We start from the raw sequence: 72089 nt of genomic DNA, 5'->3' as shown, positions 1-72089 counted from the left end.
AATAGCATTGTACATTAAAAGTTATGTTCTCTCAAAGTTTTCTGTCATGCGATAGTAAAGACAAGGAGACATTCGGTGGTGTAGTAAATGAGCTAATGGCAGACAGGGAGAGGGGCGAGTGATCGTCCATTACTGCTCTCCGCCAGTGGCACTGCAGCAAAGGTCATAAGAAGAGCTAAAAATGTACAGAAGGTGAGACTTTCAGGCGATGGAGTGTGCTGCACTCCCGAGACCACAGGGCTTATGGGGCTTAGAGTACCCAAGTCTCTGGCTGATTCTCTCCCACCACTCATTATCTCCACACAACGTTGTTTTTGTTACATCAGAGTTGGTTAAAGCATTTTCTCTTCTCTTTTTTAAAGCGTACTCTTTCTCCCACACATACACACAGGATGGAACACAACAAAAATCTATCGGCTTTGATAGAATCCCTTCTCAACCTCATTCATTTCGGGCAACGGCAAAGAATGGGAGCTTGAAGAGAGATCACTTCAGTTCAAATGAGCACCTCTAATTCATCAGAGGTTTGTGGTAGGAGAGAGTGGTTTTTGTTACACTGAACTCACTGATTTGTTATAAATGACATACATGTGTAAGCCTGGACATACTAAGGGAATGAGAAAGCTAGTCCACTGATAGGCTTAACCCAGAAAGCTGAAAAATATATTTAAACAAGAGCCAATGCAAGTTTTACCGAGCACCCTATTGGACATAATAATTACCTTCATGATAAGATGCCTTTGAGGACTCTGCAGGGGAAGGTCATTTTTGATAGCTCTAAGGGCTAAGTAAGTCCTGTTGTAGGCAGACCAAATTTAGCTGGCTAGTTATATGTGCTTTTTATTTTATATGGATGGTATTACGCGTGTGGTAATGATTCCTAACAAATACTGGAGAAAATGGACAATAGGCTAACTTAATTATATGCTAAGATATTAGACAATTCAGTATTTTTGTTGTTGTTTATTTATTTATTTTTTAGGGATTTGAGGTGGTATGAGATTCTCATTGTGTCTCAGTAAATATTCCTGCAAACCAACAGCAAATCACCATATTCAAGCAAAGCCTGTTGGGCAGATATCTCCAATGAGATTTAGCACCTGGACCACCATATGGGAAAAACCAATCTGTGAGTGTATGAGTGTGAGAAACACACAGAGAGAGAAATAAACTACAAAGTTCATCTCACATCACGGGCAGATATGAGGGAGCAGGTCTTTGCCGGTACCTGGGAAGATGTAGCACAGACTCTGAACGCTAAATCAATAGCCATCATGAGTGGCAGACAATTTACAGCTCCTATTGATCCCTACTGTAACTCTTCTACAGTTCAGACAAAAGTAGCTGAACATAAATGATTCTACCACACCCACAGCACTGACCTAAAGTCTAACATTCAGACCAGAGTAGAAGATTAAAGATGGTACGTAGGCAGTGTAAAACAGTAAAACAGAGTCTTGTGTTGTGTAGAAATTCCGGTAACACTTTCTATGAAGCCTGCATTTATACGGCATTACAAATATGATTATAATGATACAAACAGTTATAATCACATTTATAATGGCTTACAATTTTTTTATAATATACATTTATAATGGCTTATAAATGTTACTAAAATTTCCATTAAAAAATAAATTGTATGTAAGATATATATATATATATATATATTGTGACGTGCGGGCAGGGCGAAGGACGAGACACGGGAATCCTTGCTTTCGTGGCAAAACGTCACTTTTAATAACAGATAACGGTTGCGCGATAGCGCACGGGCAACACAGTTTAATCACACAACGTGCAGACTTAGACAACGACGAGCACAGGACACTGCGCGAACGCACATTAAGTAGACAAACCACATTAGCCCCACGTGATGACGAGACGAGGCACAGGTGAGACGGATAATCACTAGACGTAACCACCACCACGAATATCCACAGACGCAGACAATGACACGCGGACTACGTGAACACACGCCCAAACGGGGTCCTCAACGTGACAAATATATTCTGTGTAATCTTTAAACCAAGGGCAAATGACAGCAGTGATGGCATATAAGATGTATGTCCTGATTAAAAAATAAAACTTGATTTAATTGCAAAGCCTGCCTTGCCTCTGATAAACCACACGAGGCACATTTAGTAAATGTGTCACTTAAGCCAGGTTTTGATTGTATAACTAAACAAGAGGAAGTATGGATAAGGAACAGAAGGTTAGGTCTCAGGCTTCACCTCCGCATTGCAACTTTGCCTTCTCCTGATGACATGAGCAAGATTTATGAGCCCACCACATGGATGCGAGAGAAAATCTATTCTCACTTTGGTCGTATCAAGGAAAAAGGTCACTTTTCTCCAGGGAGAGCAGGAATTATTGGGTAGAATCTCCAGAGAAATGCGGCACTGACCTTTTACAGAATCTGAACACAGAAGACACATTCTCTTCCTCCTGAGAGTGAAAAATGAATCATGTCATGGCGGATAAATAAACAAAGGTTTCAGCAAAGATGAAGGACAAAAGTGTATTAGTAAACTAGTCAAGATCTATAAGCTTACTTACTTTTTTGTCACTTCTGTCTAAATCTGGAATGCTATATGGTTTTAATGGAAGGCTAGCCACTCTGGAGCATGGATGAACTAAACATATATATAAATCTTTTATTAGTATAGAAGACCTGCCATAAATAATACAGACTACACAGTGCCACCTCAGATTCACGTTTGCACACGTGTGCCCTCTTGTGCTGACTGCATTTCAGCATCTCAGTGCTGTTAGTTGGCTCCTCCTCTCCAGGTCTCTTGTATGCACATCCCCCTGCTGCCTGATGACACCTTAAGCTCTGATTGATTAAGCAGTAAATGGCACTTAGTATGCCCTCCCTCCCTTCATTCACTACACTCTATTTCACTTCCAAACCACCAACCCCAGCTGTCATAAACACCATCAAAATGAATGAAGACCCCAAGCTCCACTTGGGGGAAATTGTTGCTCCCGCAAATACCTGCATAACTATGGCATCTGATTCACTCTTTAATACATGCGTGGTGTAAGTAGAATTTCAATTTAGTAGGCAATGTGAAGTAATGCAATAATAGAGATATTATCATAAGAACCCTGATTATCTGGGTTACCAAATTACATACTGCATATGGAGTAAAACTAAGACAGTATGAGGAGATAAAAAAAAATCTGTGGCCATAAATCAGGTAATAGTGTAACCCTAATTGTAGCCATTAGGTCTAGGTGACATACAGTGAAGTCAAAATCATTTGCCATTCAAAATCAAAAAGTCAAAATCAACTGGTTGGTATATTTACAAACAGCAACATACTGGTAAGCTTAGTAATGGTAAATCTTTACATACCTTTAGATTAATGATGACTCACTTTGCCTCCATAGCATAGCAAAGGGTAAAAATTGCCAAACTGTGTCACTGTCCAATAAACATAGACTACATTGTACAGCTAAAGCAATACAAAGTAAGACAATTAATTTTAAATAATATGATAATCTTTCTCCCCAATAGCACCATACAAGTCCCAGTCTTCATTTCTAGTTATAATTTTTCTTGTGAATAGCTGCAGTTTTGAAGATAATTTTGTAATGACAGTACTAATGACAGTACTGTATAATACTGTAAATCAAGTTCTTCTGTAATACATCTTTTCCCTATATTGTTCAAAAGCATGAAAATGCTATAAAATTTGACACCCGTATCACTAGCCTCCAGATATTGTGATCTTTCCTTTGAAATCTCACACTGAAACTTGTTAAGTGTGTGATGTCAGATAAGCCTCTTTCCCCGTGTACCACACACACACACACACACACACACACACATGCTCACATCTTGTCGGATTCTGCAAGAGGAACCATGAGGCTCCGTCCCTGGGGTGCGACACAGAGGCTTCACACACCAGAACGCTGGTAAATATTTACCGTTTAATGGAATGTCTTGTGCTTCCCCCTCCCATCTATTAACCCATCTCTTTTATAAGTGCTGACTTAATGCATGTTTGTCGGAGCAGGCATCTGCTACGGGAGCCTTTCAGGACCCAGCAGAGATCCAGTTCCCCCTGCACAACCATCACGTGGATTCAAGCTCCTCTTTTATTTGCCTCCTTCTGAACGCCACTTATGATGAATGATAATTACACAATAATTCTTTCCTTGAGTGACTGTGATGAGGAGTGAACCTTAATCGCCACATGTCAGAGATGCTCTTCTCCAATACACAGAGCCCTGCACAACTGCTGCACAGAGACAGATGCCTGCACTCCAGGTAATTGCTGAATGGGCAGTGAATAGGCCGTCTGTGCCTCATGTGTGTGAGGGGGCTGTGCCATCACCAGGCTATTATTCCCTCTCTTGTTTCTAGAACTATTAAACACATGCCTAATTTTTGCTGAAGTGTTTTCCAGAATTTTGTGTCTAAAACCCAGATTGGAGATTTTCCCAAACCTGGAGTTTGATAATCCTGAATAGAACCAGAATTAGATCACCCTAAATTGAAGTCAGGTACCCCTGATTTAGATGATGACTAACGCAGTCTGTGCATGGCCACGCATTATACAAGATATTTGTAATAAAACAGGTGGTGAGTGGTTGTACACTTTACAAGGTACATCTAATGAATGAAGTCCACAGTTAAATCAAACTCCATAAGCTAAAACCGAGCCTATAAATAACCAAAGAGGCTATAATGAGTGTCTGCAAGTTTTGCTCCACTCAAATTTTAGATCCACTCAAAAGCTGAATCATAGTGTGTCTCATCTATTCAGGAGGAGTAGATGATGACTGTGTCTGCCGGAGGAGACGGGGAGTAAATGTTGGGACAGCAAAGGCTTCCTGACTGACAGGCCCTGGGCGATCCCATCTCTGCTGCTGAAATGCCAAGAGCAGTGCCTACAAGCCGGAAGGATCAGGGGCGACGGTGGCAGGGATTAGAAACAAATAATTCTCCCTGTTCCTTTCTCTCTTAATGTCATCACGCCATAGCTCTTGACAGCAATAACCTGATGGAATGATTTGCACAAGGGAACAAGAATGCAATTTCACCTCTGTGATGGCAATTGAACTAGTGAACTTCAAGATGCACGCCAGGAGAATAAAATTCCCCATGCTTGCTTTAGAAATATAGATATTGAGATAGGTGGCCGTGCTTGGCACTGCTTCTGAGCATGGCAGGAGACAGCTGCAGATTGGTATATTGTCTGAAAAGAGCTCCACCAATAAAAACAGATTAGATCTTTTCAGATTGCAACGTCAGCTGCCTGTCCACATGAAGGTTGAAAGTTTAAATTAGATGTGCTTTATTTTCAATGCATTTCAAGTCTGACCCCAAACAGAAGGGTTTGATAATAGGTTAAATTTTCAGTTTTCATAGGATCAAGTTAGATAAAAAAAAAAAATTAGTTGAAATTAGATCTGTGTACAGTGAGCAGTTTCTGAGTGCTCATCACTGAAAGATGTCAGGAAAGCACTGGGGCAAATGCCCTCTGATAGTCCAATACTCCATAAGAAACTCAGACTTGCACTGAGCAGAGTTATAAAAACCACTGATGATGGGGTAAAGCTGTAGAGAGTCTTCTACAGCTGCTGCCAAATGCAGCCTGACACACTACCCCAAATATCCCCAGGGTCCTAAAACCCGTAGAACACCACATACCAGGTCTAATGATGAAGAGAAGAGATCCCCACTCACCACTCTGTGGCCCTGTTGATAATTAGCTGACACACTCATACTTAACTCCCCTACTTTAATAATATATACAGCTGTTCCCATCAAGGTAACTCTTGACCGTATACTCCCTTATACACACAGATATAATTGCACTGTTCTTGTAGATGTCAGGGTGTCCATAGAAATCATGCTTGGAGACTAATTTTCATTTTACAAAGATTGTATTTAGTCAAGATCTGTTCCTGTGCTAAGCTTGTACTCGGAGCCATGCTTTGATGTAGCACTCTTACCTCCCCTCCTACAATCTTCAAAGTTGCAGAACTCCTGAGAATTAGGGTCTAATGGATTTTTTGTTTTCTTGCATCTGAAATTGTGACAGAGGGACAAATTACCCCATTATTATGTAATTTGATTCAATTCCTCTTTCCAATAAAACTGCACGGGCCAAGTGTGTTGGATGAAGTCTGGCTGCAGAAGCACACTCTTCATATGGGTACAAACAGGTTATGGTAATACACACCCAAGAACACCTACAGTGATTGGCAGCATGCCTGCCTCAATTACCACAACATAATTATACATATATGCACAATTACACACACAATCACGCAGTGTGTCCATTCATTTGATTACAAGTTATGTGAGTTAACATGGGAAATCACTCCTTCCACCGTAGTCTTGGCCTGAAACCATGGACGTAATTTTGTAATAAAAAATTACGTCCGTGCCTGAAACTGTCTCAAGCTAAAGACTGTCCATCAATTACTGGAAACTGATACCAGCACAGCTTCTGTATAATTCATCATGAAGCCCAAAGGTGAAAGTCGAGGTGAAGACGTCTGGGGTCAGTTCACAGCTCTGTTCAAGTCTGTCTCTTGGAGGACACCACCTGGAGGATTCCACAACAGTGCTAACGCACCTTGATCAAACTGGAGGGGAGATTCAAGCTTCACCATGATACTTAAAGGCTTTTCTGGCCTTTCTGACTGTGTTGAATGCCTTGTAAAGGTAAATAAAAGCCAAAAAGAGATCATAGTGATTTTCTTGACAGTTTCCCTGTATTTTTTGAGCAGTAATTATCATATTGAGTGTCTCTTGTTGTTTCTTAAATCAACACTGACTTTGACAGTAGATCTTCCAAATATCTTGCCTGAAATTGACAGAATATGTACATATATGTTACAATCAGTCAAATGACAATTAGTGCAGAAGAACCCCTACACATCTTCAAGCTCCTGATGGACAGCCTCTTGGCATCACATTGAACAGCAGCATGAACCATTTGGTCAAACAATTTTAAAGATCTTTGTGGAATTACATTAATTCAAAAAAAACTTTTCCTTGTGTAACTTGACTGATGGTGATTGTAGTTTCATTCAGAGTTGGAGTCTTTCCAAAATACAAGTTAATTGGTACCCAGTCTATTCTGAAGATAGTTTCAAATCTTTAAAACTTCACTGATTTATAGATTTGAAATGCTCCTAAAGTGTTATATCACTTTCAAACAGTGAGTGATATATTAGAGGCTTAGAGCACTATAATGGTACGTTATATCATTACTGTCAGTGTTTTTCTCTGCATTTCCCAGCAACAAGTAAATCCAGTACAGCTTTGCATACTTTTTTGTCCTGCTGTGTGAGTATGAATTCTGTGTATGAATTTGCAGCATTTGTCATTTTGGAGGGCCTGTATTTCAACGTCATGCTTTCAAATCAGTCTTGATTCTAGCATCTGGTGGAGTGAAGAACAACTGTGGAATTAACTTCATATTCGACTGCTCAGTCTGTTTCAGATTTATAACCCTAGTTTTCGGATTTACAGTTTTCGGCCCTGTCTAGAGCTTCTGCCAGTTTCTGAGAGATACCATCTTGATTTAGTTTGGAAGTCCCAAGATAACTGGAAGATCTTTTGCTTTGTTAGAGTATAATAGATCTGAAACTGGTTTTTGGGAATAATGTGCTGGTAATTCATGAAGTTCAATTCTGCACATCATACAGCCTTAGTCAATCTAGCATTGTGTCTGTCTCTGTACTACCTACACAGACATCTCTGTACATCACCTACACAGACTACCTACCTATCTGTGACCTTTTCTTTGAAATTGAAAGTTAAGTGATTGTATTAATGATGAGCAGGTCATGCTCTGTGCATGTGATGCCATGTTAGGGAAAGATATGATTTCCAGATCTCAGTTTTAGGTAAAATTACAGAATGCAAATTAGAATGCAATTTTTGAAATCTTTTCAGATACAAAAGTAGGTGCATAAGGAACTACAATGGTAACACACTTCTTATTATGCAGAGGAGGAAAAGGATTATCATTTATACCATTTGCAAGACTTACTAGCTGGTAAACTAGGCAGGATTTAATAATTAAATCAAGACATACGCAGTCTCTCATTTAGAACCAGTGAAGAGGATGTGTCACAAGACCCGAGGAGTGGCTGGAAATGACATACAGTTGTGATCAAATTTATTCAACCCCCACTGAAATAAAGTGTTTTGGCCAGTTTGACATTGATTTTGATCATTTCAGTCATCTTATTTGCAATTATATCAAAGAGGCACTTATAAATTAGACAAACATAACATAATATTTATGATGGAATAACCACAAATGTCTTTACTGTGCTCACATCATTATCAGTTTTATTCAACCCCCTAGTGACATTATTTTTTAGTACTTAGTACAACATCCTTTTCCAGTTATGACAGCTTTCAAGCGTGAAGCATAGCTTGACACAAGTGTCTTGCAGCGACCTATGGGTATCTTAGCCCATTCTTCATGGGCAAAAGCCTCCAGTTCAGTCACATTCTTAGGCTTGCGCACTGCAACTGCCTTCTTTAGGTCCCACCAGAGGTTCTCAATTGGATTTAAGTCTGGTGATTGCGATGGCCACTCTAGAATGTTCCAGCCTTTCATGTTCAACCATGCTCTAGTGGACTTGGATGTGTGCTTCGGATCATTGTCCTGTTGGAAGGTCCAACGTCTCCCAAGCCGCAGGTTTGTGACTGACTCCATCACATTTTCCTCCAAGATCTCCTGGTACTGAAGGGAATTCATGGTACCCTGCACACGTTGAAGCTTTCCTGTACCATTAGAAGCAAAACAGCCCCAAAGCATAATTGACCCCCCGCCATGCTTCACAGTAGGCAAGGTGTTCTTTTGTTCATAAGCCTGGTTCTTCCTTCTCCAAACATAGCGCTGGTCCATTGTCCCAAACAGTTCTAATTTAGTTTCATCTGACCACAGTACACTGTTCCAAAACCTTTGTGGCTTGTCCACATGACTTTTGGCATACTGCAGTCGACTTTTCTTGTTCTTTGGAGTCAGCAAAGGGGTGCGTCTGGGCGTTCTGGCATGGAGGTCTTCGTTATGCAGTGCGCGCCTTATTGTCTGAGCTGAAACTTCAGTGCCCACATCTGACAGGTCTTTTTTCAGTTCCTTAGCAGTCACGCGGGGATTTTTCTCCACATTACGCTTCAGGTAGCGCACAGCAGTCGCGGTCAGGATCTTCTTTCTGCCACGACCAGGTAACGTTTCCACTGTGCCCTTTAACTTGAACTTGCGAATGATACTTCCGATAGTGTCTCTTGGAATATTTAACAACTTCGCAATCTTTTTATATCCATTGCCATTCTTGTGAAGAGCAATAACCTCTTCTCTTGTCTTCTGGGACCATTCTCTTGCCTTCACCATGCTTGGAAACACACCAGTAGATGTCTAGAAGGAGCTGAGTATCACAGTCCTTTTAAATCTGCCTAATTGGTGCTTATCATGCTTGATTGCTGCTCGTTGACATCCACAGATGTTTTCAATACCTGATGGAAAACACTGGAATGAACCTCTGTTCTTAGGAGTGGTAGTCGTAAAGGGGTTGAATAATTGTGTCAATGAAGAAATCACAAAAAGGTCATTTAATACTTTATGACAAAAAAAATTGATGCTATCTTAGTTGCATTTAGTTCTTTAACAAGTCCTTGTAAGATTTCATTATGAACACAATTACAAATGTGCACTGAATTCCATAAAACCCTTCGCAGCATTGGGGGTTGAATAAATTTGATCACAACTGTATTTCATGCACTGCCAAAGAAATTAATAGATGGCTATCTCTGTTGATGACAATGTGGGCATAGTGACGTCAGTGGTAGATGGGAGGCTTTCATGAGTGAACCGCAGAGGTGTTGCACTTATCAGCAGAGCTGCTGTGAATAATTCTGAGGGCAGAGAGCACCCCGGGTTCCAGCTGGGCAGCAGAAAAGTGGTGCCAACGAGACTGGAGATGACAACAAACAAGGTGCCAGCATGCATGCTAAAAAAAAACACACTCATTAACTGTGAACATCAAAGGACGGGCTTGGATTTTTGTTGTTGCTTGTTTGGTTTGATTTTTTTGTCTGCTGTGTACTGTGAAGAAGTGGGGCCTGATGCCAACTATAGGAAGTCCTGTGATGTAGCCCTGCTGCTGGAGTGGGTGGGTGTGAAGGAGCAGGTCACTCTGCTGGGGTGGGCGGGTGTAAAGGAGCAGGTCACTCTGCTGGGGTGGGCGGGTGTGAAGGAGCAGGTCACTGCTGCTGGGGTGGGCGGGTGTGAAGAAGTAGGTCTCTAGTGTGATGAAAGATACTGTTGCTGTGAAAAGTATTTATTTGCACACAATGAGGGGGCCTGATATTCAAATTTTGTGTACAATGTCTAAAACCCAGGCATGACATGAATCTCACTGCCCTCATCACTTGACTTCATACTCATACTTAATAGCACTTCATAGAGACTCTATTCTCTATTCTCCTGCTGTACATTTGTTCTCTTTTGTGTTAAAGAAATTTCCCAAGATTAACACTACATACATATAATTAAATCTCTTATTTTATCAAATGCACAAAATATTTTTTGCTATCACACATCAACATGGTGGTTTACATTTTCAGTTGCATTTCCTGTTGAAGATCATGATATTGCACACAATTACTCAGAAGATGAGAGAGCCTAGAATCCATAATTACTTATTTCTACCATCATGGAGCTTGTCATTTAGTGCTGTGTCTTTCATCATTATATCTGCTGCTGATCTCATGCTGCTGCAGATGGATATCTAATTGTTTATGGCAAGTTAAAATTGTGTGCTCAGTAAAAAGAAAAAGAATAAAGCAGAAATAGCCTTTTCAACCTCTCCTCAAACAAAAAACAAACAAACAAAATCATATTATCATAGCTAGATCATCATAGGTTATGTAACTTTTCACAAACCAGTTTTGAATTTTTCTAATTAAAAGTGAAACAAAGGTTAAAAGCAGAAGGTATTGGTTCATTACCACTTCAAAACCTCAGAATTATTCATTCAACCCAATTCCAGTGCGTTAAGAAGAGCTCACAAGCAGACAGGTCTTTAATCACTGTAAGACAAAGAGGACGGGGGAGGGGGCGGGGCTAGGCCACACTCTTCTTTCATCCACACATTAGTACACTAAATATATCCTTGAACCCACCTCAGTATTTCTTCAGAAATCTCTCCAAAACATTCATGGCAATTCTCAGTCTGGAACCAACTTTCAACTGAATTCATCAGTTACTGAACAAATGGATGATCCAGTGCATTAATATTCTGTTCCTATATAAAATATAGTAGTTATTGTTGTTTACATCATATGAGTCAGTAGTGTTCAGATGATCTAATCCACTGAAATTTATTTGCAATTAGTCACTGGATAATTTTGTTACAGACATTAATATTTTAATTTATAAGTGCCATTAATAATTGGACACAGAATTAGTGTATGTGTGACGGGCGGTGTGAGCAACTGAAAAGGAAGCGATCACGCCAAGTCTCAGGGAAAGAGGATGGTTTAATAGAAAGTGTGCAAACCAAAACCCGTGCAAAAGATCCAAATTAAGGATATAATGACCAGCGGTCAACTGGTACAAAGACAAGACATATATAGGCAAACAAACGACCCTCAGGTGAGACGGATCACGGGCTCCGCCCACCTGAGGGACGCACATGACGTCACTAAACAACAACAACAACAGCCGCTGTGGACGGAGGCGGCCGGTAGGGGGCCGCTTCACCGTGACAGTATGCATTTATTTTAACTGGTTAAACACTAAAAAGTACTTGTATTTAATTTTCATAAGATGATTTTCAAATAGCTTAATATTGTATTTGTCTCAGTTCTAAATGGTACAGACTCCATTTGGTAAAATTAAGGCCTGGGTATTCAACTCCGCTTTGCTAATACAGAGTTCTGAATGAACAGAATAGAATAGAATAGCTCTTTATCGTACAGAGAAAACCTTGTTACAAACAGTGTTAAAACAGTGAAATGCAGTTTAGCATCCTCTGAGTCAGCAGTGTGATTCAAGATAGGAAATGTAAAGAAAAAGCTCGCTCATCAGGATAGAGTGGTTAGGTGAGGGTGGTGTTGGTGATGGGGGTGATAGAGTGGTTGGGTGAGGGTGGTGTTGGTGGTGGGGGTGATAGAGTGGTTGGGTGAGGGTGGTGTTGGTGGTGGGGGTGATAAGAGTGGTTAGGTGAGGGTGGTGTTGGTGGTGGGGGTGATAAGAGTGGTTAGGTGAGGGTATTGTTGGTGGTGGTGGGGGTGATAGAGTGGTTGGGTGAGGGTGGTGTTGATGGTAGGGGTAATAGAGTGGTTGGGTGAGGGTGGTGTTGATGGTAGGGGTGATGGAGTGGTTGGGTGAGGGTGGTGTTGATGGTGGTGGGGGTGATAGAGTGGTTAGGTGAGGGTATTGTTGGTGGTGGGGGTGATAAGAGTGGTTAGGTGAGGGTATTGTTGGTGGTGGTGGGGGTGATAGAGTGGTTGGGTGAGGGTGGTGTTGGTGGTGGGGGTGATAGAGTGGTTAGGTGAGGGTGGTGTTGGTGATGGGGGTGATAGAGTGGTTGGGTGAGGGTGGTGTTGGTGGTGGGGGTGATAGAGTGGTTGGGTGAGGGTGGTGTTGGTGGTGGTGGGGGTGATAGAGTGGTTGGGTGAGGGTGGTGTTGGTGGTGGGGGTGATAGAGTGGTTGGGTGAGGGTGTTGGTGGTGGTGGGGGTGATAGAGTGGTTGGGTGAGGGTGGTGTTGATGGTGGTGGGGGTGATAGAGTGGTTGGGTGAGGGTGGTGTTGGTGGTGGGGGTGATAGAGTGGTTGGGTGAGGGTATTGTTGGTGGTGGGGGTGATAAGAGTGGTTAGGTGAGGGTATTGTTGGTGGTGGTGGGGGTGATAGAGTGGTTGGGTGAGGGTGGTGTTGGTGGTGGGGGTGATAGAGTGGTTGGGTGAGGGTGGTGTTGATGGTGGTAGGGGTGATAGAGTGGTTAGGTGAGGGTATTGTTGGTGGTGGTGGGGGTGATAGAGTGGTTGGGTGAGGGTGGTGTTGATGGTGGTAGGGGTGATAGAGTGGTTGGGTGAGGGTGGTGTTGGTGGTGGGGGGTGATAGAGTGGTTAGGTGAGGGTAGTGTTGGTGATGGGGGTAATAGAGTAATATATCAGCTAATATTAGGACTTTTATACTATTTCCATACTATTTGGACTATTATTATTTCATATTGTAGTAACAATATACTGTTTGTACCTAGTCCTATTCCTACCTTTAAAAACATGCAAGTGATGTTTTTGGCTCTTAAAGTCTACACCTACAAATATGCTTCTAATGATACAAAAATGTTTTCGCCTTGATGGTGATTGCTGATAATATGGTGTTGTTAACACTTTATTTTGCTAGAGGCACATATGAAAAAAGCTCATTTAGCTCACAGGAGCGGTGTCAAACACAGGTTTTGTGAAACCAGGGGTTTAGTACAATGTGAGTCAGACAATTCAAAGGGTAATAAAAAACAGTGTAAGGATAAAAGGCATAGGTATAAACAGAAAAAGCAGAGAACCTGGCAGTCAAAACAGCAAACAATAAACTAGATGATGAAGTCAAAATCAAAATCTAGAAAACAGGCAGGAAATAATGATGGCTTGGAACACACTACCAGAACACTGAGTAAGACTTCACAAATATCTAGACACACAACAGGGTTTAAATACATATGCCTTCCACATGGGGATTAACAACAGTTGGAAGTAATATACAGGAATGAACAAGGCAAACAGGAGGATTGTGGGAATCGTAGCGTGATTCTAGCAACACTAAGGTCATGGACAAGATTCTCCGAAAGCACACATAATGTCATATAAAATATGTAAGTTGTTCTGAATAAGAGCATTTTCCAAGTTCTGTAAACATACAAACAGAGATGATAAGCATACTAGGCAGCACATAAGGAGAAGGATTAAAGAGGATGGAATTAGGATGACTGGAGAAAAACGGAGGGAGTTAAAGAAGAAAAACAATGCATATATGTAACAAAACATAAACAATTTCCAAGTGTACAGCTGCATAAGACATGCAGCTCCTTCTGACTCAATGATCATCAGTCACAGTAAACACCCCCTGCTTGGTGGCCATCATAATCAATATTCACTTTAGTTAATGTATTATGATTAAGGTAAATGTATTAGCATTGGCTGCAGTGCTGGAGTATTCTTGTCGAGTGTGATGAACAACAGCAGAGTTGCATGTAGTTAAAACCCAAATAGCTTTAATGAAGAGCAAACAAGGCGATCCAAAAACAGTTGAGAGCAGTCCAGGTTCAAGCCCAGGAATAGCAGGAAGACTCTAAACCGAAGCAGGCAGGGGTGAGACAAAGAGCAGTAAAACCAAGGACGGGCAAAAGGTCAAGAACCTGAAAATGTCAAAAGGTAAGGAGACAGAGACAGCTTAGAAACACAACACTGCTGAGTGAGACAAAACTGTCCAGTGCCTAATAAATTGCAGAGGATTAAATAGCAAAGACATTACACGAGATGAGATACAGGTGATAAGTAATAGGCTGAGGATAGGGAATGGGCCTGGGGATTGTGGGGACTGTAGTTCCCCAGGGCAGGCTGGAAACTCTAGACGCAACAATCAGAAAGATCTGAGTTCTCATGCAGCACAGGCCACTAATCTGATTCTTGTTTCTTGATTTTTTATGAGCTGTGTAATAATTCCAAAGATTCAAAGTGTTAAATGGTATTCTTGTATACCAAGTTCTTGTTTATAAGCACTGCATATCATTACAACCCCCCGTTTCATACAGCTGTGTTTTAAGAGTATTAAATTACCAATTAGTCTCTGCATTGTAAAAGCATCAAGTGGTATTAAAATGAGCACACCAGTGCTAGTAACCTTGCTTTATGTTTAATTAAATAAGTCATCAAATTGAGTCAGCAATATAACTATGAATAAATAATGATGTTGCACGGTTTAATATATTTTAATATAAACCCATAGATTTTTTTGTGGCATATATTACCAAATTACAAATGATCAGCATGTACTCTCAAAGATCACTCTCCACTGCACCTAGATATAATCACAGACTTCTGTTAGTTAATATGGCCCCAGTTGTTCCAATTTCACCAACCCAACCAATAAATAAATAAACAGATAATCTTATAGTGAGCCAACAAGCCGAGCAGTGCATCTTTTTTAATCCCCTTCTTAAATACTGTCTTTGTTCTCCTAAATTTTGCTCACTATCATTATAATCCTTACCAAGAGGTTTGTCACACAAACCAGTACGGAACATTAAATTGAACATGTCCTCAGCTCTCATCTGCTGCCTTGAGTTATAGCATCAATTAACAAAACAATACAGCTGACGAGATTTAATATGTATCTGTAACAGAAAATAAAAGATGGAGGCAATGACAGAAAGAAAGCATGAAAATATGAGTGAGTGAGTATATATGTGTGTGAGAGAGAGAGTGAGTATATATGTGTATGTGTGTGAGAGAGAGTGAGTATATATGTGTGTGAGAGAGAGTGAGATAGAAACAGAAAGAAAGACCATATGAGGAACATCTTAAACACGTCAGCTATCAATGTCTCTCAAGCTGTGCACAGAATATAGCACATCATATCTATAATTATAATTATAATCAGAACTGACAATGTTTCAAGTGAGTAAGTCTTTCAATGTAAGACTTTCCAGAAATGATTTTCACAAAATGCATAAAAATAGACACCTATTTCCCCCCAACATTTTACTTCTTTATTTCCAGTAGAGCAGACCTCTTTCCCCTTCATGAAGGGTATTCACATAGCACTGCAGGCCTGGGTTTGGCAAGCTGATAGAAAAGCACTTGAAAACCACGGTCTCAAATGAAAAGCCTCTAATTGATTTAGAATTGACTGTAGACTGGGAGAAAGTTCCTTAATCCATCTGAAACATCAATTTTACTTTTGATTTTAAATGAGAAGTCAAATCAACAATTAGTTGAACAGTCTTACTTAGCCAACTTCTCTATCCATGAATCTGGCCAACAACTGTTCTTCTCATTAAAGCACTGGGCCTTATTAAAGCACTCCCAAATTACTTCCAAAAAATGAGACTGTCTATTTCGTGTTTGACACTTATCTCTCCTCACCCTGAGACACTGGAGCAGAAGTGTCAACCTGCAGACCTGCTAGCATGACTTCATACGCTTATAACACAGTCTTTTCCCAAGTCATCTTTTTAGGCTGCATCATTTATTAAGTCTTGTTCTCCTGATGATTTATATTTCTCAATTATTTTAAGCATTGTTCACATACGACAAAGAGACTCGTTGCAGATTATAAGGAATGAATATAGAAAGATGATCAGAGAAGCAAGGAGGGTGTAGCAAAGCAAATGTCCATGCGTGTGTGTGCGTGTGTGTGCGTGTGCATGTATTAATGTGTCATACACACACTGCTCCAGAGGATTTATGCCTACTGCAGACTCATGAGGTGAGGAATCAGCCCCGGCACAAAAGCATGCAAACACTCACCTGAGAACAAACAATAAATAAGCTCTAACAGATATGGACAACACGCCAGAGAATTTAGTGTTTATAGTCTCATTTGTCCCTGCCAGAGTACACACTGGGTGACATTAACAAGGTGTCGGTAGCAGTTAGAGCCAGAACCCTGCACCCTTCCCTGAGGAAGAAATTTTAGTGTAGTGCTTAATTAACATCTGTGACCTCTAGTTACACCGCATTAGCTGGAACACTGCATAAAGCAGTTTTGGGTGTTGATGAGAGTGCATATGCTTCCAAACCCTCTATGTGTAGGTGGCCGCGCCAGAGCAGACGTGGTGTGCAGGTCTGCAGACAGATGGGGACTACAGGCTGGAGTACAACACGGAAACTATGTCACTACGGCAACTTGTGTAGCTGGCAGGGGGACCTTCACGCTGTTGTTTTGAAATTTCACAGATGGTTCCCCTGTCAAAAGAGTTTACAATTCATCTCATGAAAGCTGATTAACAAGCCAGACTTTTTCAGTCTCGCCTGCTTTCCTGCTGAAATTTACCGTGAATTATTTGGGGTTATTGACAGAGTGTTTTTGGTCGAGTGCTGATAAGACGATGGACACCCAGATGCACGAGTGCCCCACATGTTCCCCCAGCCCACAACCATTTTACAGTAAAGTGACATTTTGAGGTCTAATTTTGAAGTGGAGCAGGAAAAATGTTGAGACTGAAAGACAAAGTGTAAGAGAGTTGTGTGCTTCTTTGCTGACAAGAAAAAACATACAAGGCACATTATAAGCTTTTCTGATAGAAGGTCGCCTCTTACCCACTCTTACATAACTGTAGTTATTTCTGTGCCCACCTATATCCAGCTATTGAGGGTCTCATAAAACTCAGTTTGCTGTTTGTTTAGTTAAACGCCTCTCCGTAAGGATTGGCACACAAGTTTCTCACCCAGCAGGATGGAGGCTTGGATGAATAATGAATGCCTGCATGCCAAACTCACCATCTGCATGGTCAATGTGCTCCGTCTCTTCTCCTCTGGCACCATTAAACATGCAGTGGGTCCTCGTACACTTTAGACTTTCTGCCTTCGTTGCAATGTTCTGCTACCACAGTCACAGTCCAGTCCAGCCGTGAGCTCCCACAGCGTCGCTGAGTACAGGTCTGAGTGAGGGAGACCGAGGCAATGATGGATCTTTGCCTTCATGTCACCGATCCATTTTCCTGTCTTAGAGGAGCGGGAGGTCATTTAAAGCTTGTTTTCTTAACGAGCCTCATATTCTAACTGTGCTTCCCCCTTTCACATTGTCCCCCTTGGCTCAGGTGGGGAAAAGATGCTGCCCTGATTCTGTCATGGAGAAAGTGGGCCAGGAAGCTTAGCAGTGAGCTCGGAGACAAGAGTAAAGAGGAGAGGAGGAGGAGGATAAACTTGTCCCATCACCTCCAAAAATGTAATCGGGTCTGCAAGGCCTTGCCAGGATTAGATCTGAAGAGGTAGAGTTCTGTCTGAATGCTGGAAAAACACAAAAGATGGTATTTCATAATAAACCACAGATTCATCTTTCAAACAAAGTAAAAGAGCCTTTTGTACATCTTTATTGTGAAGTCTTTGAACATGATGGAAATAATTACTGAGTAAAGAAAAAAGGATTTTGTTTTTAACTTGTTGACAGGAAATCAAACCAGGGTGTTAGGTGAAGCTAATGAAATTGTTATGTTTGTGTCACAGGGTGTTCAACCAAGGACAAGCTATTTCGCAGGCCTATTGTTGGCAAACTGTTGATAAAGCCTGACATAAAAATGTCAGAAGGGCAGAGAATCTATTGATTTTTAGAGCATTTGGGGTTTGGAAATTACAGATACTGCTACAGTAAACTTATAACAAAAAATGCCCTCAACATTGGTAAGAAAACTTGTGCAGTGTATAGCAAACAAGTCCACAATTACAGTTCAGAGAACAATATTCAAAACACACACAAGTGTCAGAATCCAGAGAGGCATAACACAAAAATCCAATCCAAAATGTGAGTATCCAGGGTCAAAACATGAGAAAACAAACTCAGTAGCAAAGCTCACAATTCCACACAACAGGCTTGGGGCAAGACTTTGCACAGAAAGATATGATGAAAGGTGATGACACATCTAATATTCTGGTGTGGACAACCTCTGGTGGTTGGCTATGACTCTGCCATGAGCCGGAGACAGACGCCAACTCAGTGGGCAGCACCTGATGTCCTAGGTGGTCAGTACTGGGGCACCAGCCATACAGGATGTTCCCAATGGAAGTCTGAGTTGAGAAGAGAACCTTGTGTGCTCTTCAGGTTCACACCTCTCCTCCAAGTTGGCCGCAAACCGGGAGGCAGGGTCACCCCCAAGATCCCAGGGGAGTGTGTGTATGGGGTGTGTGTGTGTGTGTGTGTGTGTGTGTGTGTGTGTGTGTGGGCGGGGGGGGGGTGTACTCAGCTCATGGCAGGACACAGGAAACATCTCAATTCTCCTTGGTTCTGAGAGTAGTAGGATCTGCAGAACCACCCAATCACCTGATTCAAAGTCTCCACCTGGACATTCTCTGTGGATGGAAGCTGGAGGAGACGCTGACATTCATCTGCAGCTTGCTGCAGAAAGCTTTCCACGTACATGAGGTGAACTGAACACCTCGGTCAAACACTATATCCTTGGGGAAGCCATATGTCCTACAAACCTCATTATAAAGGCATAAAGAGGGTAGAAATTGAGTCATGAAATCAATAGAGAGGTGTGACCATGGGCGTTTCAATGTAGGCAGAGGCTATAACAAACCAGAAGGGAGTGGCCTGGTGGTGTGTGGGCGTGTGGCAAGAGATCCCAAAATTGCATATGTCCTTGTTCTGTGGCCAACATGGGTGAGAATTCATTAGAGAAGTTGTAGATAGTACATAGTAGTTGTGCATAAATTTTTCTAGAAGGCATTCTGGGAGGGCAGGCTCCTTAATTTACACCAGTCGAATATTCCCCATATAATCCCACTCTGTGGAGGCAGTGCAGCACTACGCAGAGAGAGTTCCAAAGGGAGAGAGAAATGATCTTAGTGTTTTCAGTCTTCATCTGGTAAAAAGGTGATTTTTAAAAGTGTGAAGAACCATTCCCATCTGGCTTAGTGGAAATTCAGGTATTTTGGTGTCCCAAATATATTTCGTGTTTTTATGCTATGATATGATGAAAGAAGGGTGTGCCCTCTAGCCAGTGATAGCTGTTCCTCAGGGGTATTACTTATAGGCCAAGAGTTCTCTAATGCTCACATCAGCAGCAGATTCAGTAGTTTCTCAGGTAGGCCTCTCTGTTGGGAAAAAAAACTTTACTATCCCATGTTTCAGAGGTATCTACTTCCACATTGAAAGGGAGTGAGAAATCTTGCTTCGGTATGAGAGCCGTAATAAAGTGCGTTACTGAGAACTTGCTTGCGTCGCGTCATGTCAGCCTATGGGGTTGACTCTTCAGTAGGAAATAAATGGGGTGGAAGCAAAGCTAAATGTTTTATAAAATACCAGTCACCATATATGTGCTCTAACTTTTGTTACACATCTTCACACCATTTTTGACTGATTATGCAACCCATGAAGGCAATAGAAGTCTTATGGAAATTCCACTTTTCTTGTTTGACACAGAACTTGTGTCATAAAGACTGCAGAGAGTATGCTCAGAGTCACTGGAGGAATAGATTAAAATGTACTCTAGGTATGTAATGAGCATGTTTCCAAGTTCCTCACTGACGAAAGACTGAAACACTGAAAGGGTGTGAACCAGGCCATAATGCAGACTGTTATAGCACCCCAGTGTCTCCGCACACAGTAGGTAGTATACTCAGGCAGAACAAGACTGAAATGTATTCATGGTGACAAAAAGTTTAACCTACTGTAGAAGTCACTATGATGATATGATGACTTTATGAGGGTTATCTCATAAAGGCATCTGTCATGCAAAGGCACACCAGCAGAGGAAATGTTTACGTACCTGCTAACTTAGCTGACCTACAAAGACAAGATGAAATACTTGCACCAGTGTTTTTAAACTGCACAAAAGAAAGTGGCACAGTTCATATCCGCCAGTTAATTCTTAAAAACATTGTTTTATGTGGAATTAAAGAGGAGGTCAAGCAGCTTGTGGTAACAAAGTGCCTTAGGAATTAAGTTTTAAAACTGGGTCATTCAGACCGCTAGACAGGCCAAATGGGATAAGCCAAAACACTAAATAGATTGGCAATCAGATTTTATTGGCCGAGGCAATCCTTAGACATGGCTGGATTTTACAACATTTGCCCAAAGTGTCAGAGAAAAAAGCATACAAAGTGCCTTTGATTAACTTTGTCTCATCATCTTTCCTGTTTTCATGGACCACGATTGATGTGGTCGGCCCCTAGGAACAGGACAGAGCATTGCTACATTATAGATATTAACCAGAGACTTTCACTTAAAAAAGACAAGGCAAGACGTCGTAAATGCACTAACGCAGTTCATTTCTAGAGTTGGAGTCCACAGTGAGGTGCAGACACAGGCTCAGAATGGGAAACATGGCTTCTTCAGCTGATGTTTGATCACAGAGAAGTGCAGCAGACGTCAACGGGATTCTCACCCTTTTAGCTTCTCTATAGCATCAAGAACGTGGTGTTCTGGACATTCGAAGGACACATGGGAGAAAGAAAACCCAAGTAAGAGACTGAACATCTTGTCCTACATGCTAAAAAAGACAGACAAGCTGAAAGAGCTCATGGACAACATCCACAAAAATATGACAGAGGTCCAACGCAAATAGGAGCAGTGGTATGACAAAGCAATGAGAGCACAAGAATGAAATGCCAGAGAAAAGGTCATCTTCTTACACACTTCTGACACGGGCCTGCTGGTTAAATGGCAGGGCCTGCACACTGTACAGAAGAGGATTAACCAGACCACCTATGAACTACTGCTGCCTGACCCAAAGAATCAATGACAAATATTCCACATTAAAATGCTGAAGCCATGGCTACTGAAGTCAAGGAGATAGTGGAAATCAGTGGAACTCTGGGTTTGAGGAACAGAGGACAAAACAGCAGAAAGAACCGACGAGTGTCATCCCAATGTAGCTATTCAAAAAGCAGCCAAAAACATCACCCACCACAACATGGGTTTGTTGAAAAGGAATCCATACTATTGTACAAACCTATTTCAATCCATACCTAATGCCAAGAGTTGCCTTGGTGTAGTTGACTGTGTGCTTGTCTCGGTTTAAGTGACTGTGTGCTTGTATTGGTGTAGTTGACTGTGTGCTTGTCTTGGTGTACTTGACTGTGTGCTTGTCTTGGTTTAGTTTGAATGTGTGCTTGTCTTGATTTAGGTGACTGTGTGCTTGTTTTGGTTTAGGTGACTGTGTGCTTGTCTCAGTTTAGGTGACTGTGTGCTTGTCTTGGTTTAGGTAACTGTGTGCTTGTCTTGGTTTAGGTAACTGTGTGCTTGTCTTGGTGTAGTGGACTGTGTGCTTGTCTTGGTGTACTTGACTGTGTGCTTGTCTTGGTTTAGGTAACTGTGTGCTTGTCTTGGTGTAGTGGACTGTGTGCTTGTCTTGGTGTACTTGACTGTGTGCTTGTCTTGGTGTAGTGGACTGTGTGCTTGTCTTGGTGTACTTGACTGTGTGCTTGTCTTGGTGTAGTTGACTGTGTGCTTGTCTTGGTGTAGTTGGCTGTGTGCTTGTCTTGGTTTAGGTAACTGTGCTTGTCTTGGTTTAGGTAACTGTGTGCTTGTCTTGGTGTAGTCGACTGTGTGCTTGTCTTGGTGTAGTTGGCTGTGTGCTTGTCTTTGTGTACTTGACTTTCTCTTTGGATTTTCCCTTCTTGGTACTGCTGATTCATCACATTGTATAATACAGTACACCACATAAAGTTTGCGCTTTTTCTTTTGAGTTTGGTTTAGGGAGTTAGGGCAGCATTTGTGCGGTTTGGTTTTCTTTGTTTTAGGAGAGGTTAGGCAGTACTTGGGGTATAGAGATATTGGTATAGATGCATTCTGTTGTTTTCAGCATTGGGTCAACCCAAAGTTATTGGAGTCTGATTTACTGCACATTGTACAATAGTAATCACCTTTTACAACTTGATTCCCATTTGTTTTGGTTTACTTCTTATCTGCCATATACATTTCCAGTATGTCAGAATCTCACCCTGTTCACTATTTACTTCAGTGTGTTATGAGGCCTACCTAGACAGGGTCATAACAGTAAGGCCAAGTTTCTAACCACCTTGGATTTGTAGTTTTTGGCAGGTGCCACTGACCCAGTCTGCCAAGGAACTGACAACTTTCCATGTTCAAAGTGGATTGTACAAGTTCAGAGTCATGCAATTCAGACTAGAATGAAAGAAACCTTTCAAGGGTTAATGGATGATACACCTAAGGTCATAGAAGGTTTTAGCACAACGTATGCAGACAATGTATTATGTATGGTACAACTTGGGACAACCACCCAACCAACCACAGCCACCTAATTGTTATATTTAAGAAACTAACTGATGCAGAATTAACAGTCATTCCACAAAAATGTAGCCAGGCAAGAGATGGCTACATACTGGGCAACAGGGCAATACACTCCCAGGTGCATAAGGTAGAGGCGGTCCGAGCCTGCCCACCACCCACAACCAAACAGAAGGTAAGGGCATGATTAGTTGTCTGCTATCTGTGATTTATACCAAACTTCTTTAGCTGTGCTGCTGTACTGATTGACCTGTCAATTAAGGACATGCCAGATGGTCCTGGCATTAAATGGACTGGTGAAATGGACTAAAGAGTGCAGACTTTCAGAACTTGGAACAATATCTCTGTTCTGAACCTGTTTTCAGTACCCCATACTCAGCATTTTACCATCTCAACTGATGCATCAGGAACAGGTCTTGCTATGGTGTTACTACAGGGGGAAGGTGATGACCGGCCTACATTATACATGAACCAGAAATGATGTCCTAGAGGGACAAAATAGTCCTAGAGTGAGAAAAACCTGCCGGCAGAAAAGTGTCACTAGACTCCCTACATGATGGGTACTGAATTCACCCAAATCACCCTGAAGATTGTTCACTGGACTCTGCAATGGATGGCATGAATGAAAGACAGTAATTCCAAGATTACATTGTGGTACAACCCTTCAAGTTCCAGGTAAAGTACAAGAAGGGTGCTCAGAACAGCAGACTTTCTTTCTCACCACTCAGAGGAGTAACAAGCTTGGAGAGACGGGTATGAGATGAGACAGAGCTCAGTCATGACCTCACACCTCACCCATGACCTCACCCATGACCCACCTCACCTACACTACTGCACTCACCTGGAGAGCCCATGTGGAGAGATGCAGGGAGGGATCCCTTTCTAGACCCACATGAATCCACAGCACACTTGGAGGAGGGGAACCCAAAGGACGCCAGTCTATAACAAGGACATTAAAGTCAATGAACAGGCCAAGGAACAGAAGGATGAGATGTTACACAAATGTAACTGCTATGTAAATGAACACTGTAAATTTTGTTTGTCCCTATCAACTTTACTCATAAACGGTATGCTCCCAGCCTTTAAGGTAGGAGCCTAGGTGTATACAGTGTATAGAGAGAGACAGAGGAGAAGAGAGAAGTTTGCATTATTTTATCCTATCAGCACAGTTGTCTTGTAGCTCTTTCAGTCCTGCTATTTATGCTAACGCTGTGCGCAACTGACTGAAACTTCTTGCTGGTGTGTGACTCGATTTAAAAGGTGGTACGCGTGTTAAGTGTAAAGCGACCTTGGGTATCCTGAAAGGTGCTATAAAAATGTAAAATTCATTCATTCGGCCCTGATTGTCTAGCTCTAATACAGACTGATGTTCTTTACCCTGAGTTTAGCTGCCTTAAACTGAAGCTTGCAGACTTCTATTTTACCATCTTTGAAGGACTTGACACTTGTTGTCTTCTTTTATAAACCCTCACCACTGGTAAAATAAACCCTTATGCACCAGACTCCCTTTTTGCCCCATTTCTGTTGCCCTGTTTGGAAGACCTACTCCCCACCATGCCTGCTTACTCCCACCTGACATCACAACAAGCCTCCTTATTGTATTCCTGCACAGCCTGCATTTATGGAGGAGATAGGGGATAAACTCTAATGCAAGTGGGCGTGTCACCTGGTACCAGGTCAATAGTTGTGTGATATGTGGCAGGAGGAGTTCAGAGCCCTTTCTAAAAACCTCACCCGTCTCTCTCCTAAGGGACTGTAAGTGTAGGGCCTATTTTTTTTCTATGCTTTGCTATGGTGGTGGATATACAGGTCATGGGCGTATTAGAGGTAATACATTGTTGACTTCATGATGTGAGCTGCCCTGTTTGACACAAGAAAGTGGGGTTATATTTGGCCAGACAAGCTTTTGGTTCTCAGCTGAATGGGTTGTGAGAAAAGATATGCTTTCAGAGTGAAGAGTGTCAAAGGTCAGAATGACAGGAACGGTGCACCGGGTTGCTCATTCCCTAATGGCTTGTCATCCAGACAAGTGAGTTGCACTTATGTAGCGTTCACCTGAGTATCATGTAGTGTAGTGTAATGTAGTGTAGTGTAATGTAGTGTAGTGTAATATAGTGTAGTGTAATGTAGTGTACTGTAATATAGTGTAGTGTAGTGTAGTGTAATGTAGTGTAATGTAATGTAGTGTAGTGTAATGTAGTTTACTGTAATATAGTGTAGTGTAATGTAATGTAGTGTAATGTAGTTTAGTGTAGTGCTCACCTGACTGCTCCAAGGGCTTCACTGTTTGTTGCTGAGTAGGAGCAAAGCAAATGATAAATGAAAAGAGCTTAATGAACTGCTCAGGTCCTCAGACTGACATGCCAGCTCATTTGCACCGACTCAGTGAATTTGAAGCCCCCTACAATAGCACTACATGGTCTTGGAAGCAGATTCATTCCAAACACTTTCGACAATGCGGACATGAAACCTGAGAGTAAAGTCTGCAGTATCGCAATGGCCCCGTTTAAATGTTCAGCCACATCTTCCCCACAACTGTATGATCAAAGCCTTCTCTTAAATGTCTCAAAATCTGCAAATGTCAGACTAAATGCTGCGGTGTGATGTTTTATAGCAGTGGCCCAGTCAAGAGCTTCACCAGTAGAGGAAATCATTGAAATGTTACTTAGAGTCTGTGGGGTGGTGATCTAGGAAGGAAGAAAACTAAATACAGCACTGCATTAAAACACATTTACACTTCCCCGCACAGCCTTCGTACTTATCTGGGGGAGCCAGGTATGCAGAAGTGCTCGGAATTGCCTGTCAAGAATCATGTGGGATGGGTGGGGGCACAGAGTGGGAAGGCAGAAGGCACACACAGCAGTAGAGTTACTCCAGGCTTGTGGAAATGAACAGCTAAGAAAACACATGAGGAAGAAGCACTAAACACCCCAGTGAGGGAGAGATGTCACATTGAGAGAGCAATTTTCTGTTTATTTTTAGTTTTCTATTTTCTTTCTTCTAAGAGTTCTAAATTGGTACTAACATCTACCGAGGGATTCCATATCTCCAGGGTAATTGTTGTTATTTTGTTTCATTATGGCTTCTCGTATTGCAGTTTCTGTAACATCTGATACTGTCTTGAGGACAGACGTGAACCACACAATTAGCCTACAAAATTGAAAAGTAATAAGCAGCTGGTTCTGTTCCTCATCTTATATCTTTGGACATTCTTAAGGCTCTTTCTGATTTACATGCGAGGAACCCATCCATGGCCATCCAAGTTTCTTGTAGTTCTAGTAAGATTTGTGCTGCTGTCAATTGTTTTATATATTTGCAATATGTTCTGTGCTATATTTGAATTTCAGTGACCCAGGGACAGAGGTGGGCATTCCAGGTCCAGAAAGTAAAAGTCCAATTTATTCATATACCGCTTCTTACAACATATGTTGACACAAAGCAGCTTTATAAACGTATGGGTCCAGATCCCTAATGAGCAAGCCAAAGGTGACAGTGGCGAGGAAAAACTCCCTATGATGGTGGGTATCCTCGGGAGGACCAAGACTCAAAAGGGAACCCATCCTCCATTGGGCGGCCCGTTAGCACAAGTCCGTATTTGTGATCAAAAAGTAGTTCTATAGTTATAGTTGTGGTTCTAGTTCCCTGGCCAAGTAGTCACAGTCCCTTCGGTGCAGATGGTGAGCCTAGAAGTCCTCACCAAGATTTTGCTCAGGCTTCCTGGATTGTGTTGATTCCACTAATTTTCCCTGGCTTGCACTAATAAGAAAATCCAGCAAGCTTGAGTAAAATCCTGGGAAGGAGTTTTACTTTCTGAACCTGGAATCCTCACCTCTGCCCACGGATGGCACAACAGTTCCTTCTGGGGGTTCCTCATATCATCCTCCGTAACATGAATTCCTTAAGACAAGTGAGGGCTGAATCATGGAGTTCTTCACCCTGGATTCCAGATGAATTTTTGGCTAGATGGTGAATCTTGATAGTGCTTTCACTTGTTCTCCTCAAGTATTTATTTCCTTCCATACCAGCTTTTCTTCTGTACATCTAATATCCTTACTGCAGAAGACCTTCTCATCTTTGTATGTCACCCCTCAATCACTCTGTTCAACCTTTGTTACTTATTGTGTCGTTTGCTTCAACACATCACCAGGGCTGGATGCCATCCTGGATAAAGATGCTTCATGTGTTGAAAGCCTTTTTTCCATGTGAGTTTCTTCCAGGCGCTGAGCAGTTCTGTAAGCATGGCCTCCATGTTTTCTAAAGTAGGCCTTCATAATCTTTATTAGTCACTTTGCCTTTCTTTCCTGCATCCTTTTTTTGTGGATACTGCAGTTTTTATTTTAAACAATCTGCATTAATTATTTAAATAGTGATTTGTCTGGTTTTTACGGGTTTCCTTCTGCAGCCAGAGATCCTGTCTGCATTCTTATGTGTTCCATGTAAAAAAAAAAAAAAACAATGTAAAGTAATATTATCACATTTAATTTTTTTGTACTAGATTTCAGGTAAGTCTAATGGTGAAATGTTTATTGAAAATGTGGGAACTTTGCACATTGCCTGAACAATTTAAAGGTTTTAAGGAAGGTTACATCCAGATGCATGGTAATGTATTTCTTAAGGAGATTGGATGTAAATTGAATGCAAAATGACATCATTTTTATTTATTTTTACTGCATGGCTCAATGCACACTGCAGCCACCTGATATTGATGCTGTTCCCATATGGGTTTGTCTTGATTCTGATATGTGGTATTGGATCAGCTCCATCTCTATTTATGCTATGTTTTGCTTGCTGCCTTCATGTCATTGTTCAAATGTGTCAGTTCTATTTCTTGGTGTAGGAGGGAGTCTTCTCAACGAATAATTAAAATGTATTTTCTGCACATACCTACATACTGTATTTTTTATGTTTCGATTACATTTTGTACATAATGTACATTTAAGTTTCCTGTTGAATATAAGATGATAGAGCTGTGAACCCCAAGTGCTAATGGATATGGACTTGTATGCCTAGTTCTACTGCAACGGTTTATATATGGTATGCCTGATATCTCATTTACTTTAACATCCATAAATTCTAATGCACAAAATTCATTAAGAACAACAAACACATTTCTAAAACCCTGACAGATGCCTGCTGGTGTTGTGTAATGTCATCCTTCAGAACTAGGCTATGTCTCCCTCTACACCCTGTCCCAAACCACTGGTAATCTCATTTCTGACAATGAGATGAAATTTGTCTAAATATTTATTCTAATGTATAAAAAAACATTAACAATGGTAAGCGAGTTATGGACATTTGAGCTCCCCACAAAATTGACCTGAAATCTGATTGTAGCCAGATGTTCTTTAAGCCTACATAAGGACATTTCGCTCCACTGTTACAATAGTATAAACAAAGCAGAATTCCAAGATATCTTCACAAGCCATTCACACAAAATTGCACACAGGATCTAATATGAAATATGCCTGAAGTATGCCTTATTAATTTTTTATGAGCTCCGAAAGCTATTGGTGTGTGTATGACTATGAGATTGAATGCACTGTTAAGTCCTTGGTTCCTACAGTAATGGGGTTTTTATAGAAATATGAAGTACTGGGCTTATGGGTTAATGTGACATCTACTATACATCACACATACATCAAACTTCTCCACAGTTCCGTCACTGTGGTGCAGTGTTGGTGGGCTCTGTTTTTTAATTTTTTTTATTTTTTATTTTTAATCCTTATTGCTCTTGCAGTAAGTTGACCAGTCGTGTGATTTTCATGGCTGGGCACACCCTTGTCAACACAACCCATACATCTGTGTCCAACACCCAGAAAGACCCATAACACACACAAACATTTTTCCCCCAAAGCTGAGACAAGCCATATGCACTGGAGGATAATTAACTTAATTACCCCTCATGCCTCATTAATCGATGGGAGTATGGCCAGTTCTTCTGCATCGCAGAGACCCTTGAGTCTATTACACCCTTAACACACATTTAGAGGGGTTTCCTATACTTTCCACATAAACACACAAACTCAATACAACAATATTACTTCATTGTAGCCAAAACAAATAAGCCAAACACTGTTTACTTCAGTCTTGAGAGTTGGTGCTTAATTAAATGTGAAAAACTCTTGTGGTAGTTGCGTTTCCTCAGCAGTACAGCTATGGGGGTTTAAATGATGTTTAAATTGTGTTTTATCCACTTTAAAGTTCAAAATCAGAGGTTTCTGATAAATGCAATGCTGCTTGTCTGCTACAGCTACGGAACACAAGTTCTGCTCACTGCACTGGAGACACATAGACAGTGCTTGAGGACACATGAGGTAAAACACATTACAAGAAAGATTATGTAAATTAAAGGTTTAACAGGATTAATCTTCAACTTTGACTGTTTCACATAAATTAACATTTACACTTACTATTGAACATTTAATGTCATGACCTAGTCAGCTCGCAGTGTTCCACCTATCACACACCACTACCACATCCACTTCCCCACACTCATCACTATCACAAGTATACCAATGATCACTTTCACTTGAACCTCGTTATCTGTCATCTTATTTAAATCCCAGAGGTATGCACCTTTAGTGCTGTGCATTGAGCCTGATGATAGGGCAAGAGGAATCCGAAGGTTAATGGTCAGATTATGGACGTGGGTTAGACTGCCTGTGCATTTTACACTATATAGCAGTCGGGTTTTAATGTGGCTTACTGAGAAGCATTTACCTGCAAAGAGTAAGTGTTTTAAATATTATCAGAATACAGTGCAAGTACTGACCAGAATGTTTTAACAAGAAAGGGTGAAAACCTTTCAGACAAGTTACAGCTAAGTTCAGAATTATCTTTATGTCTAGTGGATTCTACATAATTTTTAAAACCCACAGAATTGCTCAGACTATGACATTTTTGTTCATCATCTGTTGATAAAAGTACATTACACAGTCAAGCACAGACAAGGTTTGAACATTACATCATCTTTGACCTAGAGAGTGCATGGTCTCTAAATTGGTTTCATTGTTGTCTTAAGACAAATTCTCACAATTTTTCTGTGCTGAATTAGAATTTGAATGCTTTATCATCATTGTGCAGCAGTGCAATGAAATTTGAAGCACAGTACCCTACATAATAAAATATTAGCAGTACTAACAATGAAAGAAATAAGGTATAAAAATCTGATTTACAAATTTTACAGAAAAGATTACAAAAATACAAAAAGCATTGCACATGCTGATCATTCTCCATAGCTCACTGGATCCCCAAACAATGGACACAACTAGAAATGTAATATACTCTTATATAATTAATAACTTGATTTACATTTTTGTTGTAAACATGGAGTGGTCATAACATGATGAATATACAAAGAACAAATCCAGTGTCTGGTAACTTTGCTAGAGGGTGTTCACATATGTTTTGACACCAAAAGAGCAGAAGAAAGAGTGAAGTATTCCCTCCTCGCCTGAGACCAGTCAGCAACTGTCAGCAAGGGACACATGCAATTTGCAACCAGTAAACCAATGGAGAGCCAATTATATATATTTTTTTTTAATTATAATTGTTAAATCCAAACAAAGAACATACAGTATTTCGGTGTCTAAACAAAACAAGAAAATCAAATATAAATGTAATAAGTTATCAGGGGTACATAATTGATTTGCAAGTAAAAAAGATGGAAGAGTGCAAATGTGCTTGGACTGTCAAGCACTGAGAAGCTGAAACACTCAGCATCCCGCTTTGAGATGAGTGACACGGGGGCTGCAGAGGACGCCAGAAGGCTTACAGACGGCAGGTACCTGTGGGATTTATATACGAAGGAGAACAGAAGAGCGCGCAAATAGGGGACAGGTGTGTGCAGTGATCAATAAGTGGATGATTGGTAGTGGGGTAGGTGTTGTGAGTGTGACTGCGTGAGTGTGTCCCTCCTCCTGGGGGTTTGGTGCACCCTGACATGATGATGATTGAGACTAACGTTTTGGTTTTTGGCACTTGATTTGAGGAGCAGATGCACAGTCTTCATCTGTCCAATTGGGTTCTACCAATTCGAGTGAATTCATGACTAGAATAACAGGAGGAGAGTTTCAGTGGTAGATCACTGCTAGTTCTGTCAGCAAAAGGTACATATTGTACATTGAAGGTGCAAAGTCTAAGGTGGACAGTGAGTAGGCTCAACCCACAGTCAATGACATTTCTTGGGTCCTGTAGGAATGACTGTAAGTTATTGTTCAGTCATTGACAGAGCTCAGACAAGACAAGAACTGTGTTAACATTTCCTGTCTTAAACAAGCTGTATATTTTTCATGTTGATACCAGCTTGTAAAATTACTCTCCACTCATCCCAGCAGTCTGCTTCCCTCTACGCTTTGGCAGTTTTCACAAATGAAGTGGTGTATAGGACACAATGGCAGACAGACTTTAATAAAGGCAGAGACAATGTCAGAAACAAGACACAGGCAATGAGCAAGCCAAAGGCAGAAATGGTAAAGAAATACTCTCTAATGAGCTCAGTATCTGCTTTGACCATGTAGTTGTATCCAGTAAAGAGGGGCACACGTGCAACTCAGCAGAGAGATATGAAAGATTATTCAACATTTCTGTTTTATTCAAATGTCTTAAATATTTTGACATTGTAAAATAATTATTTCTAACTACTACCACTCATTAATTACGGTTTCCATATTGCAAGAACACTAAAATTTATAATATATGAATAATGATCAAGGCTCAGCATTGAGGAATCTTCTGGCGTTGTCTGGAGTAGATATTAGAGAGGTAGGGAGACAAAGTGTTCTGAGATTTTCATAATAATTCAACATTCCCTCCTTTACTGTCAATTATCAGATAATATGATCACACAGCATCACTGATAGCCTTGGGTCTTGGAAATTTGATCACCAAGTCATCTCCTCCTGTTCCTTAGATATAGAGTATCTGCAACAATATCTGCCTTGTTCTCCCCATGACGTATTAATAAAACAGTTTAAGAAGATATTGGTCAAAGGAACGTATTATACTTGTATTATATTTGTTGTATGTGTGATAACACTTCTGGCATTATTAGGAATGTGAAAGAAACAGCTATTGTTTAAGACATCATCTCCCTATTTGTAGTTCATTAACCACAATTGTTTTTGTAATTGTTGTTACTCAATTAGTCACTTTTACCAAAACTTCAGGTCCTGGTCATTTATCAGCAAGCTAAAGGCAAAAGTGGCAAACTCACTAAGAATGAGCTCAGGAGCTGTATGAGCCATGTATTATTTGTGTTGCTGTAATTTACCTCCCTGCCATTAGAGGGTCTTTTTACTCTCTAAATACCCATGGTGAACTCCACCGGAGACAGGGGCTGATAGGAAGCAACAGTTTTCGACTGTGTCTGTGTGACCTTGATATTGTGAGTGGTTAAGGTGAGGATTATGTGTTATTTTGGTTACTTTCAAGTTTGTCATGAGTTATTTGCCATGTTGTCTTGTTGGGGAAAATAAACTAGCACATACATTTTACCTTCATCAACCGAACTTTCTGGGTGATTACTTTCAAGTGCATAGACACACGTCCTAACAATCCAGTCATCAGCCTCCAGGAACTGACTGTACAGGATTAGTCAGTACAGGAGCTCTACAGGAAGCAAATCGCTAAACGGAAACCCTTTGTTGGGCAACATAGCATTGTAAAAAGAACTAAAATGATTAAAGTTGCATTTTTGGTGATTATGTGGATATATAGTGAGCATAAGAAATGGCTATTCTCATGGAGCTTGACCTGTATAGATAGAGGCCTTGGGGAAGTAAAGTGTGTGGAGCTGCTACTCAGACAGTGTTTAATGATACTTGACAAAACAACACAAAAAAAGTCATGACAAGGAAACAATTGGGAAAAATAGGAAACTGGGACAACGGGAGATGCAGCAACTACAGGTGTATGTATATGAAGCACCGATAGACCAGCGTTTCCTCTCACGGGTGATAATGAGATGGGGAACAAGTAGCAGGTGTCAGTACTCAGGTGAGGTGAAGTGTCGGAGGCACACCGCCCAGGGGCCATGACAGAGCCTAATGATGAAGATGATGCACATGCAGGATTACCATGGCATCAATGCAAGCACTAGCTTGTGTGTATTGGAGCTAGTGTATATTTATAGAGGTGACCCTACTTACGGATCACCAGACCATCACAACCCTTGCAATGGCTGCTCGTGTACAAGGTATCGGTAGAGAATCGATGTCGCTGCACAGCCCCTGACCCCTCCCTCCAGGCGTGTCAACGTGTTTGTCTGCTCGTATATGGCCATTTCTGTGTGTGTGTTCATCTGTGTCGTTCTCTTGTCTCGTCATTGTGATGTGCTGCACTGGTTTTGGAGATGGTGGTCTCAGAGATGACTGATGCCCACTCCCCCAAGACCTGAGCACATCTTGATAAGATGTGGTCATCCAAACCCAAGGGCAGCTTCGGTAAGGGTGACAGGTGTCACTGGGAGAAAAGCACACGCCCAGTGGGGTGTCAACCCCCCCCCCCCCCCCCCCCCCCACCAGTGAAAGAAACAGCTTCTGAAGATGAGGAGGAGGAAGAGCCCCTGCCTGATTGTGGGTCCTATAGGGACAAGGCTAAGGCCCCAAGGGCAAAGGCAGGCTCACAGCAAACAGAGTGAGTGTGCCTCCCCCAGCTGCACCTATGGCTGGGGTGCGTCCCTCAGGACGAATACTGGCCCCCCAGGGACCCCAACGTGCACCTGTAACCCCAGGACTGCCACCCTTGCTGAACGCAGGACTTCCAGCATGGCGCCATTTGTTTGTGTGCCTGTGTCTGTTCCTGTGTGTTTATCTATCCCCATGTTTTCCTCAAACCCTCTATTCCCGTTTGTGCTGGTTATGTTGAATGTGCCTGTGTGTGTGTCTGTCACAGTCTCTGTCCCAGTGTTTGTCTGGTCTCTGTTTCCCTCTATTTTCCCAGGGAGGTGGTTTTAGGTTGATTCCCCCCTGGAGGGGCTGTTTCCAGGGTGTCCTGGTGCTGGTGGTTTTGCGCTCTAGCCCTGCCCTTCTGTCAATATGCCTGCTGTCTTGTGCTGCACTTTGTATCTTGTTATCATCAGTCTATTTAAGTGTGTGTGTTGTCTGCGTTCTTCGTCAGTCTTTGTTTGACCTCGTGTTGCCGTTGTGTTTGACGTTAAAAATAAATGTTGCATGTATAGACATCCTGCTTCCTCAAGCCTTGCATTACAATTTAAATTGCTGTGTGTCTTAGCAGTTTCTACATCACGGAATGATGCACATTGTAAAGTTCATATTATAGTCTCAGGATTGCACATTTTCATCATCAACTTCTTGATCCAGGTCCAGCCTTGTAAAAAGAAACAGGTGCTGTGCACAGAACCTGCAAATAGAGTGTAATAAGCATATTACTGTCTCGTGTAGCAGACAAGGAGAGTCACGTTAGTACCACCAGTCGTTTAGCAATGCCTCACGGAAAGCAGATGTCTTGATGCAAGTGTAATCAGAGGCTGATATGATAACACAATGAGTAAAAGCATGGATGCTCAAAAAGATTTACTCAAAAGAAAAGTCCAGAGGTTAACTGAAGGCTATTAGCTCAGTATGCGCCCACAGTATCTTATGACCTAACAGACTGACAGGACCAGATGTTGACACTATGAATAAAAGTACTCAGAAATGGGAACCATACTGGTCAGGAAGGGGCTCTGAAATCAATAAGAGGGTTTCTATCACTAAAGCTGAACACATTAGAAGAGACCGCTTGGTACAGGCATAGTGATCAGTTTAGAGGAAAGCTTTTAAAGAGACTGAGATGCACCAGTATTGACTAAAAAGAATACTATACAGTTCAAACAAAAATTGAGAGGGTTATTATGACGGTTATGGGTCTTTGCTCTGGGGTAAGGAACAATGGTGCCAATTCATCTGAAAATGTGATTAACTGTGATCCTCCCTTGTCGTTCTAAGTCAGTATTGGATAGCTGACCGTAGCTGACCACTGAGTGTCTGTGTGTGACATCCCTGGACTATCAGAGTTGATGGTAACTATAGCGGACACTGCTGCTGCTGTTGCTGTGGTGCGGCAGGCTGATGAAACATCTCCCATGCCTGCTGAGACCAGGGTGTGTCCTCCTCCTTCTGTACCAGCTGTTGCTGTCCATGTTTCAGATGTTGCCAGACTTCATCCAGCACGGCGTCTTCCTGTGAAGAGCAGGTGGATTTTACATGGTTTTCTTACAGCAGAAGTGTACCATTGTTACCATAAATCTTTTAGCAAAGCCTAAAATTAGCAGGTGTCCTAATGCCTGAGAAAGCAGACATCACATTTTTAAGTCTCTTATGACGTACAAGCTGCCATCAGAGGAAGGAGCATGAGAGACACACAGACGTGTGTAAGTGGGGGGGTCAGGGATGCTGTCACACCACATCTACCATTTCCTCTGTTGGGGAAGCAGACGTAGCACCTACGTAGTTACATACGTAACCTGCTTGAGCTGTGTGTAGCTCTGGACAATGCAGCAGTGGAACTATAGGAGGCCAACAGGAGAACTTGAACTTCCTCTTTCTGCTCCTTATTCTTCCTATAATCTCTTGGGCATTACTAGTTTCTCTGTACCTCTCAGTATTTGTGAGTCTCCAAGGTTGTTTGCTGTTGCTTTTTCTGACAGTGAACATAGACTGTATTAGTGTCTCTTGGATTTTAAAAATTATTCTTTCTAAAACATTGCTACCTCAATGCCCAAAACGACCTGATCACTCGTAAACTTGCAATATTTTCCAGATTGGTGATTTGCCACACTAAAGGTGCCTTATAATAGAAACGTTCCACCAGTATATCAATTCCAAAGTGGAATGGGTTTTAGTACATAGCCCACAATTAAAATGCATCACTTTACATGGACCAGTAACCATACAGGATACAGAGTTAACAGTGTAATATTTGTTTTGACCCACCTACACTATTAATTCCACAAAAAATATGTTGAAACAGATGAATTAACAGACAAGAAAATACTTTTATCTCCTCGTTTATTTTTAGACATCAGCTCATTTAACACACTTTCTTATTTTTCATTTGCTATTATAGGTTTGATCAGCAATAAGCCTTGAAAATATGTATCTTAAAAGCAAATTAGCAATAAAATTTCATCATTGCTTGTTACTAAGGAACAGGTTCAACAGCCCTTGCTTGCCTTGTACCCTGCATTCCTAGGTTCCTAGTTTCACAAGGCAGTTCTGAAGGCAAAAGGGGGTCCAACCTGGTACTAGCAAGGTAGACGTAATAAAGTTGCCAGTGAGCGTATATGTAGGAATGACAATAAATTTGACTTGACGTGGCTTAACTGAAGACTTTCACTGAAGACTTTCCAGTGGTCACACATTACACTATTGTAATCTTTCAGTGCAATGGGGTGACACTGAAGTGGGTGGCTGTCCCTCCCATACACCCCTTCTGCTGGCCTGCCTCCATGTGTGCTCTCTCAGCTCCAACTGTGTTTTCTGTGAAGAAGAAGCATACTGAACTGGGATCACACAGTAATTGTAGCTCACCGTAGGTTTTATGTACAAATTCCCAGTAAAAGATTACTGAGGAAAATTATTTCACAGGAATTAGTTTTCAATTTTGTACACTGTGGCACTGTAATATCAGAGTTGTAATAAGGAGAGGGCAGAAAAGATTCAGTCATAAAAGCTTTTGTGTGGCACTCAAATTAGCCACAAGACTACACAAATGGGCTTGGAGGAATCTGTTTTGAAGGGTACATGTATTGCCTTTTAATTCAGCTGAAGGACTGTTCGTCTTCTACTGGTATGTGGAGTCACGTAACACTTGAACCAACTGTGCATGCACTTCTTATGTGCACCGCAGATAAGGAGAAAGCATATTTCCTGTAGTGAACAGTCAGTTGGAAGTACTAAGATTAGCTCAACTGTGCATTTAACTATAATTAATAACTGCTTTTCTGTCCAGTCTAGAGGAAAAGAGGTTTAAAAAAGCCAAGAAACCTCGTTATCAATGGTAGTAGTGCAGCTACTCTTTTGGACAAAGAAAATCTGACCAACTACTTTAATGCTACTCATGATTTAACTAGTACACTTTACTCAGCTCTCTCCTTACTGCATTAAATGTCCTTCCTCTTGGTCTTTTTCTCCCTTTCTAACATCCCAAGAGAAAAGCCACATCTGCACCTAGTAGAAACAAGTGTCCATGTTTATCTAAGGTGTCAACCACTGTGAAGACCATATGTTCATATTGGGGCCTCTTTGTAACTCAGAAACACTTTCACATTTCCTGTCTTTACCACAAAAGAAACACCTTTTTGATGGAAAAAAAAGCAACTACGCACAAATAAAAGTGGGAAAAAAGTGAGCGCAAATTCCACTACTCCAGTAATTCATCACCACTTGAAGCCAAGGAAACAGACCTTTCCCTCCCAAATGAAAATGTCACAATATGTTTACGGTCGAGGTGTGGAAAGTTCAATGCAAACATGTCAATGGAACACAGCCCAGAATCAAAACTGCACTGTGTATGAAAATCTGCCTTTTTAGCAGTACATTCATGCCAGCAAGCCATTATCGTCTGCCAGATTGCTAGCACATTTAATTAATATGAAAACAATGACAGGCATAGATTTGGAGGAGGAGGAAAAGATAATGCCTCAGCATCTATTTGCCATATTTTCATATGCTGCATTTGGATAATGAGATTTAAAGAGCTCTGACGTTGAAGAAATATGGCTGGATTTTAATGAGGCTCACGCTAGCATTGCAATAGACTGCATTGTTCTCTGTCTGTTTTACTCACACATCTATTAGAGACCTGCACCAGTCATTTATCACTCTTTCTATGCAGTCAGTGAGGACGTATGTGGGTGGTGAGAAAGAAAATTGCCGTTTACAGATGTTAGACCTTATAAGCAGGTTTTCTCATAGTGCTCAGAATTTGAACAATATGGCTGGTCTTGTATTTACAGATTTCATTTGTTGTAAGCTTACATTTTTCAGTGATCATAACACTACAAACCAACATGAACTCATGCATCAATATAGATCTAAATCAGTGGTTACTGATTCCTTAATTCTGTTGTTCCTACATCTACCAAATGACTTATTTAAATGGAAACAAATGATATAACTTGAAACAATCATTTCAGTTTCCATGATTTTATTATTTTACTGGGTAGGAGGTTACACTGCAAGACTGTAAGCATCCTCACGTCCACATGTCCCCTGCTGCACATGCTGTTCTCTCATTACCTGGCCTCCATGGAGAATAATGTCACTTTTTTATTGTACTCATCTCAAAATAAGAGGTTTTGTTTTCCTCTCGTCACCCATCATGGTATTGAGCTCCCTGGCATCCCTTACTATAGATGACCAGATCTGGCCATATTAAAAATAACTTAATAAATCAATGAGAAAAAGAATAGGTAAGAATAATTTATTTTTTAATGGCAAATTTATATAAGATTTATTGTGATTCATTTTGAACTAATTTGCTTCTGTATGTGTGTGTGTGTGTGTCTGTGTGTGTGTGTGTGTATATATAAGGAGAGCAGTCTACATAATGCTGTTGCAGTGGTGCATATATAAGACATGTACACCCATGTTGATGGTTTTGTTTTAGAGCTTCTTGTACAAGGTGAAAGGGATGTCAGTTTGATCCACATATAGCATGGCATAAATTACAGAGAGAAGCACTCTCAGTGAATCATCTGATGTTAACTAGGTAAACCTGGGGACAGATTGAGGAATCACCAACACCATAGCTGTTCATATTTGTCGTGTATGGTAGCTGACTGGCGCTAACCTGTCTTGTAGCTTCTTTCAAGAATTACTTTTGAAAACAAGGTAGGCAATATCTGGGTATTTTGTTTATGTAAATAAATAAAGGGCATGCATTTACAAGCATACATGTATATTAAAAGGGACATATTGATTTACATGGTTCAATGGTTCAATTTAAACCCTCTGTTTAAATTGTTCATTTAGAGCTCCTGAGATTTTAATATGTCCAGCAGTTTTCCCTGCCATCTGATCAACTTACCACCAGAGGGTGATCAGTCAATAGCTATGTCTCTCTTTACCTGTGTGTCCAAACCATATGGCCTCAGGTCAGGTGAGTCAAGTCAATCACTTACTTGTGGGTTTGAACATGGTAATCGTTATGGATATACCACAGCTTGCACATTCCAATATCGTTTGACCACTTGGGTTCAGATTAGGTGGGCAGTTCCTCTCAAACACTCTGCTCTAGGTTTCCCAGTCGTGGTCAGTGTGAACGTTAAAGTTCCTTAGCAAAAGAACAGAGGGCTTGGAACCCTTTCAAGAAATCCACTCACATTCTCCAAGAGGACCAAATATTCTGCGCTTCTGTTGAGCCCATATGTGCACACAATAGTGCAGAGTTGTTTTTTCTCTCAGCAATACAAAATTACATTGTACTGAATCAACCAATTCATCTACTGGTAAAACTCCAACTGTGTAGTAGTCAGCTGGGTCCTGTTGAGTGTCCCCACACCCACCTGGTACTTCACTGTGTGGGCAATTCCTGAGAAGTGGAGAGACCACCCCCTTTCAAAAAGTTTGGTTCCAACGCCATGCTGTGTGAAGCCCAACTACATATAGTTGGTATCTCTCAATCTAGAAGGTGCTAGATGGCTTTTGGACACATTCAGTTATCCAATCCAAACTATGAAACATTGAAATTTAAATAATGACATTATGATAACGCCTTAAATACATTGACAATAAAACACAAATGCAACACAATGATAAGAAGAAGACGATACAGGTGCTACGAATACCAAACATATACATGCTAAGAAACACACACAAATATAAGCACACACAGACACAAACAAACCCAAGGGAGGAGTCAAGGGCTCATCATTACGCATCAGGGGTGTAAAAGGTTCTGACCCGAACAGACAGTCCTTGTGTGAATATAAGGGTGAGGATTAGTTTCAGTATATCTCTTTTCATCTATCAGCTTTTCAACTAAGGCTAACCCAGCACCGAGTCCATATACTGCTCATCACCTATTACAGAACGTACAGTGAAAATGCCCTGTCATAGTTCATCAAAATACTTTATAAAGGTTGGCAGTAGTCCAGACAGCTAGATGATTATGAGTGGCATAACATCGGTAAGCCTACTGCAGTATTTAATTCACTGTTTGCTCAGGAGAACTTCAAAAAGATAAGAGCTGTAATAGCCCACCAGTAACCAGTAATATTATATTATTATTGATATTATTCAGAATTACTTGCATGGAGTGCACATAGTACATAACTAATGGGTTCAAATGGGTTTCATTCACTTGTTTTCATAGGGCTCTTTCATTCATGTCAAGGTACTATGGGTTTCTTCCACAATCTACAGTTGCTGAAGTCTTTGCTTGTGTCAAAATAGTATTTAAAGAAATGCCATTCCAGTTAAATAATTATCACCCTGTGTTAAGGTTGCCCATTACTATATAGAACGTAAATGGCTAGTATGTGTTTTGCAACAACAACACCCACTGTACCTTTAGAAGACCCCTATTGTCACTGTCTTATTCTGGGATATTGACGAATTTACCTTATTTACATTTATCCCAGTCTAAATGAACTTTTACTTTGTATTCACATACAATACGGTCATCACTGTGACATTAAAACATCCTGCAGTATTTTTCTTGAATGCTGAATGGATGGATGTCTTATCATGGTCACATGTTACTTTTCTGTTTATGTGACATTCTATTTGTTAAAATCTTTTATTCTTTTATTACGATTTTCCCTTTGAAACAGCGCTAAATGTTCAATAATGAAACAGTGATAGAATGTCATCAAATGTCAGAAAAAATAGAAAAAAACTGAAAAATAAATGTAAATGTTATTAATAGCTTGCATGTGTGAAGTTCTGCACACCTGTCATGCTACCACCCACAGGCATATGGCTGGTCAGTAGAAACATGTAGGTTTTTGTACATCTGCTGATCTACATTCTTGGAAAGCTGTTTTCCTGGGGAACAAAATAAGACAGCTTACCCGAGTGTCTTTGTAGAACCTCACGGTGTACTACAGAAATTTCCTTAGTACCCAGAAACATCATGTATGCAAGCTACATAACTAACTGAAGAATTTATATTCAACTTTTGAATTAAAATGTCAAATTATGCTGTCTATAAAATGTGCCATGTAGACTGATGCAGTTTAAAATATTTATGCGTGCACATGAGAAAAAAACACCCAGCATTAGGATGAAATTAAACTTTGAACCTTGAAGGTCTTGATTTGAATATAGTAAACCTTGAGGGACTTTTTAATTAATTTTAAGAACTTCTAGGTGACATTCATTTATAGCCTTTAGAGTTCAGTTTGTGATGTAGTGTTACTTATGGAAAGTTTTCATTCATGAATCTGGGAAAACGTTAAACCTTACTATACCTGTTACTGTGCATTTACTGTACAGTCATTCATGGACAATGTACACACATTTACCTTTGCGTTCATAGTTTTCTGAATGTCCAAAATAATAATGAGGAAATCTATTAACTACCAGGAACTATTTAAGAAACCTGTAGAACTATCTATCATGTTTACCTGCAAATTGAATCTTCAGTAACATCAGTGTTTTATCTAATCTACAGATATATAAATACTGTAAGTACCTAAGGATACAAAATCCTTAAAGTCCTTAAAGGAAAATATGGTAGATTAACTTTATTCTTTATATTCTTTTCATTTTTATTCATTATATTATAGTATAAAATATTCTGACAAAAAGCATTATTCCCCCATCTTAGACTGCACAAGAGTGAAAACGAATTCATTGCACATTTCCAGGTGTCAAATTCTGAGTGGTGTGTATATCACAGCATCTACGATAAGCGCTTATAGACAGATGAGAATGAGGAGAGTGTCTTCAGCAGTTGCGTGTGTAGCTGATAGGAACAAAAGTGCAGTAGTGTCAGCTCTGAAGTGTGATGGAGACAAGCCCTGAGGAACACAGAGGAGGCGGAAGCTGCCAAGTCTGTCAGAGGACTGTAAGACTGGCCTTTCTCATTACAGATCTGAGTGACAGTTTCTCAAGACTAACTCTTTTGTCCAATTAGATCAGACCATTGCTAATATGAGTCATTCAGTACTACCCTATCCATCAGATGCTCCCATTTATCAATTAGTGCACTTTAATCCCCAGTCTTTGTCCTTGACCGCAGGGGTAATCAGCCTGACTAATTCTCCTCATGTAACCACCAGAGCTTTTCTACATTCGACAGATAACGTTCTGCTGAGTGTGCACGTTGCCCCAGAGTCATCCGCCTTCTGGACGGTGGCTGTCAGAGTCTCTTCCTCTCTCTTTCACTCTACCACACCCCATTCTGTCTTTCCCCTGCCGCCATCTGCCCTTGATGTATTTTCTCTATATCTCAAATTATATCTGTCTTGTTCAGACTGAGACAGAGAGAAACTAATGAGTGACTGCATAGAGGAAAAGCCCTTATCTACTAGCTGGGGGCACTCAACACCGGTGGAGCATTACTGAAACAGTTTCTCTCGTTTTCTCTCATTTTGTAACATTGGAAACAGCTGAATAGGAACAAACAAGACAATGACCACAAGGCCAACTAACACCGAAGACAACAAGCTCTTTATAACACCAACTATTTAATATTGAACTATTTTTTAATTTGTTCAATATAGGGACTCTGTCTTTTAATTTGGTTATTCCTTTGTGCAGCACTTTAGGTTGAAACTTGCTGTCCCTAAAATGTGCTATATAAATAAAGCTGTCTTGTCTACTCCTTTTTCAGCTGGGTTTCAAACAGCCTTCTGAATGTTTACCTCTAGTGAAGTGATTTCCCACATTTTCTGATTCCAAGAACTACCATAGCAAACTGAATGGAGACAGACCCTGTGGAGTTTAGGCAGAGCCCAGAGTGCCCGGATGGGTTGTTCCTTGTGCCACTGGCTCAGCCAGACTTTAAGGTCAGTGTTTTTATGTCTCCATAAATCTGTCACAGTTGCTCACTGTCTCTTAGGGTGGGGTGAAGCATAAGGGCACTCTCCTCCACCAAAGAATGGGCTCTTCCAGAGAAGACAAAGGTTACTTCTGCTACAATTCTGGTGCTGCAGAACCATTCATCATTTGGAGTTCCATTCCCATATTTTCCCACAAGAAACAAATGGCTGAAATGATATTATCATTGACTTGAACACACACACACACACACACACACACACACACACACACACACACACACACACACACACACACTATAAGTGAGATATGTCAATCAAGAACTGCATGAACTGTAGTTGCTTTGAGTTTAGGCCTTCAGAATCTTAGCAGACATGAGCAGAGCCCACACAGCTTCATTTAAGTTAGGTGCACTGCAATTCCCAGAGTTCAGCACTAAAGTCCAAACCTTTTATGTTCTTCATGCCTTGATACCTTTACTTCACCAGTAACGGATTGTGGCTTAAAGCCTTGACCACTGACTGGTATTCCATAAACCAGAGCACATCAAGCCGGACTTCCTTCTTAATTGAATCAAAAGGCTTGCTGAAATCAATAAAGGCAGGTCAGTTCACAAGAGAATTGGTGGTCATGTCTTTCTATGCTTCAGAGTGGAGCTAGTTCAGGGACAAAGCTGCTTACTGGTTTGGGGAGTGGGATTGGGAATTTTTCTCATTTTCTATCTGATTGACAATTGGTTTAACAATACAATTAACACAGCTTTATCTAGGATTCCAACATAACATGGCATTAAAATCATAACAATGGAATGCACTGTTTTTGGCAAAGGCAGGGGCCGAGAATATTCAAAAGTGTACTTTGTGCCACTTCCAGTGGCGTTCAAAACACCAAACCAGGTATAAGCTCTAAATAATTGCAGTTAGCATGGCTATAGCTTGCTAACACACGAGGCAAGACTAGCATTTTCTAGCTAATATTCTTTTTGCTAGTTTATATATATATAAAGTCTACATAACATCTGCCTGTAATTCTGTTGGCTACACATTGTACTCTCATTAAATACAGTCAAACAGCTACTTAGCTTGCTAGTAAGCTAAATTTCTGATTTCTGCTTTCAATAGCTACTATTAATGGTAAAACATGAACATTGTCATATTAACCTCAAATAATTCCAATAAATACTTTTATATTTAAAAACCAATAACTTAAATTAGATTCAAACAAATACCTGCTAGCTTCAACATTACCCTAACTAATGACCATATACACAGAGTAAACTTAGCTAGCCGGCTAATACCCCTTGGAAAGGTACCAGATAGCAAACGGATATGGGCCACTTCTGGCATCTATGTGGCACTTCTACTATGGCATTTGTTTAATGATGACCCTTTGTGTCAACAACATGGTGTGTTAAATACAGTAGGCTACATGTTGGTTAAATGTCAGTGTTTCTAAATGTGAAATACCAACAAAGCAAAGCTAACTTAAACGAGCAGAAACGTAGTAAACAAAAATTTTTTGTGTTGAACTGTAGGCTAATAAGGCAAGGTGTGAGGAATGTGCACTCTTAATAGGCTTAAACACTTTTCTTTTAGCACACTTCCATTATTTATATATAACTTGCCCACAGGTATCTTCAGTTAGTTTGCAACCTTGAAACAACTTTGAAACTATGTATTTAACAATATATAGTTCTTTCTCAATAATAAAATATGTTTGAAAATTAGACATTTATATAAAATGTGAAGATGATTAGAAATACATATCAAATGTTCTTTATTTGCTCCACTCTGCTGTGGAAGTTTGACTAACACTGTATATGCAAATATCTGAATTAGAATGAATTAACAACCTTGAGTTCAGGAACGTAGTTATTATCTATTAAAGTTAACACCAAGAACAATGAATTACATTTTACTCTATTAGGTGCTTTCAGTGAATCTGCATTTTTTTTCAGTGCACACTGAATGACATTACAATGAAGTGGTGGAGGTCTGACTGTAGATCAGCACTGTTTTTGTCATGTATAAGGCCTGTGGGTGAATATATTGTGGATAAGGTGAATGATGATGACCACTGATGCCATTTATCCTTTTGGGCTTGTATCCAAGGCAAGAAGTGTCATAAGGTTCAGCCATATTTCAGAGACTATTCTGAAATAGTCTGGATTTTAGAATCATACAGAAAATACATGTATATCAGCAAAATACCTCTCCTCTAAATGGATTCCATGTTTTGTATTTTTCTTATTCCAATGGCACAAATTTGAAATAAAATCTGTCCACCTAGAGGGTTGTATGTGTGTGCACCACTGTGTCAGTTATCCACTCCCTCTGTTGTTTAGTGCCAGTAAGCACGTGTCACTGCTTAGGTCTTGAAATGTAATTTGAGTCTAACTCGCTCTACCTTTGATGTCACTCAATAATCTTATAACCATGTCCTAGAAGATTGTATATATTCATATATGTATGTGAAGGCATGTGTTTGCGAGTGCGTCTTTGTGCACTGGGGTTTGAATCTCCCCCAAGTCATTGATTATTTGTGTTATGCCTCCCCAGCCATAACGTTAGCACTCTGAAGGAATGAAGTTGGAAATTTGCAGCTAGGTGCTTAATCTTAACAAGTCCCCTTCATATTTTCAGCTCTGCCCTGTTCCCACCACACTAATACTGTCTAAAATGTGCCTAGTTTCCTTTAAAATCAGCATTGTAAAACATGTCCTGTGCTCCAGACAACAACACCATCATGGAGACAATTATTCTTGTATAGCAGCTACCAAATAAATACAGATTTTACCAAACTGATGATGAGAAGTGAGGGAGAATAGACTTTATTCATTAAAAGGGTATATATCTTTCTTTTATTCATTTTTTATTTGTCTTATTCTTAAGTGAGGGAGTGATTTTTGAGGCAAGCACTGGTGTCTGTGGGAACGTTATCTTTTGTTTGTCTACATTTTTGTCTTAAGCATACGTTGTTTGACCTTTGAGGTCTATGTAGTAGCTATAAATAACATTAGATATGTTGATACAAGTGCAAGTACGTTTCTCTCACAGTTGATTTATCAGTTCAGTCCAACAATGTTTACAATTACCAAAGTAAATGGTATCATCACCTAAAAAATGATAAATGGCATGATTGAAATTAGTATGGTCAAAATATTTGATGTTTCAGTGACATGACAAATTAGAAATTGGTTTTGTTTTGACTTGCCTCATTTGTTGTTTCTTAACTAATATGAGACTACAAAATGTATTTCCTAGAATGGAGATTATCTTTTTTCCCATGTCTTATGGCACTTATGGAAGATATCACAAATACTCTGATAGATGGTAGTACTGAGATTTAGGGCAGTCTGTTAGGAGGTACCTTCACAGTTGTTCCACTGAAGGCAGAGCACAACACTTCTCTCTTTTTGTTCAGTACTAGTGGAACATCTGGGAGCCAACGTGATCGGATACAAGCATGAGTGTGTATTATTAATGTGTTTTCAATATATGATTATATCCTTGGCTGGGGTTATATAACAGGCAGACAGAGTAATACAAGACAAATCCACAACCTAAATCAGGAGCATGCTAACTAGGTCAAAACTGTTAGAACACTAAAACATGGAAAAATGCAGGAAATAAGACAACTAAGAACCGTGACTCATAGCGGCACTTTCCAAATATGAATAGGTCACATAGGAACTACATGTACACACAGAGTCATATAAGAAACTAGACATAAGTGAAAAAACACAAACAAAAAATGATCAGTGGCATAATCAGTACAGAGCCAATGCTGGAAAGTTCCAGACAGGCGGAGTAGTAAACTCCCAAGAAACATAACGATTCAGATAGTGAACAAAGCAGAATCAACCCCAGTTCTGCTCTTTCCACAGTCAAACCTCAGCCAAAAGTCACACCTTAACAGTTCTCTGGTTACCTTGGAAAGCCCTTTCTTGCAGTGCCCACCACATTTGGCTTTACACAGGCTCGCACACCAGGACTGTCAGATCTTGGGTTAGGGTTAAGATTCATAAAAAGTAGAGGAGGCAGACGTTGAGCGTGAGACTGTTCACCTAATAAACTCCAGCATCTCCCGAGCTTTCTCCTAGTATTTTGTGACTTAGCCCAAAGGCTATCCTGATATCTTTTTCAGTGAACTTTCAAAAGACCATATGTTTTCACACTGATTTGTCTGAAATGGGGTTAAAGGCAATATGAACTTTTAGTAGATGATGGCGACTGTGAATGGTGTTGTAGAGTGTGGTGGTCATTTCAGCATAGAGTAAACCATCGTGTTATACGTAATATGACATATTAATATGACATGAAAATAATTAACATCTTTAGCATGTTTTAGCATCGTGTTTCTTTCTTCCTCGTCAGAGTGACAAAGCAGAAGAACAAATAAAACATTTATCCAAATGTCAAAAGACCTGAAATTATGCAAAATGCATAGACTAATAAGAATATAATCTATTCTTAGTCTATTCCGGTCTATTCATTTTGAATACTTTAATCTAAAACAAAATCAAGATATTCAACCTTAATATGAACGTAAATGGCTAGCTACGTAAACATCTCATACAGTGAAGACATTATGGCAAATCTTTGTAGGCATTTGGAAACAAAGTCGGCAGCAAAAGAAGACGTTGACGTCGGCGCTCGCCCACCCTGCTGCTAATTGGTTCGCCGGAGTTGCGGCAGGGCAGCGCGCGAGCGTCGGGCTGCTGCAGGGCTGCCAGCGGAGGGAAGCAGAGCACGTGAGATCAGAGTGAGGTTTAATTAAATCTACATGTCAGTGCATGCCCTAAATGACGCTTCATTGACTCAGACAGCGGTCACAACGGCTTCCAATAAATGTCCGCGTGCCCTGCGTCTGCGCAATCAGGGCCAACAAAATCCAGATACTAATGTGTTTTTCACCGTGCAGAAGTCACAGTCTTGGGAACGTACATTGCATAAAGAACTTTTACTGCCATCGGTAGACCGAGTTGGGGTTTTTTGAACACAGAACATATTGTTTCTCTAATGTGTCCAGCCATGCAAAGGGGAGACGTGCAGGGATCCTAGCTTGCGCATTTAGAATATGTGTCATCAGGTGTATGTGAAGAATGAACTACTCTATCTCAGCGAAATTACAGATTTAATGTGTATTTAAATCATGACGCAATGTTCACACAATATTGGAATAGTAACTAACATTGTACATAAGTTTTTTTGCCTTTATTGTCGAAGCGGGGGACAAATGCGCTGTGCGTGAGACTAATGAGAGCCTTCTTGGGTGTAATCGCCTCCCTGCCAGTGTCCCCAATTTCCAAGAGAAATGGACTCTAACTGCGAGAAACTGATTAACCTTCGTGGCTATCTCAGTTCACACACAAACGCACTTTCTCTTTCTCACACTTACACACACACACACACACACACACACACACACACACACACACACACACACACACACACACAAACGACTGCTGGTGATTTTTTTTCCAGTTAGCTTTTGCACTGACCATTGCAAAGGGCGAGGAGGTAGAGGACTGTCGGTTTCTCCACATAAGCAAATTGCCAATAAATGATGCTCTCTGCTAAGGGAGGTGGAGGGTGTACTGATGTACTGAATGGGCCGGGGGGGTGAGGAGGGAGGGAGGAGAAAAAGAGACACGAGCCTACTTCGGGCTGGCAAATACCGGTCGGCGTGCCTGTTTGCTATTTTATTTTAAACGTGGTGCGCAACGGTTAAATTAGTTTTAGAGAAGTATTTTTTCCTTGTGGGTACGTAACTCGTGTCGGTGGTTAGACCTCAGCTACTCCTCATTCAGACATGCGGATTAAATCGTCCTGAAAGCGTCAATCTCCCGTCAAAACGGATCAGCTCACTGGACTCGGAATCAGCGAGGTACAGTAGTCCACGGTGGATTGCATTTTGTTGTAGGGGGGTTCCTGGTAGATTTGGGAATTGCCGACAGTGTCATGAACTACATCGAACACAGATCATGTCCTGCTTCAACTATAAGAGTGAAAGATTTAATAAGTATGAGGTTCAAAAGGTAATGAGGTATATATATCGACTTTCACGCTGAAGATTCACAGAAGCTTCGTGCAGAAGTGTCAGATTAAATAGCCATGCAGTTACCAAATTTTTATCAAATAATCCTCATTTGAACTGCTCTGAGTTAAATCCACGTATAGATAAAATGAAAACGAACCTTGCTTACTCGACAGAGTCCGCTTTTGACTTTGGCTCCTGTTATAATGTATTGTGTTGGAGGCGTGGGACCTTCTCATGTCATTAGTAACATTTCGGAAGTATCGGTCAATCTCCATCTGAGCCCGAATTCAGAGCAGCAGCTAACTAATCCCACGGGGCTTTTTTGTGGCACTCATTCTTCTGGCTGCCGTGGATTTCAACACCATTTAAGTTTCCCTGTTCACTAGTACATTTTTGAGGTTTGTATTAATTTTCATCCATCAATTTCCATTTCCATCTATTAAAAAAAGAGTTCGACCACAGAAGTCTAAGGGGAGATAAACTACAAACAATTCTTCCACCTATTTCAACTACTGCACTGGCACGCATCCCACAGTAATTTTTCAAGCCTGCATGCTACATTGCTGCAGTGTGTGCAGAGATTAGCCAAGAGAAGGAGACTTCAGGCTCTGCTCTTGAGGGCTCAAGCACAGACATAAACAATGTGAAAGACCTTCAACCTCTTTCAGCCTTTGTGTGCGAGTCTCTGACTTACACTGCCCACCTTCCATCTCTCAGTTGGTTCCATCTCTCCATCTCTCATACATGCAGCACTAAAAAGTGTTTTTAATGATTACATGTATTGTGTTTGGCTGTAGAATGAGGCATCTCGAGACATATATTTTCTGTTGCTCTGTGTATAAATGCGAAGGTCATGCACAACAGTTTGGAATTCGGTTTGAATTGCCATGTTTTCTCTGCCGCTTTGCCTAGTTAATTATCTGAATTCACACTGATATTTATTTTTTTTTTACCACTGACTCCTTATCAGAGCATAACTGTCACTCTGCCGTGTCCTCTCTAATGGGATCTGGGCATGGAACTACAACCCACAGGACCTCGCCTAACCTCAGGATCTCACATGCATGTCATGCCATTTTGAGAAACAGGATGGCACTGTCCAATTCCCTGCCAATTCTTAAACCCCTGCTGGCTAATTACTGTCACAAAGTCAGTACAGACAGCTGGAGAATGTGCAGAGCAAGACAGCTTTGATTGGAGCATGCTGGATGCAGGCCATCCCTCCTTGACTGCTTTACATGTATACAACACTTAGTGCAGCTGGGAAGTCTAGGTATTCTGAATACTTGGAGAAAGTCTAACAGGTGTTTTGTATGCATGGCAGGATGTGATATTTTTGGGAGAGCAGAGAAAGTTTAACAGAATTGTGCAGTTTTGACTCAGAGACTGCAAAATGGTGTCTACATTCTTACGTTCATCCAGGCTAGTGATGGTGTAAGCAGTTTCAGGTGGTTCCATGCAAAGATTTGACTACAAGCAAATATTTACCATTATATTATTGTAATACTGTACTTAAAACAAAAAATGTTTGTGATTATTGACCTTTTTACAACCATCACCACATGGTTCTGTTTCACACATGAATTCAACACTGTCACTGGCAGAATTACAGCCTCAGAAACAGTAGTGCCTCACTATCACTCTTTGAACTCAGGCTGTTGTTAGTTGATGTGACGTGAAGCGCTTCTGGTAACTTCATACAAGACGAGTATATATAAAGTCTATAAGCATCCTGCTGCAAAGCTGTGTAATACAGTAGAGTGTGTGTAGTGTACTTGAAGTGACTCTGACTTAGTGTCTTAGCGTCTTAGTGGCACTTCCATGGTTCATCAACATTGGCCAAACTCAACACCCAGCTGCAATTGCAGCTTTTACAAGGTCTGTGGTAAATGGAAGGATTTTCTTCTATGACCAACTTGTCACATATGAGTGTTAATGCTTTATCCAACAGCAGGTCAGAGATGAACATTTCTACAGATTCTTTTTACCACACGAGCTAACTTTGAAGCACATGCGTTGTGTGACTCTAGATCAGGGGTACTCAAATAGAAATGATGACAGGCCACATTTTATTTTTTCAATCACTGGATTGGGCCATTTACGAGGGGGGGGGGGGGGGGGGGAATCTCTTCTTGAGATCGTGGTGTGCGATTGAAAAAAAATTTTCATCATGTTTTAATTTTTTTTTTTCAAATTCACGTTTTCAAAACAGCTCGCAGGCCAGAAATTTGAGTATGGGGGCTCTAGATGATGTGATATCTAGATGAGGTTTAATCTACTCTCCTGAATGGTCTATTAGTGCACATGCAGTGTCTTTCACCCAACGCACGCAAGCATGTCTGACAATTTTTGCCACGTTGAAAGTGGTATGTGCTCTGAGATTTCTTTCCCAAAATGACAATAGCTTTTTCTAAATAGCACACAACAATCTATCACACTGTCTTGCTCTACTGAGTGCAATGTGTCAGAGGAGAACATTCAATATACCATTGTCATTGATCCTGCCATTTAACAACTGACAATAAATTGGATAGCCGAATTGTCTGCGACTCTACATATATATGTGGAAGAGAGGCATCAGGCTTATGTAAAAAGAGTGAGTGGAGATACAACCTGAGTCACAAGTGTGTCTCCAATCATGCAAGACGAGGCTGGGCACTGTGTATAAGAGGATGTGGTTCATGTTCATTCAACACTTTTGTGTTATCCTATATTGGTTGTATTTTTGTTGTAAAGTTAGTTCGTATGAATGTCACTTAAGTCATAAACTACACCTGTACACAGCTCTGTTCTCACAATATAGTGCATTCATGAAAATTGTTGATTAATATATTTGATGGCACAAAAATTCCATACAGGCTAAGTGGCTAAGCCAATTTATCCAGAATGGTAAAAATATAATCTGTGAGTAAAACAGAGCACCTTTCCTGTTTTTCAAGACCAGTAAACTAATTACTATAGCAGCAAGAAAAATGGAAATAAAAGCTAAAGGAAAGGAAAGACCGGGTAATTAATTTTTTCACCATTATTCCTGCTGTTGTTTAAGGTTGTACTGACATTTCCAGCCCCAACACACACCTTTTACCAGCTCACATATTCTGCAAGTCTTTATGATATTTCCTCCCTTTCAGTATTCGAATCACAACAAGCTAGTCAACAATACATGCTCAATATGATAACATGCACATGATCACTTCATCTATTTATACACTGCTTAAACAGCATTTGGCAAGTAAAAACAGCATTCTAGACAAATTATAGGTCAGGCCTGTCAAACATTTGCACCAGTGATCTAAAAGAGTCAGCTGCTCGAAAATTGAGACTCATTTGCAGCAACCAGTTTGGTTATCTTGCGGCCTTAGTTTTTTTTCTTCATCTCCGTCGAATCTCTTAGTTCTTCTACTGTTCCGTAACCCGGGCTGCTGTGCGAGCTCGCATGTCATTCTTAGCCAGAGTTGTCACAAAGAAAAGAGGAGAGGATCTACTCCCCCACTGCACCACGCTGGAAACAGCAGTGTCACACACAGATAAAGCATCTCGTAGACGTGAGATGACTCCAAACACCCAACTTGTCACACCTAAGCTTCTACAGTTCTTTCTGCCAAGTACAGCCAAGAACACTAAAAGCACAAAGTGAGTGAAGTGCCACGACAGAGCGAGTGAAGGAGACTAGAGAGGACAAATAGCTTCCACAAGCAGTCGCCTCGGGGGTATCACCTCCCGCCCGGGTCTGAATCTTTTGGCAAAATACATGGGATGAATGAGCTTGTGGAGGGGCCATGGCATTACAATAGAGGAAATTAAAAGATAAATCCTCACAGTGAGTGCATGCCTGCATGATAATGTCTGGAAATTGAATTTGGAAGGAGGGCACTTGAGTGTGCGACCGTGCGGATTCTCAGGCGTGGAGCAGAGGAGCAATGAAGTGTAACGCATCTGAAATAAGAATGTAGCACCCAAGCCACCCCACACACCCCACACATCTTTCTTGTTCTTCAGACAGAGGTGTAATCCAACAGGGCCCATTTCATAGCAACGGGGGCTCAAATCTACTCAAAGGTCAGACGTTATGAGGAGAGCCGAATGAGAGAATGGGGAGAGACTACCTGCAGAATAGTTGTTGCTGACTGCATTTCACTCCTGTCAGAGCTAGAAAGCTCTGATCCCAGCTGACCTCTAAAAACACTAGTAAAAAGCTTAAGGAGCAGGCAAAAGTTGGACGGGGACAAAGAAGAACCGAAGATTTCAAGGAAGTTGAAAGCAGATTCAGCCAGAGACTTAGCAAAGAATTTCCTATTAAAGAGAAGACCGGAGAGTGGAACCAGCCCAAATAACTCGGTGTCACTGACAGAGGTGCAAAAAGAGGGATGAAATAGGGAAAAGAGAGAAGAGAAACGAGTGTAATGGGAGTGAGATGGGTAAAGGTAGCAAAGAAGGTATGAGGTAAAACTAAGTAAAATCTGAGGATAAAAGGGAAAGTTCACCTCCTGAGCTTTGCTCTTGATGTACCATCAGATCCTGGTTTAGACTGTGGCTATTTATGCCTCTGTAATATCTGAGCAGCAGTCTTGGAGTAACTCTCACTGGAGCTAAAGAGGATCATAGAGCATGCCTAACTTTCCCACTGACATCTTTCTTTTCATTAGTCTTCTTTCCTTTTACACTCTCGCAGATATAACTTGGCACGGCAGAAAATCAGCCTATTAAACAATATGCATGCTATTGTCAGGGTTTTATGCTTCGTTTGGCAGTGCTGTGTTCAAAGAAGTAAGTCAGTAGGTGATGCAGAAGACATTGGGATGCACAGTCATTTTGTAAAAAAAAAAAAAAACAAAACACCCCTTGAATTTAAATTCAGTGGTTGACATTCCAATAGAAGGAGCAAGCAAAATGTATTATAGTTCAAGAAATAGAACCAATATTTTAGAAGGACTTTGGTCAAATTATTAATAAAAAGCACTTTTTTATTCTTCCATGAACCCTTTTAAGGGAAAAAAGTACTTTGCCCAATTAAAGCATTGTGACTTAGTGGTACTTACCTTTTGAACATTAGCAGTTTCATTGCAGCTTGGTTTAATTGTAGTGCTTGGCTACTTCATGATCTGGTGCCATTACCGTTACATTGGCAATGCACCATTTTACAAGAGCAAGTAATGCAAGTAAATCGTGTCAATACCGTTTGCAGTTTTGTTCGTTTTAGCTCACAAGGTGTCACATACAGATATTCCTCCGTGAAGTGGTTGTCGGAGCATCCTGATCTTTCGCGTTGATTTTGTTTGACTAATGCATGTGATGACCAATGATGACTGTGCTCAAGTATGACACCAATGAGCAGAAATTCACTGCGATAACCAAATGCACTGTTAGTTCAAAAATGCACATTGCAAAGAGCTCAAAAATCTACCTTCCATTTCATGAATGTGAAAAAAATGTGCATGTGAAAGTGCAGCCATTTAGTTTTCAAAAGACGCACAAGTACACGTCTCTCTCCAAGTCATCCCCTACCAGCTGTTACAAGGACACCCACAGGCTCCACGCTGACTGCCAAGCAGATCTGGCTTAAACCCAGCGGGGTCTTACTTTGATTATCTGTCCAGATAAATCTTGCAGTGGGAACAGAATTCAGCACTTTTTCGGTGAGGAGATTCTTAACCTGCAACACTCTGACCAGATGAAGCATGCTCTTTGAGCAGTCCCAGTTACACAGTGGCAGGCTTAGGAGAACAAGTGACTCCCTGCAGTACCAGGGACTGACGTAGCTGTTCTACCAGTCCCAGAAGACAGGAGCTTAAAGGACAGGATGAATGAGCAGACAGCTGCAGGAGGGAAACAGCGGTGGTCTGGGCCTAACCCCTGGCTGCCTTCACGTGCCTCCCTTTCACATTCATCTGTTGCCTGCTCCTATTGGTGTGAAAAGCACATTGAGAGAACCAGGGTGCGTAGTGCCAAATTGGAGAAGCATCTCAGAGAAACAGAGCAGGGGCCAGCAGCTTGGCCCATCTCCAGGGCTGTAACCGAGGACATGAGAACAGCAGCAAACGTCTGCTCACTGTCATTTAGCATTCCAATTTGTTCTCTCGTCCTTAATTTCTCTCCTTCCCACACCGCGCATCGTCCCCAGTCTCTCCCCCTCTCTCTTTCTGTCTCTCTCTCTCTCTCTCTCTCTCTCTCTCTGTGGCTTAAAGGATGTGTCCAGGCTAGAGGGAAGACAGCATTATGAGTCTTCCTTGCTGAGCTCAGACTGCTCCTGCTGATATAGCTCCATGGGGAGCTGTTGTTCACCGTGCATGCCAGCCCAGGCGAACATGTTGATATGATTACCGTAGGGATCCATGGACTCAGCCAGACCTCCATATGATTCTTCTTGCTTTGTTTCCTTCTCTATGGCTCCGTTTCACACTGACCTACTCACAGAGTCCCCAAACGCAACCACCGATATGCACAAAGGACCCAGTGCACCTTTGGAGAGAGGAACACAAAACCATGTTTGGAGCCCTGCTTGGTTCTGTAGAGACGGGTCGGTCAGTGAGAGGTTGAGAGTGCTCTCATAGAGGTGTCAGAGGTCGATAAGGACTACATTGTGTTTAGACTAGAAGGTGCCGGATGGAGTAGAAGAGGTGAAAAGGCTGTTGGGTAAAGAAGGAAAAAGATGAGATGATGAGATTAGATGTTGGCATGCTATTCTAGAGCAAAGCTGACAGATGTTAAAACGTACGTGTGTATGTGTGTGTGAGCGTGTGTGTGTGTGTGTGTGTGTGTGTGTGTGTGTGTGTGTGTGTGTGTGTGTATATATATATATAAGTGCTGTCAATTCCAGGTGCCGCGATTAAAAGTCCTCACCAGGATTTTGCTCAAGCTTGCTAGATTTTCTAATTAGCAATCCAGGTAAAATTAGTGGAATCAACACAATCCAGGAAGCCTGAGCAAAATCCTGGTAAGGACTTTTAATCGCGGCACCTGGAATTGACAGCACTAATATATATATATATATATATATATATATATATATATATATATATATATATATATATATATATATATATATATATATATATATATATATTAGAGAGAGAGAGAGAGAGAGAGAGAAAGAGAGAGAGAGAGAGAGAAAGAGAGAGAGAGAGAGAGAGAGAGAGAAAAGATATCCAAGCAGAGGTTAAGTTTGACTTTACAGATCATAATATCCTATTGTTTTTCTCAGAACATCAAAACTGAAGAGGCAGTATACTCTGCATCACATCATCACAAAGATTTTTTGATCACTCTTTATCGAAAGCAACCACAAGTCACACTCATTATTGTTTTCTTGTACTGAAGAGCCTGGTGTTCCCATCTGAAGAACGCCTGTTACCACAGCAACATAGCCTTCTCGCCTGATTTGATGAGTGGCAGAAAAAAACATACACGCACATCTAACCTTTTACTTTCTTGAGCTGTGAGTGCACGCTTCAGAGTCAGGAATGCAGGATAACATTCGAATGAATTAAATTTTGCCATTTATTAAGAATGCAGGAGACAATGGTCGTTAAATATCAATTACCGTACAAATCCATTTTGGAGGGAAGATGAATTTGCTTTGTTCTCTCTGCAAATTAATAAAATGTCTGTTTGTTGTTAAATGCACATCACCATGAAAAGTAAACAATTTCCTTATTGAAAGAGAGAAGAAATGGATGAGTCTGTTTGGGCCTTTGAGTCTGTAGTGTACTGAAGTGAATTCAGAAACCCACACTGATGTGCTCTCTTCTATAAATGTCTGGAGCCTTAGGCAGGTTTAGGGGAGACTGTGCTCTAAGTCATTTATTTGGCTCAGTTCTTTTTCTAATTGTTACATAAAATTTCACTTTTATAAAAGTTCACTATACTATACTTCACAATATTTTAGTTGTTCACAGTGATTCCTTCCCCTCAGAAGATGTAAATGTAGAGCTCTATATTAGGAGTGACTGCAATGTATAGTGTAGAAACTGATTTGTCCCATAATGCAATGAAAGTTTCTCTTAATTTACCATGCCAATGTAAATATATTTATATGTTTAAATTCTTTAAATGGCATTATCAGTTTTATTTGATTCTGTTATCATAATATACTGTTATATAGACATGGGCTTTGGTAGATGTTTGGCACCAGATAAATCCCTAAGAGGCAAGTCAGTTTAAGTGGCATGGGAATACTCCTCAAGTTAGAAATTTAAACAGAAATTGTGATAATCATGAACGTCTTGGCATTCTTCTAGTACACAGAAATTCCTGTATCAATATATGGGACTGCATCAAGAGACACCTTTATTAATAGCGATAATGAACTCAAGCACACAGTATATACACACAATATATTCTGTATTTATTATGTATTGTTTAGCTATGACAGTGTAAACAGAGGTAATCCTGCCATTTTATCCAATTATTTTGAGGGATTGGTTTGAAGAAAAAAACATCAGTAGCTTCAATCTGCAAGTTCAAAAAGCATTTGCTACCCAGGAGTGTTGCATCAGTCTTATGAATATGTTGAATAATCTCCAGAGGATACTTGTTAGCCCTCACAGAGGGCTGCCACAGCCGTGGTGTAGAGGGAAAGGTGCCCTTTGTGTGCATTGATTGTCCTGATGAGCTTGCTTCGTTACCACTCTAGTGCAGATATATGCTAGTACCCATGTGTGTTGCCTTTTTAATTAAACTCTTGATTTAAATCCTCCACTCTGAAGCCCTCACCACCAAGGGAACAGTACAGAAAATGTGTGTGTGTGTGTGTGTGTGTGTGTGTGTGTGTGTGTGTGTGTGTGTGTGGAAGACAGAGAGAAGGAAAGAGAGAGTGTTTGCATCTTTCAGGTGTTTGCATCGTGAATGGAGCAGACTCTTCTGCCATTTTTTGCCTGATCTTCTAGCAGTTATATTTATGCCTGTCTGTTTCTCGATAATGATTTACTGAGTGTGACCAAACAAATTCATTTTCTCTGACATAAAATTCAATCGTTTGCTGAAACATATGATTAAATAAAATTTCCTTTGGAACTTTTTTCATCTGTACATCAAATGTCATAAGTGGAGACAGCAGGAAAAGAGTATAGCAGTTTGCCACACAATGTATCACAATGTAATTTGTTGCTAAAACAAAGTCTGTATGTAGAAGCTGATATAAGTGAATCCATTACAAATTTTGGCGACGACACTGTAAATATCATGCACACTTGATCTTAGTTAAATTTTGGTCCTAAGCTAAATTTTGGTCATTGTCTTTCATTGCATGCTACCTCTCACATTGCAACTATATTCAGTGCACAGTCTCACACTCCTGCACGGTGAATAATCTCACACCTCCCAGAAATCCCAGGGTTCCCCACTGCTTTCAGCTCATCATCACTTCTTAACAGAAATGGTTGCTATGGAACCCACCTGTTCTGTGCTTGAGGAGAGCATTAGGTGGAGATATTCCTGTAGTAAACTCTATCATCCAGCCCTGTACTAGCCTCTGTTATCTACACGCATGCACTGAAACAGCAGCTTTCTACTGCTGTTCAAATACACTCTAACCAACCTCGGAGAGCAACTTCAGCTGTTAAAATATTCATCTTTAAATTGTAGAATAGTCATGAATATTCTAAATATGTAGCTAGAAAAACATGGTGTTACACTGTTTTTTTCATTATAGTAACCTGTAAAGGCTCCTATGCTAAAATTGTAGAAGAAAAAGTAAAACATTCTTTAGAAGTATAAATGTTGTATACTTATACAATTTCCTTATGAGTAAAAGGTAACTTAGTTGTAGAGGCATAGAACAATTCATTTCAAGAAAAACTTTTTAAAAATGTTGCTGTACTTGATTAAACCTCAACACTGACACCTAATGTTTTGCTTTGAAAGTGCATCACATACTTCTGACTTTATTCACAGAACTTCTGTACCAGCAAATCAAAAAAGGAGCCTGCAGCGTCCTCACCAGACCCTGCTACAATCAGGACCCCTTCTCATCTGGTGTCCGCAGGAGAGCCGCTAAAACAGACTACATCTGAGTTCAAGAGGATACAGTGCAAGGTGCATTCTGCTCACTGGAAAACCCTAACGACCAGAGTGGCCTCTGAGGTCTTCCAGCTCAGTCATGCTGCTTTTCTGGGTCAGCTGACACAAATGAATGAGTTTATGTCTGTGAGGCAAGGACCAGAGACACACTGTGGCTCTTCTCAGCTGAAGATACATGTGTGCAGATATTCTACTACACAACCCCGGGGGCATGGACACATGCAAAATGCTCAACAGTTGTGGTATGAGACTGTATAAATCCATGAAAACACAGAAGGACTGACAGCTCACAGACTCCATGGAACGTCCCTGAAAGCACACGTTTGCCACTGCGTCACCTACAGTTACATCTCACCCAGTTGCTATATATACACACCTACACCAGCATTAATGGAGAACCAGACCACTCGAAAACATGAAACAGCCCTCTAGCTGTTTTGGGGTTTTATAAGGATTAACATTCCTATTTATTACTGTTTCTACTGTGAACTGAGGGATTGTGAGGTCAAAGCAGAGGGGGTCTCACCATGGTTCTACCACCCCCTGACAAGCGTCATGTGTGTCTAACCACTATTGTCATCATGACCAGTATGGCTTTCATGGACGCCTATCTGGTGGAGCAGAACCAGGGTCCACGTAAAATTGGCGTTTGCATCATTGTCCTGGTGGGGGACATCTGCTTCCTCATAGTTTTGCGTTATGTTGCCGTGTGGGTGGGGGCTGAAGTTAGGACCGCAAAGCGTGGCTACGCCATGATCCTCTGGTTCCTTTATATCTTTGTTCTGGAAATCAAACTCTATTTTGTCTTCCAGAACTACAAGACGGACCGCAAGAGTCTGGAAACCGTAGCTCGAAAAGCTTTGACTTTGTTGCTTTCAGTTTGTGTTCCAGGGCTGTATCTTGTCCTAGTGGCCTTGGACAGCATGGAATATGTGAGAACTTTCCGGAAAAAGGAAGACATGCGAGGTCGGTTGTTCTGGGTTGCGCTGGACCTCCTGGATGTGTTGGATATCCAGGCCAACCTGTGGGAGCCACAGCGAACAGGATTGCCCATCTGGGCTGAGGGACTGATGTTCTTCTATTGTTACATCCTGCTGCTGATCTTACCCTGTGTGTCTCTAAGTGAGATCAGTGTTCAAGGTGAGCATGTCTCGCCACAGAAGATGATGCTCTATCCTGTGCTCAGCCTGGTCACCATTAACATTGTCACCATTCTGATTCGTGGAGTAAACATGGTGCTGTTCCAGGACAGCCGCGTTTCCACTATTTTTATTGGGAAGAACGTGGTGGCAATAGCCACCAAGGCGTGCACGTTTCTGGAGTACCGCCGCCAAGTTAAGGAGTTCTCGCCACAAGACCCTGCAGGCATCGCTATGGAGATACAACAGAACTCCGTCCCACATACCCAAACTCTGCCAAATGCCACGACAAGCCTGCCAGAAGAGTTGTCATCTCCTCGTGAGGTCATAGACACATGACCAAAGCTTGCACAGACATCAACCGAACATCTCAGATTGATTATGAATTTGGTCGTGAAGGGGGATGAAACAAACCATTTCTGTCTAGGATAGGCTAAAGGAATCCGCTACTCCTTTGGACGACATAGCCTGAAGTTTCACAGTGATGTTCATTTTTTAAAGAGTATTTTTGTCTTGCAGCTGTAAACTGAATGTCCAAGGCAATTCTTGCTGAATGCAAATTTGCCACCAAAAATGGACATTACTATTTGTAATTTATGGGGTATTTTGTAATTTTAAGAAATTGTTTTGTGTTACATGTTGAATTATCTTTTAAGACATCAGCTGCATTGATACTGGTGAGAGGACAGTACAAAAATAATTATGTTATCATGAAAAGAAGATTGCTATAAAGTAAAATGAGCAATTATTTGTTTCATTGAGCATACAGCTACAAAAATGTTAAACAGCTTAAGGCTTGTTAACTTACTCTTAGAAAGAGTTCAGAAAGGTTTTTTTTTAGGTGTGTGTGTGTGTGTGTGTGTGTGTGTGTGTGTGTGTGTGTGTGCGTGCAGTTTTGGATGCATCCATTTAAACGTGGGAAACCTTTCTGCCTCGTGAAACATTCCTTACAGTACTGTGCTGTCTGAGGAACCTATTTGTGACAGTTGGAACCATGACTCTATCAGTACCTCTAAGGTCCTGTACACTAACGCATAAACATCTATGGCATCTGTGGATTTTAATTCACACAACATTAAATTTTATTTAAATATCATGTAGCACATAATGTATATTAAAAGTGCCAGGAAAATCACGAATAGTATTTTTATTTATTGTTTTGTAGAAATGAATTCACACAGAGCTTTGTTTATGCCTATAAAATTATTGTACTTGACACCAAAACTCTGTCCTCTGCTAAGACAAGCAAAGCAGGTGGGTGAATGCAAATTAGTGCAGAAATTCTGAATTCTATATGTCGAAACATTTCCTTAAGGAGTGTATGAATAGCTTGTATTTTCGTATGAATCAATTTTCCATGTATTCAAACAAAAATCATAATGGGTTCACCTTCAAAATAAGGTTATGTATTAATGACGTTTGTGAGTTTATTTATGTGAATTTTCAAGACAGAAATGTCCTGACTATGCAAAAGAAAAAAAAAACACAAGTAACCTAACCTATAATGAGACAAAGTGCTTTTTACAAAAGCTGTTTCATTTTTGATTGAAAGGGAAGGCATTCCTTTTTGAATTCTGGGGATAAGGAAAGAGTTAATATTAAACATTCTTATTAGATGTAGGTATGTAGGTATTTACATGCATATAAAACAGATATACAACGTGTATAAATCCATATCCTGAAAATTCACAAAACAAGCATACATATGTGTGTGTATGTGTGTGTGTGAGAGAGAGAGAGAGAGAGAGAGAGAGAGAGAGAGAGGAGAGAGAAAGAGAGAGAAACAAAAGAAAGGACTTTAAGGCTCAGAAGGGGACATCTGTAAACATTTTACATCAAATAAAGAATATTTATTTATTTATTTATTTTTATTTAATTTGTCTTTTCTGTTACCCTTCAACTGTGACAATGTTATTATTAAATGCATTTTAAAAATGCCTCATTTTGGTGGCGTGACTTACAATATGATCATAAACAGGAAATCGAATTCATCACATATGTCACTGTAATAGTCTCCTATGGTCATTTGCATAATTTCAATTGGGTTGATTTGTCAAAAATTCTGAGGGGAATAATGGGGTGATGTGGGATGTGCTTTACTGTGCTATTATATAGGTGTAGTGCTCATTGTCTGCAAGGTGCATTAGGTCAATCTTCATTAACTCCTAAAGTTAGAAAATTATCACAGTGGCACATACCAGATATTTGTGTTCATGTGGTGATGAACAAGTGAAAAATGTAACAATGTCAAGATGGGCCAATAATTATAAGAGCATTTGGGTTTTACACAGCAGGATCAGTGACACTTATTCCTAAATCCTGCCCTTTTACTGCATATAACATTTTCTTAAGGGTGTAGCAATGTTGATTAATTATGAATAATTATAAGGGGCACTACCCTTAACTCTGAGGAAAATATGTTTTGATAAGGGATGAAATAATGTTATATCAGTCTCATTACCCAAGGGTGAAGTTCAGAGTCTGTGCAGAGTGACCTAATACTGTTGGTTAAAATGAATTTGCCACAGTGATTAGTGAACAAATTTTATTGATTAATGCAACAATTTAACATTATAATTCATACGACACATAAGGTCGGAAGCTTGGTTCAGGTTCAGTGAGTTAACAAGTTATTAACTGAATCAGAGGAAGGAGCAAACCAACTGAAGTTAAGATAACTATGAGACATAAAACTCCACAGACCTTTAAACCAACATTAACCAACCCAAAAGCTACGATGATTAAAGCCAATTAAAACTGAGGAAAATGCCTTATGGACTATTAACTGGAAGATAATGGTCCAGAGTTCTTTATTAACCTGAAAAAGAGGCATAGGCTTAGTAAGACTGTGGCTAAAAGACCAGGTCCTTATATTCTCCACCGCGGATAATGATACTTCCCCTGGTTAAAATGATGTCAAACTTGGTATTCTTGGACTGTTCTTGAAAAGCTGTTTCCTCTAGGAGGGGTTCGAATCCAGTTTCTATATCAGAATATAGAGTTATAAAGACCCTTGAAATTTTGCATCCAAGCAACCTTACTGAATGGGTTGAATGAAAGGAAATATTAAGTTATGCACATATAATTAGTATGCAATAAAAATAATGCATCTGTATTTTTGTATATACTTGTATTGTAAAACGATCTGTTGATCCTTTAATCTGGTAAAAACATGCCTGAAAAGCACGAAAGGCATGCAGACACTTACTGGTGGAGGCTCATCTAAGATCAGGATATTTTGTCATTTTTATAAATTTTTATTGAATCACTTCAAAAAACACACACTTGGCCCCCAGGACTGAGGAAACCCTTCTTAAAGACTTCACCAGGGCCTTGGTATAAGGAATTATAGCTTCCACCAGTACAAAGGGCCCCTGTTTATGGCCTTTGTTGTTTAGCTTGGTATATTCCTAACTATAAAGTATCACCTTTGGAATTCACAAACAGACCTATATCCAAGAATGCCAAAATTGACCATGATTCTTTAGTAGTGGAGAAAGGAGAAATTCTCCACTCCCTTGCTCTGTGGACCACAGTGCACAACCCCAGCACAGACATCTCCTAATAACATTTGAGAAACCAACCATATCTGACTTGCTAAGGTTCCTAAGACTTAAATTGTATGGATATATTTCTCTAGAGCAGAAGCCAAAGAGAAATGGTGTCTTAGCATGTCCATGACTCAATATGAAGAAAGGAGAAAGACACTGATTTGACCACACCATCTAAACAATACACCCACACAAATGCAGGAGAGAAAGCCCAAGAAATGCATGTAGACAATTGCTACAGAAGCCCATTTGAACAGAACCTTTGATGTAGCCATCCCTCTTTTGAAATGTGCTTACAACCCAATAAGTAATAGCAGTCCCTTGTTGCCATAAGCTAAGGAAAAGGCCCGTAGACCTTTCAAAGCCCTTCTTTCAAACACTGTCTTGGCATGAGCTGGATTAATGAAAGTGACAAACAGCTTGTCACATGAAAACTTTGAATGAACTGCACCACTGGAAACAGAGAATGATGCCATAATTCACCTGGGGAATGTGCACACATTGTCCAAAAGGAGTCAAATAACTTTTTTGTAACTTTTACATTTGACTACATAAAATTTGTCTTTTTGGTTTGAAACGTCTTGTCAGTGTTAAATATATATCCACTTGAACAGTTATACAGAGCAAATCAAAGTTGGCCAATTTTGGGACGAGCACAAAAGCCAGTGACGTGTAATACATGGATAATGCCTTAGATAGATACCTGAGAGGGTGGAGACTTACCTTTGAGTCACCCACTGCAAACTGATCGGTCAGGTCAGCCATCCAGTGTCCTAAGGTCACAATAAGGTACAGTGCAATTTCATATGAAATACGCCTTATGTGCACAGATACTAGAGGCTGAAATGGTAAGATGTTAAGAACCTCCAGAACAAGAGGCAGCTCCATTAGAGGCTTGAAGCCCAGCAACAGACTTTAAACTATGCATATTCCTCTAGATGCTTATGGAAAAGCATAAGGTTCTAGTGACATGCCATCAATAGCAACATTATAAGCATATATAAAGCCACCAGGTAAACCCTTTTTTCAAACCTTTAGTGCTTGCTTTATTCCTGTAAAAACCCCTTCATGACACAAACACACACTATAGGAGGAGCAACCTCTAAATAAGTGTGAGTGTATTTGATTGACTCCAGCTATGATCATTAGTGGGTAAAGCTCTTGCCAAGAAGGTCTAGATGCTAGGCATGCAGACACACAACACACACTATTGGATTGGAAGAATCTGTCTCCATGCCTGAGATAAGAGAGCTAAGCAACCTGGAAGGCACTTGTTATCCACTGTTTTCTGTCTTAATTAGAACAGAATGGCTCCTCAGTATGGACAAGAAATGCTTGAGATGTACCAAATGATCAATAACTTGGGTAGTTATGTTCGTTCTGTACTGAAGATCACCGTACTTTTGTTCCCCTGTATTGTACAGTGACCTCCGGAGAGGATATTTGTCGTTACCACTTTGTAAAAGAACATTCTGCCTTAGGCCGCACCTTGACAAAGTAGAAAAGCCTCTCTCCACAGGGAGAGAGCTGTCAGACATGACACATTAATAACAGATCTGGCTGTACTACAGCTTTTATGGATGTCATGAGGCCTGGTAGCTGCAAAAATGTGTGAACATTCTTGGAATTGCATGAGGAATTTGATAAAATGCCAACATATCCAACAGATGTGTTTTTTTTTATATAAATACTGCATTTTGTGCCAAAAAGGACATTCTTTGATACAGGATCATTGCTCTTTGCTTGAGCTTTCCTAAAAGTCCCTGTCCCCACAGTGTGTCTCTGTCTTTGTAAGTCGCTCTGGATAAGAGCGTCTGCTAAATGCCGTAAACGTTAATGTAAATGTCTGTCTGTTCCCTTTAAAATGATACCACAGCGAAATTATCTGCACTTACTAGCGAAGGACCAAATGACACTTATTTGAAAGCTGTGGTCTCAAATGGTGTTCCGATTCTGTCTGAACTGGTTGTGCCACAAAATCGGTGTAAGATCTGCAAGATCTATCCAAGGAAACCAGACTTCCAAGTAAATAAAGTTGCAGAATTATGAATTTACTTTTCTATGAAATGCTTTTTTAAATTATTTAATAATTCTAATAACTAACATACTCCGTTCTTTAGCATACAGATCAGAATCATTGTCACCATAAGATTCAGTTCAGCTATTCGCCTATTTCTCTATTGACCACTTTTTTCCAGCCAGTTTCACACACAGATACATGTTAAAATTTATTTTAGCAGGATGTCTTATTGAAATACCTGAAAAAAATTAATAGCAAGACAATTTTTGACATATTTCTTTTATGTTCTTGTGTATGTGACATTTACAACATGGGAAAATACAAATAATGCTTTTATTCTTTTTTTTTATTCTTTCTTTATTCTTTTTTTTTTAAACAAGTAATTCTTAGCCAAAAAAATTAATAAGCCAAAAAATCTCACCACATGCCCATATTTTCCAATAGGGGATCCTACAAGTGTCACGTTGAGGACCCCCGGCCCCTCCCTTTTGGGCGTGTGTAAACGTTGTCCACGTGCTTTGTCTGCGTCTGCGGAACTCTGTGGTGAAGGCTATGTTGTGTGAATAATGTGTCTCACCTGTGAATCGTCTCGTAATCACATGGGGCTAATGTGGTCTGTCTATTTAATGTGCGCTCGCGCAGTGTCCTGTGCTCGTCGTTGTCTAAAGTCTACACGTCTCAGTGTGTATGTATACGTGTTCCGTGTGCGCTATTGCGCAATTTCTATTTAAAATAAAAGTGACGTCAGTCTAAAGGAGGATTCCTCCTTCGCCACGACCCCATCGTCACAACAAGTACATCCCCATGTCAGTTGTAGTGTGGATGGGGTCTTGAAGGATTGGATTTCTTGTCCCTATGTTTTCAAAATATAAATAGCTCTTACAAACTTCTGACAAAATTTGAGGTTTACAAAAATAACAAAATTACCATCTAATACAAAATGAATTAAAAAGGAATTTAGCAAAACATATTACTTCATTTCAATAAAATACATATATCTGAGAGTACACATATGGGGCGAGATCCAAATACATAGATTCACACATTGAGTGTTCCAGCTGTACATACAATTGAAAACATAAAATAAATTGCTTACATAAATTTAAGAAATGACATGGTTACTGTAGGATCAATGTAATAAATGTCATATAAAGATGGTTTATCTCCTGTACCACCCTAAGCCTCCTACTCCATGCATCATGCCTGATCAGTGGTGTTGGGCTTCCACTCCTTTGATCCAAACAGAATTTTGTATGAAGTCCATCTTAGACTGTACATAATGTGGTAAGGAGTTTTATTATAGTATTTTAACTTTTAGAAATGTTCCTAATTGGGATTAATAGTAAGAAGGCCTAAATGATTTATTCCCTCTAGCACAGACCTTTGAATTAATGCTACTGAGTGAAAAACCTTATATGTGCGACACATCTCCCATTTACTGTATAAAGCCTTGTTTTGTCTTAAGTGATTTTGCATTCTAAACGTTGTAACGTGAACTTTGTGTTTGGTGTGCATGACAGAAGAATACATGGTTACGCGACTCGGAACCTAGGTGTTATTTTGATGTGTGTTCCGACGTACACCGAAAATTGATTTATGACACAATGTAGGAACGGATCAACATCGTAAGTCCAGGACCCCCTGTATGTGATTTAATTATTTATATGTTATCATTTAAACATCTACTTTTTATGTATATACTGGTTTCTCCATCAATCAATTCAGAAGCACTTTGATTGCCCAGCTGATGAAGGACCTCTGTCTGAAACATCCTGTTTCTCCAAAGCAAAGCCCTTTATACAAACTGGTTATTAAACACATTCCAACTGGTTCCTCCTTCTACTGACTCAGAAACACCTTACTTCCTTGTGATGACCTAACAAATGAGGCCAATATTCCATCTGTCACAATTAGACCAAGGGGATCCTACAGTCAGACACAAGCCAAACAGAAGGTAAGGCAGGCTGAGACAAATACACAGAGATCATTAGTCAGGGGTACAAAGCATTATCCAAAAGGCGATCAACGCGAGAGTGTCAGAACCAGAGTGCCCTGGAACAAGTTAAAGGAAATTCAGTATGTTGGTCCAAGACAAACCAATACAAAGAGAGAGTGTAACATACATATTCAGTAAGTAATCAGTAAGACAACAGATGGAGTGTTACTTTTCTGGCAAAGGCATCTAAAGGAGTGTGGTTTGTCTCTTAACAGTGATTGACTGGCTGTCTCACGGAGAGAGCAGGTTGCAGGCTTGATAGTCACTGTAGTTTCCATATTTTTCTCAAGTATGCAAACTCTTAACTTCACAGACTTTCACCAGATGTGTCATACACAGCAGACTTCCTGTCATGTGTGGATAAAATATTTGGCATCCTAAATTCAATGTAAGATTTTCTACACAAATATTCTTATTTAATGTCAAATGTGTGACATGACGGGTTCAGACAGTTTACTGTGCCTGCTTTACTGAACATGCAATAAAAGTACAAAGATCGCGTTCTGTAAAACATCACCAGTTTGGGAAAGCAGACAAAGAAAGACAGAACAGAGTGAGAGTGATACAGACGTGATACAGAAGTGCCCCTGTCACTGGGGTAACAAGGATTCACTAATTTAACTTACGAATCAAAAGGGTGAAGAAGGCCTTTATGATCCAGAAATATCACTCAGATTGAACAACTGAAGGAGGTCATTAATTGTGTTTCTGCTTGGAAATTCAGTTTATGTATGCAAATATATTGCTTTATTTGACTGTCAAATAATGTCAATTCTCATTTCCATAACATTATGAATGTTAGATAAATCGGGTACAGTACCTCCATGGCGAAGGAGTTTTTTCCTGACACTGGGGTGTCAGCATCAGCACTGCGTTGAGGTAACCTCTTGACAGCATTTTAAAGCATAAGCCGTCAATGTGGATGTGCACACAATACAAAGGAAATTTTATTACACTGTAAAATGCAGCCTCCTAGGAAACACTGCTCTTAACCCACCCATAATTTACACCTTCACATGAGTGTAGTTATTTTGTATTTGTCTTTACCACTTCCACAATCTATTTCTATTATATAGGCTATGGCCTGGGAGTTTACAGCAGCACGGCAATCTGATGAGCATCTTTGGGACCACTAACTACATCCCAGACTATGACGTGAACCTTATGAGGTCACATTTGACACACCAAAACCAGTGGTGCCATGGTCGACATTCAATGCCAAAACACAACCTTTGCCTCAACATTAAGAATACATCAAACACATTCCATTCTAGGAGTACTACTGTATAGTGTGATGGGCGAGGAGTGCAAAATATAAAAGGAGGCGATCATGCCAGTCTCAGGGAAAAGGGAGATTTAATGGATAAAGTGCACAAACACAAAACCTGTGACATAATCCAAATTAAGGATACAATAACCAGCAGTCAACTGGTACAAAAGACACGACATAGATAGACAAACAACACTCAGGTGTCGGGTATCCCAATAGGCCTTGCCCACCCGACAGATGAACACGACGCAATATATATTAACTTTGATACTCAGAGGCCATACAAGCCACTTTTGTATATTTTTTTTCTTGTTCAAATTCTTTGTAAATAAGCCCACAATCCCTCGATATCTCCTGAAATTCTGGAACATGAATTACAAGAAAGGGCTAAAGGAGATAATGAACACCTAGAAATCATAATGACGTCAATATCAACTAGCTGGTGTGACAAATTCTCTCGTAAAGTTATGTGGCTATAGCCATCTGACCCTCAGCCCAGCACCGAGTGCTGTATTATAACACTGCCAAAAACCAAAATATGATAAAACCATTAATGGCAATGTCTACAAAATGGAGAAAAAACTTTTTCCATCTCTTGTGAGTTTTATGAAGTAAGCTGTGCACATTTAACATCTGGTTTGATTTATCAACGCCTCCCATATGTTTATTATAATCATTTATTTCAGTTGGTCGTGGCACTACTTTTCTGTCCCAAACAGCACAATTCACCATTTTTTACTAGCCTAGACATTTCTGCAGAATCATTAAAGTTGTGGAAATTGGAAAAGCTTATAACTGCACAAGTGTCCTTTCACTGGACAACTAACACATTATTCTTTACGCCATCACATGTCCCCAAAGATAGCTTTTCATTTCTTCAAAGTCAGAAATGATCTTCTATATGCTAACTCTCCATGCACCATGAGCATTTATTCCCCACTGTCTATCCCCTGATCATAAGATCTGGTGATGTGTAAAAATTGTCAAATAATACTGCTCTTCTCACACACACCTTTGTATACCTGTCATCACTAACCATGTATATGTGAAGGTCTAAAGTGACACACAATTATAAAGACAAAAAAAACACAACATAAAATACATATAAAAAATACAAATTTATACAAATATTTTTTTTAAATATATCATTTTATAACATATATTAAAAAAAACTTGTTCAGCAAGTGTGAAATGACATGTCCAGGTACGTGTGTGGAATAGAGAACAGGTGTGAGATCAGAGGAGAGGAAGAGCTGGTCTGCCATGTTGTGGAATCCTGAGTAATCCTGAGTTCCTAGATCCTGGATGTGGTTGCTCAGAATCTGAGGCAGAGAAGTGAACAAATGTTAATAAGTAGCCCGCAAAACAGGTCCAATTCATCTGGTGTCGCTTTATCCCAAGCACCATCATGGTTTGCACATGGCACACTGTTCAGCACTAGTTCCTATTACCTAAAAAGTTTTACTTCACCTAAGGTGTTGGAGCTGACCACTGAGAAACAGCGGAAGCCATTGCGGGTGTATTCTAAGCCACACTGATGCTCTGTTATTTACTGGCTTGAGTTGACATCGTTACAGAGCATCTAAGAATCACTAAGGATAGTTTGCAACATGTGTTAAAATATTTTCTGCTGAAAGTTTTACAGTAATCTAATTATTTACCCAAATAAAGAATCTTTACTTTTCAAAAATTAATCTCTCCACTAGTTTTCAATTACATGCTTTCAGATTTGTGCTACTCCTCATCCTACATCCAGTTGATTGGCTACAGACTGCATGATCCAAGCAGAATAGAAAGGGGTCTTAGTTGTTAATTAAAGCATGCAGGTTTCTGAGGAAATGAAATGTGTCACTTTGAGGGGGAAGCAATCTTTTCATCCCAAAGGACTGATGGACACTTCACCCATCATCTCTCTGGGTTCTAACAGGTTTCTTAGGCTCTACGTGTTGCCAGCCTATAAAAACAACCTTCCATTTACCAACAACTGGCTGGAGTACAAACAAGGGTACCTTAGTAAGAGGTTCTGTGTGCATGTCTGTGTGTGCATGCGTGTGTGTGTGTGTGTGTGTGTGTGTGTGTGTGTGTGTGTGTGTGTGTGTGTGTGTAAGGTCACCATATCTCAGCTTGTGCTCGAGTCCAATCCGCATGATGAAGCATTCAGTAGAAAATCTAAATTAGTGTATTATAATTATTGAGTATACTGTACCTGAATGTTAATTGTAATGACTTACGGATTCTTCTGGCTTTAAAGATTAGCAGAATGTCCATCCTTCACCAAGGAGAAAGAAGAACTTAGGCTACCACTAATGCCACCACCACTATGCCCTGCTTAGTTGCAGCTGTTCCCCAGGTAGGTCCTGCAGTCCTTGCATCCTCTACATCAGAATATCTATGTGGAAAACTGATCCTCCGTCTTAGAATACTGTATCCCTTCTGGCTCTTGCTTGGCGTGTTCACCTCTTTCAGGCTGTAGAGCAACGTGTGGGAGGTACAGCGCAGCAAGAAGTTCTATGGTGTTGGTCACCCATCATTCTACACCTCAGTCTAAAAGGTGAGCAAAATGAAACCACAGCCCGTTTGCCTGTGAGAGCTAGTACACCCAGATTCTGCCATTCTCTAAAGGGAGGATAATGTTTATCTCTGCTTGTTTGTCTGTGTGTGCATATACATTTGTCTTATTTGTTTCACCTTTTCCTCGTCTCATCTGTAACAACTCGGGGAGGGAGGCTTGATGCAAGTGCAGGAGATGTTAATTAATAATGATTTTATCACAATCACACCAACACTACATAAAGTACACTGAAATAATACAAAGACAAACCAAACCTTAACCAAATAAACCAACTAAAACTAAAGGCAAAAACTAAAACACTGATGTGTCATGAAAGCTAGAAACAAAGACATGAAACAGCAAGATCACAAACAGCATTCAAACTCATGGTACTTATAAATCAAAAAGGCAGCAGGACTAAAACAAGCCAGGATAAAGAAGACTAAACATAATAGAACCACAGAATGAGAACTACACATAAAGACATAACCAAAACCACAACACAGACGTGACCTTAAGCAGAAACCAGAACCAAACAACCAGGGACTGATAAGCAAAATGCAGGGAAACACAGGGTTTATATACACAAAC

At 40.4% G+C, this 72089-nt stretch overlaps 1 protein-coding gene and 1 long non-coding RNA gene across 2 annotated transcripts; both read left to right on the top strand.

Annotated features, from left to right (window-relative positions):
- The first annotated feature begins 48591 nt into the window (after positions 1 to 48591).
- tmem121aa (transmembrane protein 121Aa) lies at positions 48592 to 61909 on the top strand. Its single transcript, XM_076978586.1, has 2 exons — positions 48592 to 48801; positions 58846 to 61909. Exon 2 carries the CDS (start codon positions 59499 to 59501, stop codon positions 60447 to 60449), a length of 951 nt encoding a protein of 316 aa, XP_076834701.1. The 5' UTR covers positions 48592 to 48801; positions 58846 to 59498; the 3' UTR covers positions 60450 to 61909.
- Positions 61910 to 67606: 5697 nt separating this feature from the next.
- LOC143480992 (uncharacterized) lies at positions 67607 to 71741 on the top strand. Its single transcript, XR_013121928.1, has 3 exons — positions 67607 to 67635; positions 71199 to 71297; positions 71414 to 71741. It is a non-coding gene; the product is annotated as an uncharacterized LOC143480992 (long non-coding RNA).
- Positions 71742 to 72089: the final 348 nt, after the last annotated feature.

This window comes from Brachyhypopomus gauderio, chromosome 17, assembly GCF_052324685.1.
Source record: "Brachyhypopomus gauderio isolate BG-103 chromosome 17, BGAUD_0.2, whole genome shotgun sequence".
Lineage (NCBI taxonomy): Eukaryota > Metazoa > Chordata > Actinopteri > Gymnotiformes > Hypopomidae > Brachyhypopomus > Brachyhypopomus gauderio.
This window is presented reverse-complemented; position numbering and strand designations above follow the sequence as displayed.

Excerpts from the sequence above, each read along its gene's own strand:
- tmem121aa (XM_076978586.1), top strand. The coding sequence starts at position 59,499 with ATGGTTCTACCACCCCCTGACAAGCGTCATGTGTGTCTAACCACTATT.